Genomic DNA, 72,089 nt, shown 5'->3' with positions numbered 1-72,089 from the left:
GAAGCCAGATTCTCTGTTACGGGACCTCTCTCCTCTGCCTGGGTCTAAATATCTGACAATGGACTGTTCCAGTGTTGGGTGACGTGAAGCCTGATTCTCTGCTTTGACATGCAGACTGATTCTCTGCTGACATGAAGCCAGATTCACTGTTATGGGACCTCTCTCCTCTGCCTTGGTGCCGGGGCCGAAATCTATGACAATGGACTGTTACAGTGGTGGGTGACGTGAATCCTGATTCTCTGCTATGACATGCAGACTGATTCTCTGCTGACATGAAGCCAGATTCTCTGTTACGGGACCTCTCTCCTCTGCCTGGGTGCCTGGGCCTAAATATCTGACAATGGACTGTTCCAGTGTTGGGTGACGTGAAGCATGAATCTCTGCTATGACATGAAGACTGATTCTCTGCTGACATGAAGCCAGATTCTCTGTTATGGGACCTCTCTCCTCTGCCTTGGTGCCGGGACCTAAATATCTGACAATGGACTGTTACAGTGGTGGGTGACATGAAGCCTGATTCTCTGCTATACCATGAAGACTGATTCTCTGCTGACATGAAGCCAGGTTCTCTGTTATGGGACCTCTCTCCTCTGCCTGGGTGCCTGGGCCTAAATATATGACAATGGACTGTTACAGTGGTGGGTGACGTGAAGCCAGATTCTCTGCTATGACATGCAGACTGATTCTCTGCTGACATGATGCCAGATTCTCTGTTACGGGACCTCTCTCCTCTGCCTGGGTGTCGGGGCCTAAATATATGACAATGGACTGTTACACTGGTGTGTGACGTGAAGCCTGATTCTTTGCTATGACATGCAGACTGATTCTCTGCTGACATGAATCCAGATTCTCTGTTATGGGACCTCTCTCCTCTGCCTGGGTGCCGGGGCCTAAATATATGACAATGTACTGTTAAAGTGGTGGGTGACGTGAAGCCTGATTCTCTGCTATGACATGCAGACTGATTCTCTGCTGACATGAAGCCAGATTCTCTGTTATGGGACCTCTCTCTTCTGCCTGGGTGCCTGGGCCTAAATATCTGACAATGGACTGTTCCAGTGTTGGGTGACGTGAAGCATGATTCTCTGCTATGACATGAAGACTGATTCTCTGCTGACATGAAGCCAGATTCTCTGTTATGGGACCTCTCTCCTCTGCCTTGGTGCCGGGGCCTAAATATCTGACAATGGACTGTTACAGTGGTGGGTGACGTGAAGCCTGATTCTCTGCTATAACATGAAGACTGATTCTCTGCTGACATTAAGCCAGATTCTCTGTTACGGGACCTTTCTCCTCTGCCTGGGTGCCTGGGCCTAAATATCTGACAATGGACTGTTACAGTGGTGGGTGACGTGAAGCCAGATTCTCTGCTATGGGACCTGTCTCCAATTGATATTGGTTAATTTTTATTTATTTTATTTTTATTTTTATTCATTTACCTATCCACATTTGTTTGCAGGGGATTTGCCTTCATGTTGCTGCCTTTTGCAGCCCTCTAGCTCTTTCCTGGGCTTTTTTACAGCCTTTTTAGTGCCGAAAAGTTCGGGTCCCCATTGACTTCAATGGGGTTTGGGTTCGGGACAAAGTTCGGGTCGGTTCGGATCCCGAACCCGAACATTTCCGGGAATTTCGGCCAAACTTCTCGAACCCGAACATTCAGGTCTTCGCTCAACTCTAGTTTGGATCTCAATTGGGTTAGTTCTGTTTGAACTTTTGCCGCTTTAGAGCATTTATGAACTGCCTCTCTGTCTGCGATCTGAGCTAAGAGATCATGGAGGACCTGTTGTTTTTCTTTTTTGACCTTGCTTCCTAAGGCTATCAGTTCACCCCGTAGGACTACTTTGTGCGTTTCCCAAAGGGTCATGAGGGGCATACCTGGTGTAGAGTTCTCTAAGAAGAAATGTTTTGATTTCTGCTCTAAAGACATGATGTCTGTTTGTCTATCTAACAATGTCTCATTCAAACGCCATTGTCTAAATGGGTCTGGTAGGCTAGAAAATCTTAGGACAGCAGAAACTGGGGCGTGGTCTGAGACGGTTATGGGGCTTATGTCAGCAGAATCTATCATATCTACAGCATTGCTGGATAAGAAGATATAGTCTAATCTTTTGTGTGTATTATGTGGCGCTGAGAAGAAGGTAAAATCCCGCTTGTCTGGATGCACTTGTCTCCAAACATCGAGCAAGTGCATGTCCGATAGGTACCTGTTAATGCGGCCAAGTGCAGACTGGGTTAGCTGGAAGGAGCTATCTGAGGCATCAATAAGGGGGTTTAGCGTGACATTTAGGTCACCTCCTATGAGTCTGACACCTTCTGCAAACAACTCAAGTGTATGGAGGATATTCTTAACCCATTGTTTCTGACTTCGATTAGGGCTGTATAAGCTAGCAAGAGTGATCCGTTGGGTACCTATGAGGCCTTTCACAAATATGAAGCGGCCCTCAGGGTCCGTCTTCTCGGAGGTCAAGGTAGAAGGCACCTTTTTGGAGATTGCTATGCCCACCTCTCTTTTTGCTTTCTTAAAGGCACAAAAAAAAAAGTGCTGGAAATATGGGTTTTGTATCTTAGGGATGTTCGCCTCTCTAAAATGTAACTCCTGAAAAAAGCATACATCGGTGTTAATTTTCTTCAGCAGACGGATGACCTGAGAGCGCTTCTGTCGGGTGTTAAAGCCCCTCACATTAAACGTGGTACATTTAATTGTGGACGACATAGATTATGTGAAGTAGACTTGGGAGCAATATGGCACCAGCAAAACACATCGACCGCAGATAGGGAATAAACATGCAACATCACAACCATGACATTTGTCAACACGACAAGTAAACCAGGACAATGACACCCATGCCAGCAACGCCTCAGCAGGTCAACTAGATGCGGCGAAGCAGGAATGAGAGGCCAATATTGTATATACGCTAAATCTGGTCTAACCGGTAAGGAAAATAAATAACTATAACCAGACAGAATATCTGCCCAGCTAGCTAAGAAAAGAATGGGAAGAATATAAACAAAATGATGGACAGTAATACTTGAAATTTCGGCATAAAGCAGGAAAAGCCGGGTGAGTCCCTGTCCAGTGTTGTTGTCCTGCAATGATAACATCTAGAACATAGCTATTACTTCAGCTATTGCTTCGGAGCTTCAAGTGTCCCTGGATCTATGCGGATTCCGCTTCTTCAGCGGCGCTTTAATCCATTTTAAGGCCTCTGGAAGGTCTGGAAGCTGGATTCCAATTTTGGCTGAAGGCAGCCATGACGGTATGTCCAGCGGTTCTGTTTGCAATAGCTCCCAAGCCACCTGAAGATCTGCGGGTAGGCGGATGATGCAGCGTTTCCCTCCTACTGCAAATGTAAGGCCAAAGGGGAACAGCCACTTGTACGGCACCTTGTGATGGCGTAGATGATCAGTAAGGGGCCGCAGCGCCCTCCTTTTATTAAGAGTGGAAGTTGCCAGATCCTGGTAAATGGAAATTTTGGCTCCCTCATATATTATTTCTTTCTTGCTTCTGGCCGCTTGCATCAGAGCAGCGGTATCTACGTACCTCAGGAGACCGCACACCACGTCTCTGGGATTTTCCTTCTTTTTCGGCTTCGGCCTCAGCGCTCTGTGGATGCGCTCGATATGTATTTCGCTCTGGGAGCTCCCAGGAGTTGAGAAAAAATGGCGCTGGCCGCCTCTGGTAAACTCTGCTGCAGGGTATTTTCAGGGAGGTCGCAGATATGGAGGTTCTTCCTCCGATTTCTATTTTCTTGATCTTCAATAAAAGCATAAGCCGAGTCAAGAGAGGCCGCTATGGCCATGGTGTTTTTCATTTGCAGGTTTGATATAATCCGTGATGGCCGCCTGGTTGCACTGCAGCGTTTCCACCCTTGCGCCGATGTGCTTCACATCTGCCTTAATTTCTTGGAGGTCTTGTATGACTGGGGTGAGCACTGATGATAACGCTTGCTGCAGAAATTGTCGGGAGATCGGGACTGCGCTCTGCGGTGTGGGTCCTGTTGCTTGATCTGCAGTGGCCTTATCTTCCCCCTCCGACTCTCTGCCCCATTCATCTTGTTCTGGCGGCGCCATCTTGGAGACGGTGCTGCCGCTGATGGCTTCTTGTTGAGAAATTTCTCCATATCGGAGACACTGCGCTCTGACTTGCCAGCCTTCTCTTTAGGTAAACTCCTACCGATTTTGCCCATTCTTTCTGCTTTTAGACCGCTATTTTAGCCAGTTTGCAGGATGGTGAGGAGGAGAGCTCTCCTACATGCATCCGGCTCGGTCTGCAGCCAGGCTCCGTCCCCATAGTAGCTATATTTATATTATATTATATATATTGTAAGCATGCAGTGGGTGACATCATGGATGGTAGGTATGTGTCACTGAGGCTGCTACGCTCAGTGATGTAAATCCCGGAGGTAAGTAGTGACCAGTGGTGGTAGATCACTGAGTTGGTGGTAGCTGGAATTTGGGTCCGGGATTTAGGAGTGACTTAAGAGCTTGGGTGGGAAGGTCACTCCCATACTCCATCTCGGGTGTTACCAACACACACAGGTGCGATGGTGGTTTTAAAAAGGACACTCTGCCAGAGAGAAGGGTGTGGATGGTGGTCTGAGAGGAAGACTACTGAACCAAACCTCTTGACAGTGAGGATTTGCTGGGAGAAGACTGCTGCTGGTGAGAAGCCTGTATCACTGTGTGTTGTTATTTCATTTGGACTGTTCTGTTATTTGAAGAAAGCAAGCCTGTACTGTACTGTGTGCCGAATAAAACCCTGAAAAGAGACTGTTTGAGTGGTCCCGTCTCACATATGGTGGAGGATGCGAGCAAATGGTTGCTAGGAGCAATGACATGAAAATCTGTCAGTGGTGAATGTCGTGGGTTAAGTCAGCAGCAGGTTTGCAACAAGAATCTGTTGAAATGGAGGAGCTCCTCAAGCAGATGGTGCAGAGCAATCTGCAGCAGCGGCAGGCACTGGAGCAGCAACAAAGAGCCCATACAGAGGCTTTACAGGCTCAACGGCAGGCTAATGCACAGCAACACGAGACTAACCGCCTGTTGACTGAGCAAATTGCGGCCCTCAGAGACGCTGTGACAGCACCTCAACTGGTGCATATGGCTGGGCAAGCTTCAGGTGGGGTTCGGAAAACTGTGCAGTCGGCTTTACAGAGAATGACAAATGAGGACGACGTGGAGGCTTATTTAACTGTCTTTGAACATATTGCAGACAGGGAGAAACTGCCTGTGGATCAGTGGGCTGAGGTGCTGGCTCCATATTTGACTGGGGAGCCGCAGAAAGCATACTATGACCTGACCTTGCAGGATTCGAGAGACTACCGCAAATTAAAAGCGGAAATACTGGCTCGCATGGGAGTCAGTCCTGCACTCCAGGCCCAGCGGGTACAACAGTGGATCTTTTGCCAGGACAAACCACCGAGGTCACAGATGTTTGATCTGTTCCACTTGGTGGTAATGGATCGTTACCTGCACTCTCTTCCCGGGCCAGTACAACGCTGGGTGGCACAGGGAGATCCCCAGAATGCTGACCAGCTGATAAACCTGGTTGAGAGGTACACTGCAGCAGAGAACCTCCTTGCAGGAGCTGAGAAAATAAAGATAACGCCCGGCAACCCCAAGGTTTATGCGGAACCCAGTAGGAGGGGGTTTAAACCCAGGGGAGAACGGGGACAAGTGCCCGTGGAAACAAAAAAAGAATCACCAGAAACTGGTTATAGACCTCCACCCCGCCGTCTTGTCTGTTGGAGGTGTCATAACCTGGGGTACATTGCAGCTCACTGTCCCATGACAAATGAACGTATGGATTGTGACATGCACGACGGTGCTCCCTGTTTGCCCATCCCGCCTGCAGTGCCATCCAGTACCAGGCAACCGGGCCTCATATGGCCAGGTGACTGTCAATGCTAGCCCTGTGACTGCACTACTAGATTCAGGAAGCCTGGTGACTAGGGATGAGCGAACCCGAACTGTATAGTTCGGGTTCGTACCGAATTTTGGGGTGTCCGTGACATGGACCCGAACCCAGACATTTTCGTAAAAGTCCGGGTTTGGGTTCGGTGTTCGTCGCTTTCTTGGCGCTTTTTGAAAGGCTGAAAAGCAGCCAATCAACAAGCGTCATACTACTTGCCCCAAGAGGCCATCACAGCCATGCCTACTATTGGCATGGCTGTGATTGGCCAGAGCACCATGTGACCCAGCCTCTATTTAAGCTGGAGTCACATAGCGCCGCCCGTCACTCTGCTCTGATCAGCATAGGGAGAGGTTGCGGCTGCGACAGTAGGGCGAGATTAGGCAGATTAACTCCTCCAAAGGACTTGATTAATTGATCGATCTGCAGCTGTGGATCATTGAGCTGCTGATACTCAATTGCTCACTGTTTTTAGGCTGCCCAGACTGTTTGTCAGTCACTTTTTTCTGGGGTGATCGGCGGCCATTTTGTGTCTTGTGGTGCGCCAGCACAAGCTGCGACCAAGTGCATTTAACCCTTAATGGTGTGGTTGTTTTTTGGCTAATTCCTACATCAGTGTGAAGCTGTCACACCAAGTGCATTTAACCAACAATAGTCTGGTTATTTTTTGGCCATATACTACATCAGGGGCAAGCTGCGCCTGTCACCAAGTGCATTTAACCCTCAATGGTGTGGTTGTTTTTTGGCTAAATCCTACATCAGGGTGAAGCTGTCACACCAAGTGCATTTAACCAGCAATAGTCTGTTTATTTTTTGGCCATATACTACATCAGGGGCAAGCTGTCACCAAGTGCATTTAACCCTCAATGGTGTGGTTGTTTTTTGGCTAAATCCTACATCAGGGTGAAGCTGTCACACCAAGTGCATTTAACCAGGAATAGTCTGTTTATTTTTTGGCCATATACTACATCAGGGGCAAGCTGCGCCTGTCACCAAGTGCATTTAACCCTCAGTAGTGTGGTTGGTCAAGCTGTCACACCAAGTGCATTTAACCATCAATAGTGTGGTTATTTTTTGGCCATATCCCAGTCTAATTCTGTCAGTAAACCTATACCTGTCACCCAGCGCCTAAATACTAGGCCTCAAATTTATATCCAGCTAAATCTGTCGTTACTGCTGTAGCTGGTCAAGTTATTTAGTGTCCGTCAAAGCACATTTTTTGTTCTGGGTTGATATACAATTCCCAATTTAGCAATTTCATAATTTAGTGGTTTCTGCTGTATCAGAGCTATTTGAAATCTATCCCTAAAAGGGTATATCATATTCAAGGTGCACATAGGGTCATTCAGAATAACTTCACACACACGCTACTGTGCATTTCCAAGTCTAATTCTGTCAGTAAACCCATACCTGTCACCCAGCGCCTAAATACTAGGCCTCAAATTTATATCCAGCTAAATCTGTCGTTACTGCTGTACTGTTGTGGCTGGGCAAGTTATTTAGTGTCCGTCAAAGCACATTTTTTGTTCTGGGTTAAAATACAATTCCCAATTTAGCAATTTCCTAATTTAGTGGTTTCTGCTGTATCAGGCCTACTTTAAATACATCCCTAAAAGGGTATATCAGAATCAAGGTGCTGATAGGGTCATTCTAAATAACTTCACACACACCCGCTACTGTGCATATCCCAGTCTAATTCTGTCCAAAAAACGTATACCTGTCACCCAGCGCCTAAATACTAGGCCTCAAATTTATATCCTGCTAAATCTGTCGTTACTGCTATAATGTTGTGGTTGGGCAAGTTATTTAGTGTCCGTCAAAGCACAGTTTTTGTTCTGGGTTGAAATACAATTCCCAATTTAGCAATTTCCTAATTTAGTGGTTTCTGCTATATCAGAGCTATTTGAAATCTATCCCTAAAAGGGTATATAATATTCAAGGTGCACATAGGGTCATTCTGAATAACTTCACACACACGCTACTGTGCATTTCCAAGTCTAATTCTGTCACTAAATCCATACCGGTCACCCAGCGCCTAAATACTAGGCCTCAAATTCATATCCAGCTAAATCTGTGGTTACTGCTGTGCCTGTATTAGTGTAATACGGTACCTAAATAGATAGCCAGATAGTGTTAGTTGTCTTTAAAAAAAGGCCTGAATTTGAATTCAATACATTGGGTCAAATAATATTTTTGTTGTTGTGGTGAACGATAACAATGAGGAAAACATCTAGTAAAGGACGCGGACGCGGACATGGTCGTGGTGGTGTTAGTGTACCCTCTGGTGCTGGGAGAGGACGTGGCCGTTCTGCCACAGCCACACGTCCTAGTGTACCAACTACCTCAGGTCCTAGTAGCCGACATAATTTACAGCGATATTTGGTGGGGCCCAATGCCGTTCTAAGGATGGTAAGGCCTGAGCAGGTACAGGCATTAGTCAATTGGGTGGCCGACAGTGGATCCAGCACGTTCACATTATCTCCCACCCATTATCTCCCACCCACAGATGGCGCCTGAAAACCAAGCCCATCAGTCTGTCACATCACCCCCATGCATACCAGGGAAACTGTCTGAGCCTCAAGTTATGCAGCAGTCTCTTATGCTGTTTGAAGACTCCGCTGACAGGGTTTCCCAAGGGCATCCACCCAGCCCTTCCCCAGCGGTGGAAGACATAGAATGCACTGACGCACAACCACTTATGTTTCCTGATGATGAGGACATGGGAATACCACCTCAGCATGTCTCTGATGATGACGAAACACAGGTGCCAACTGCTGCGTCTTTCTGCAGTGTGCAGACTGAACAGGAGGTCAGGGATCAAGACTGGGTGGAAGACGATGCAGGGGACGATGAGGTCCTAGACCCCACATGGAATGAAGGTCGTGCCACTGACTTTCACAGTTCGGAGGAAGAGGCAGTGGTGAGACCGAGCCAACAGCGTAGCAAAAGAGGGAGCAGTGGGCAAAAGCAGAACACCCGCCGCCAAGAGACTCCGCCTGCTACTGACCGCCGCCATCTGGGACCGAGCACCCCAAAGGCAGCTTCAAGGAGTTCCCTGGCATGGCACTTCTTCAAACAATGTGCTGACGACAAGGCCCGAGTGGTTTGCATGCTGTGCCATCAGAGCATGAAGCGAGGCATTAACGTTCTGAACCTTAGCACAACCTGCATGACCAGGCACCTGCATGCAAAGCATGAACTGCAGTGGAGTAAACACCTTAAAAACAAGGAAGTCACTCAGGCTCCCCCTGCTACCTCTTATGCTGCTGCCGCCTTGGCCTCTTCTGCTGCTGCCGCCGCCTCGGCCTCTTCCTCCGCCTCTGGAGGAACGTTGGCACCTGCCGCCCAGCAAACAGGGGATGTACCACCAACACCACCACCACCACCTCCGTCACCAAGCGTCTCAACCATGTCACACGGCAGCGTTCAGCTCTCCATCTCACAAACATTTGAGAGAAAGCGTAAATTCCCACCTAGCCACCCTCGATCCCTGGCCCTGAATGCCAGCATTTCTAAACTACTGGCCTATGAAATGCTGTCATTTAGGCTGGTGGACACAGACAGCTTCAAACAGCTCATGTCGCTTGCTGTCCCACAGTATGTTGTTCCCAGCCGCCACTACTTTTCCAAGAGAGCCGTGCCTTCCCTGCACAACCAAGTATCCGATAAAATCAAGTGTGCACTGCGCAACGCCATCTGTGGCAAGGTCCACCTAACCACAGATACGTGGACCAGTAAGCACGGCCAGGGATGCTATATCTCCCTAACTGCACACTGGGTAAATGTAGTGACAGCTGGGCCCCAGGCGGAGAGCTGTTTGGCGCACGTCCTTCCGCCGCCAAGGATCGCAGGGCAACATTCTTTGCCTCCTGTTGCCACCTCCTCCTTCTCGGCTTCCTCCTCCTCTTCTTCCACCTGCTCATCCAGTCAGCCATACACCTTCACCACCAACTTCAGCACAGCCCGGGGTAAACGTCAGCAGGCCATTCTGAAACTCATATGTTTGGGGGACAGGCCCCACACCGCACAGGAGTTGTGGCGGGGTATAGAACAACAGACCGACGAGTGGTTGCTGCCGGTGAGCCTCAAGCCCGGCCTGGTGGTGTGTGATAATGGGTGAAATCTCGTTGCAGCTCTGGGACTAGCCGGTTTGACGCACATCCCTTGCTTGGCGCATGTGCTGAATTTGGTGGTGCAGAAGTTCATTCACAACTACCCCGACATGTCAGAGCTGCTGCATAAAGTGCGGGCCGTCTGTTCGCGCTTCCGGCGTTCACATCCTGCCGCTGCTCGCCTGTCTGCGCTACAGCGTAACTTCGGCCTTCCTGCTCTCCGCCTCATATGCGACGTGCTCACCAGTTGGAACTCCACCTTGCACATGCTGGACAGACTGTGCGAGCAGCAGCAGGCCATAGTAGAGTTTCAGCTGCAGCACGCACGGGTCAGTCGCACTACGGAACAGCACCACTTCACCACCAATGACTGGGCCTCCATGCGAGACCTGTGTGCCCTGTTGCGCTGTTTCGAGTACTCCACCAACATGGCCAGTGGCGATGACGCCGTTATCAGCGTTACAATACCACTTCTATGTCTCCTTGAGAAAACACTTAGGGCGATGATGCAAGAGGAGGTGGCCCAGGAGGAGGAGGAGGAGGAGGAAGAGGGGTCATTTTTAGCACTTTCAGGACAGTCTCTTCGAAGTGACTCAGAGGGAGGTTTTTTGCAACAGCAGAGGCCAGGTTCAAATGTGGCCAGCCAGGGCCCACTACTGGAGGACGAGGAGGACGAGGATGAGGAGGAGGTGGAGGAGGATGAGGATGAAGCATGGTCACAGCGGGGTGGCACCCAACGCAGCTCGGGCCCATCACTGGTGCGTGGCTGGGGGGAAAGGCAAGACGATGACAATACGCCTCCCACAGAGGACCGCTTGTCCTTACCCCTGGGCAGCCTGGCACACATGAGCGACTACATGCTGCAGTGCCTGCGCAATGACAGCAGAGTTGCCCACATTTTAACGTGTGCGGACTACTGGGTTGCCACCCTGCTGGATCCACGGTACAAAGACAATGTGCCCACCTTACTTCCTGCACTGGAGCGTGATAGGAAGATGCGCGAGTATAAGCGCACGTTGGCAGGGGCGTAGCTAAAGGCTCATGGGCCCCAGTGCAAAAGTCCAGCTTGGGCCCCCCTTCCCTCAGTGCTTTGTGGCCAGGGACAGGGAAGCACGTAGCGTTTCTGCTGCCAGAGGCAAAAATTGAAACAGCACACTACACCCCCCTCCCCATAACAAATTTTTGACCTTACCCCTTCCCTCCAGCCAGAGGTGTAACTTGACCAGCATGCACTTCCTATAATACCGGTGTCTTCTTATGTGACACAAGGCTCTTTGGACCCCCTCAGGCTCCTGGGCCCGGTAGCGACTGCTACCTCTGCACCCCCTATAGCTACGCCCCTGACGGGGACACTGTACTCTTTGTAGCCCCCCAAAATGAACAGAACAGCCATTCGCACATGCGCGTAGATACTCAGGTAATATCTATAGGAATTATGGAGATAGCCGAGCGCTGTACTCCCCTGCTATCTCCAGAACTCCTATAAAAATGAATGGAGTGGACGCACGCATACACAACTGGCCGCTGAGTTGATTTTGGGAGGCTCCATGAGGAACGTCCCTGTTCTTGTGATCTGTGGTGGTCCCAGTGGCAGGACTCCCACCAATCTAATAGTTAACCCCTATCCTGTGCATGACCTGAATACCCCTTTTAGCTTTATTTACATGCATTACGTGGATTTTTCCAACACAAATTACATCTAGCATGAACATACCTTTAACCTGGAACAGACCATTCATATCTGATCTGTGAGGGTCTGACACCCTGCATCTCCACTAATTAGCTTTTGATAAATGTAGAAATGCTGGGGGCCCCGCAGCTGTGAGCCTCACTGATTACTAGAACTGAAGTCCTGAACCCCTGTGGAGTTTGGAGGGAGCAGTGGTCACACATGTGCACTTCCAGTCCATGCAAAGTCTATGGGACCTGATGGAGATAGCGATGTACAACGCTTGACCATGTCTGCAGTTCCCTACAGATTGGATGAATGGCAGCGTGCATGATTATGGCTCCATTCAACCTCTTCCACAACAGGAGCCTGGGACCCCCGTTCTAGTGATTGTTGGGGGTCCTAGCTGTGTGGCCCCCGCAATCATCCTGTGAATAGATGATAAATACTTTTTATGGGATAATCCCCAGAGCTTTCCATTTAACAATATCTCCAGTTAGGGATGGCACCTCCAGAAGTGCCTGACCCCCGCCATCTAACCCTAATGCTGCCAGTACATCAATCACTCATCCTCTGTAACACCAGTCACCGGCACATCACACCCCAGACACCCCCGTCACCTACTCACTGGGACGCAGGGTGATCACACAGTCAGTGAGTCACTCACTCGTCTAGCAAGTTCGCAGCACCGCGCGCTACACACAGCAGCTTCCTCTTCCGACCGCAACTGAAGGCTGAAGCCACTCCCCCTCCTCAATTCGCCTGGCACTGCCCTGCACAGTGCGCATCACGCAGGGCTCGGCTCTCAGCCTCCGATCCGATCTGATTTCAGACAGTTAACGGCTGCGGCTGCGGGCCGCGTTCTCCTGGCTTGAGGCGGGGGCCCTGTGGGCCCCCTGACTTAGGGGCCCGGTCGCAATTGCGACCGCTGCGACCCCTATAGCTACGCCACTGCACGTTGGTAGACGCGCTACTGAGAGCATTCCCAAATGTCACAGGGGAACAAGTGGAAGCCCAAGGCCAAGGCAGAGGAGGAGCAAGAGGTCGCCAAGGCAGCTGTGTCACGGCCAGCTCCTCTGAGGGCAGGGTTAGCATGGCAGAGATGTGGAAAAGTTTTGTCAACACGCCACAGCTAACTGCACCACCACCTGATACGCAACGTGTTAGCAGGAGGCAACATTTCACTAACATGGTGGAACAGTACGTGTGCACACCCCTCCACGTACTGACTGATGGTTCGGCCCCATTCAACTTCTGGGTCTCTAAATTGTCCACGTGGCCAGAGCTAGCCTTTTATGCCTTGGAGGTGCTGGCCTGCCCGGGGGCCAGCGTTTTGTCTGAACGTGTATTCAGCACGGCAGGGGGCGTCATTACAGACAAACGCAGCCGCCTGTCTACAGCCAATGTGGACAAGCTGACGTTCATAAAAATGAACCAGGCATGGATCCCACAGGACCTGTCCGTCCCTTGTGCAGATTAGACATTAACTACCTCCCCTTAACCATATATTATTGTACTCCAGGGCACTTCCTCATTCAATCCTATTTTTATTTTCATTTTACCATTATATTGCGAGGCTACCCAAAGTTGAATGAACCTCTCCTCTGCCTGGGTGCCGGGGTCTAAATATATGCCAATGGACTGTTCCAATGTTGGGTGACGTGAAGCCTGATTCTCTGCTATGACATGCAGACTGATTCTCTGCTTACATGAAGACAGATTCTCTGTTACGGGACCTCTCTCCTCTGCCTGGTGCTGGGCCTAAATATATGCTAATGGACTGTTGCAGTGGGAACTTCCGGGAAGTTCGGCCGAACTACTCGAACCCGAACATCCAGGTGTCCGCTCAACTCTACTGGTGACACTTGTTAGAGAAAATCTTGTTCCCGTATTGCCGGCACCTGGACAGGGCATGGGGGTGATGTGTGTGCATGGGGATGTTAAGAAGTATCTAGTTGCTCAGGTCACCATAGCCACTGAATGTGGGACTGTATTGCATACGGTGGGCATGGTGAAGAACTTATTGCATGCCATGATCATAGGGCGGGATTTTCCGTTGTTTTGGGAACAGTGGGGTAAAATGTCACCCAAACAAGTAAAGTTTGCACCTGCTTATGATGTGTCTCATGTTGAGGAAATCACAAACCAGGCTATGCCTAGTGAACCAGCTGAGGTAGTTGAGGGATTTCCGCTATCTGTCTTGGTGGGAGACGAGAGTGAGGCCGTAGAATTTGAACAGACCATACCCGTTCTGGATATCCCACAAGGGAATTTTGGGATGGCCCAGGCGCAAGACCCCACTCTAAAAGGGGCTTTAGCAAATGTGACTGTTCTAAATGGTGTTCCCCAAGAGCCATATGCTGACCACAGGTATCCGTATTTTGAAATGCACAATGACCTCTTGTATCGGGTTACCAAAGCTCACAATGAGGTGGTAGAACAGTTGGTGGTTCCCGGGCCCTATAGGAAAATGGTCCTAGAAATGGCTCATACTCATGTGTTAGGGGGTCATCTAGGTACAGATAAAACCCGTGAACGAATATTTCAGAGGTTCTATTGGCCGGGGTGTTATAAAGAAATAGACGAATTCTGCAAATCCTGCCCTACGTGCCAATTAAAGGCCTCGCGGTCTCATTTTAAAAGTCCGTTGGTGCCACTTCCTATTATTGAGATACCATTCGAAAGGATCACCATGGACTTAGTGGGACCGTTAGACAAATCAGCTAGGGGACACCAGTATATTCTAGTAGTGCTGGATTATGCTACCCGGTATCCAGAGGCCATGCCGTTACGAAACTCCTCCGCTAAAACTATTGCTCGGGAGTTGTTTCACATATGCACGAGAGTGGGACTCCCCAAAGAAATCTTGACTGACCAAGGAACCCCCTTTATGTCCAGGGTCATGCTCGAGCTGTGTAAACTATTGAAAATTAAACAATTAAAAACTTCAGTGTACCATCCCCAAACTGATGGCCTCGTAGAAAGGTTCAATAAAACCTTGAAAGCCATGTTAAAAAAGGTCATTGAGAAAGATGGCAAGGATTGGGATTGTTTGTTGCCATATCTGTTGTTTTCAATCCAGAAAGTTCCACAGGCTTCTACAGGGTTCTCGCCTTTCGAGTTGCTTTATGGTAGACACCCTCGGGGTTTGCTTGATGTAGCTAAGGAGACATGGGAGACTGAAGTTACTCCATATAGGAGTGTCATTGGTCATGTGGTACAAATGCAAGAGAGAATTGCCAAGGTGATGCCCATAGTGAAGGAACATCTCCAGAGGGCCCAAGAAGCTCAGAGAAGTGTGTACAACCGTTCTGCCAGAATTAGAGAGTTCAAGCCAGGGGATCAGGTATTAATTCTGGTACTTACGGTTGAGAGCAAGTTATTGGCTAGATGGCAGGGACCTTTTGAGGTGATGGAAAAAGTTGGGGAAGTAAATTATAGAGTCCATCAGCCAGGGAAAAGGAAACCAGTGCAGGTCTATCATGTGAACTTAATGAAACCTTGGAGAGAACGGGAGTCCTTGTCAGCTACGCTCTTATCTCCCACTGTTTCCGGTCCTGAGTTTGGAAAGGTGACATTTGCTAGTTCCTTGTCACGTCCCCAAAGACAGGAAACTAAAGAGTTGTTGCAACGCAATACGGACATATTCTCTAGCTTACCAGGTTGCATTAATGTGGTGGAACATGATGTCATCACTGAACCCCACATAAGGGTTAAAGTAAAACCGTATTGCATCCCAGAAGCCCGTAGACAAGCAGTTTCAGAGGAGGTTCAGAGAATGTTACAACTAGGGGTAATTGAATGGTCCAGCCCAATTGTGTTGGTCCCAAAACCAAATGGAAGCTGGCGCTTTTGTAATGACTTTCGGAAACTTAATGAGGTTTCCAAGATGGATGCTTACCCTATGCCTAGGGTAGATGAACTGGTTGAAAGGTTGGGTCCCGCCAGGTATATAACCACATTAGACCTCACCAAAGGGTATTGGCAAATACCATTAGCAAAAGACGCCAGAGAGAAAACAGCCTTTTCTACGTCAGAGGGATGTTTCCACTATGTGAGGATGCCATTTGGGTTGAAAGGGGCCCCTGCTACATTTCAAAGGGCGATGGATGACATTTTGCTTCCCCACAGGGAATATGCAGCAGCCTACTTAGATGACATTGTTATCTACAGCCTGGATTGGAAAAGCCATCTAAGTAAAGTCCAGGCCGTTCTAGACTCACTCAGAGAAGCAGGGTTTACAGCCAACCCAGAGAAGTGTGCCATAGGTATGGAGCAGGCCAAATACTTGGGTTATGTTGTAGGAAGAGGCATGATTAAACCCCAGGCCAACAAGGTAGAAGCCATACAGAGTTGGCCCCGGCCTCTTACAAAAAAACAAGTGCAGGCCTTCTTAGGGATAGTCGGGTATTACCGGTGATTTGTCCCCAACTTTGCCAGTATTGCGGCTCCTTTGTCTGACCTCACGAAAGGGAAAAAGTCAGTTATGGTTCAGTGGTCCCCGGAGGCAGAAAAGGCGTTTGTAGAACTAAAGTCCGTTCTTTGTAGGCAACCAGTGCTAATAGCGCCAGATTTCTCCAAGGAATTTATAGTACAGACAGATGCATCAGAGGTGGGACTAGGGGCTGTTATGTCCCAGGAGGTTAACAGAGAAGAGCATCCTGTCATGTATCTAAGTGGGAAACTGAACCCCTGTGAGAGGAATTACTCGATTGTGGAACGGGAATGTCTGGCAATAAAATGGGCCCTAGGGTCCCTAAGGTATTACCTGCTAGGCAGAAAGTTCAGACTCGTCTCAGACCATGCCCCACTGAAGTAGATGAGTCAAAACAAGGGGAATAATGCTTGGGTAACAAGGTGGTTCCTGGCATTACAGGATTTTGACTATGTGGTGGAACACAGGCCGGGCAAATTGTACATCAATGCAGATGCCCTGTCAAGAGTCCATTGTTTGGTCATGGAAGGTGCCAAGCCCCCCGGCTTTAGGCAGAGGGGGGGATATGTAAGCATGCAGTGGGTGACATCATGGATGGTAGGTATGTGTCACTGAGGCTGCTACGCTCAGTGATGTAAATCCCGGAGGTAAGTAGTGACCAGTGGTGGTAGATCACTGAGTTGGTGGTAGCTGGAATTTGGGTCCGGGATTTAGGAGTGACCGAAGAGCTTGGGTGGGAAGGTCACTCCCATACTCCATCTCGGGTGTTACCAACACACACACAGGTGCGATGGTGGTTTTAAAAAGGACACTCTGCCAGAGAGCAGGGTGTGGATGGTGGTCTGAGAGGAAGACTACTGAACCAAACCTCTTGACAGTGAGGATTTGCTGGGAGAAGACTGCCGCTGGTGAGAAGCCTGTATCACCGTGTGTTGTTATTTCATTTGGACTGTTCTGTTATTTGAAGAAAGCAAGCCTGTACTGTACTGTGTGCCGAATAAAACCCTGAAAAGAGACTGTTTGAGTGGTCCCGTCTCACAATATTTATTAGTAGTTATATTCTTGTACATAGGAGCAGTATTATAGTAGCTATATTCTTGTACATAGGAGCAGTATTATAGTAGTTATATTCTTGTACATAGGAGCCGTATTATAGTAGTTATATTCTTGTACATAGGAGCAGTATTATAGTAGTTATATTCTTGTACATAGGAGCAGTATTGCAGTAGCTATATTCTTGTACATAGGAGCAGTATTCTAGTAGTTATATTCTTGTATATAGGAGCAGTATTATAGTAGTTATATTCTTGTACATAGGAGCAGTATTATAGTAGTTATATTCTTGTACATAGGAGCAGTATTATAGCAGTTATATTCTTGTACATAGGAGCAGTATTATAGTAGTCATATTCTTGTATATAGGAGCAGTATTATAGTAGTTATATTCTTGCACATAGGAGTAGTATTATGGTAGTTATATTCCTGTACATAGGAGCAGTATTATAGTAGTTTTATACTTGTATATAGGAGGTAGTATTATAGTGGTTATATTCCTGTACATAAGAGGCAGTATTATAGCAGTTATATATCTTGTACATAGGAGCAGTATTATAGTAGTTATATTCTTGTACATAGGAGCAGTAATATAGTAGTTATATTCTTGTACATAGGAGCAGTATTATAGTAGTTATATTCCTGTACATAGGCGCAGTATTATAGTAGTTATATTCTTGTACATAGGGGTAGTATTATAGTAGTTATATTCCTGTACATAGGAGCAGTATTATAGTAGTCATATTCTTGTATATAGGAGCAGTATTATAGTAGTTATATTCTTGCACATAGGAGTAGTATTACAGTAGTTATATTCCTGTACATAGGAGCAGTATTATAGTAGTTTTATCCTTGTACATAGGAGGTAGTATTATAGTAGTTATATTCCTGTACATAGAAGGCAGTATTATGGTAGTTATATTCTTGTACATATGAGCAGTATTTTAGTAGTCATATTCTTGTATATAGAAGCAGTATTATAGTAGTTATATTCTTGCACATAGGAGTAGTATTATAGTAGTTATATTCCTGTACATAGGAGCAGTATTATAGTAGTTATATATCTTGTACATAGGAGGCAGTATTATAGTAGTTATATTCTTGTACATAGGAGGCAGTATTATAGTAGTTATATTCTTGTACATAGGAGGAGTATTATAGTATTTATATTCTTGTACATAGAAGGAAATATTATAGTAATATATATTTTTACATAGGAGATAAGTATATATATTTTGGTACATAAGAGCAGTTTTATTGTATTTATATTGTATATGTATTGGGTATAGTCCTATACTTTCAGGGATTATCTCAGTATGTTTTGACAAGAGAATGAGATTTTTTAATAAATACAACTAATAAAAATGAAGTCCTACAGTACATCTCTGGACATATTGTGCATCTGGAGGGTTGGTGCTAGAGATGAGTGATCTAGTTGTAACATCTCTAGACAGGGTAACATATATTTATGTTTTTTCTTCAAAGCTGGTCATCTTACACCACTCATTTCCAGATATGCTGAGACAAGAGGAAAGCATAGGAAGTAGACTTCTGTATACCCTATTGGTGTTGTGTATCCTCAGAAGCAAAATGTAAATTAAGCTTTACAGACTTGTGTGTATGATGCTGATCGGAGAGCATTACTTCCATGACACTGAGAACCAGAGCATCCTCCTAGCCATGCTACAAGCAGTGGCGTACCGCCAATATAGGCAGCGCACGCAGCTGCTATAGGGCCCGTGGCAAGGGGGGGGGGGGGGGGGCCGGAGTGCATGGAAGGCTCCGCCCCTATGTCTGTAGTTTTGTATTCATCATTGCCACAGTCTTCCATCCCGAGTCCCTATCTGAAGCTTGGACGGGCCCTGCTTTCCCTCTGTTCAGCCCCCCCCTCCTCGACCCAGCCAGGGACATACTGCAATGCTCATTCTCCTCTGTTTGCTGTGCACTCGCACTGCACTGGCCAATCAGCATTTAGTGGTGCAAAGCTCCTGCTGCTGATTGGACAGTGTGCCAGTCGCAGGCTCAGAAGACAGCAGCAGATCAGAGCAGAACTGTGCAGGCGGCTGGATGGGCAGGACGGCAGTCTTGTGCTTACCGCGCTCACGTCACGCGCTGCAGCTGCAGCTGCCACCACCTGCCTCATACTGCCTCCAGTTCCACTGAAACCCAAGTCCCATCCCAACTCCAACCAGCCATCGCTGGCATGCCCCTTGCCTGTTGTGTGCCACTGCCAATCTGCCACCAAGGACAAAGTAAGTTGTACACTCACAGCAGTGAGTGAAAAACTCTACGTTTAAAAAAGTTCATAGGGTGCGGTGGGGGATGGGTATTGTGGGAAAAGGGCAGCAGCAGCAAGAAGAGTTCCTGCAGGGTTGGGGGGGGGGGGCTGTTCTATAAGGGTTATTATATAGAGGACTCAGGAGGACAGTGTGCCCCAGCCCCCCCCTTCCCCTCCCCAATGAACTCTGCAGTTTAATTGCTAATTTAGAGGACTGTGTCATGGGTGGATAGTTAGTGGGGGGAAGAGGGCAGCAGAAAGCAGAGTTTCTGCAGGGTTGGGGAACACTATTCTATAAGGCTCATTATTATTCAGAGGACTCAGGAGAGTGCACAGCCCCCTAGTAATTTAACTCCTCAGGTCCCACGATCAATTACCGTATATACTCGAGTATAAGACGAGTTTTTGGGCACAAATTTTTGTGCTCAAAAAGCCTCCTCGTCTTATACTCGAGTCTACTATCTTACTTTGTCTTTGCTCCGGTAATGCAGGCAGTGCGGGGGGCGGCGCTCAATCACTGACGTCACGCGCCGCCTAGTGGGAGCAGGCGCGTGACGTCAGTGAGTGAGCGCCGCTCCCCGCACTGCCTGCGGCTGCTATTACTGGAGTAAAGACAAAGTAAGATATCCAAAGTTAAAGAATACTGATGAATACTACTTTATAAATATACTGCTGTGAGCGTCGGGGAGGGGGATCTGTGGATGGCACTGTAGGGGGATCTGTGGATGGCAGTGCCATCCACAGATCCCCCTACAGTGCCATCCACAGATCCCCCCTCCCCTAAACAGTGCCATCCTGGCACTGTTTAGGGGAGGGGGGATCTGTGGATGGCACTGTTTAGGGGGGAATCTGTGGATGGCACTGTTTAGGGGGGAGATCTGTGGATGGCTCCCTGTATTTAATGCAGAGTGTGTGTGTATATAATGCACACACTCTGCATTAAATACAGGGAGTCAGAGTCAGACTCCCATCAATCTGAGTCACCCTCTTGCAGATGTGTGTATATAATGTAGAGTGTGTGCATTATATACACATACACTCTGCATTATAGCTGCATTTCCCACCCTAGTCTTATACTCGAGTCACTAATTTTTCCCATTTTTGGGGGTAAAATTAGGGGCCTCGGCTTATACTCGGGTCGGCTTATACTCGAGTATATACGGTAATAGTATTTTTTTTTATAGATTAATAGTAAAAAAAAAAAGTGAAAATAAAATAAAAAAACACTGATATATTAAACATTTAAATCACCACAATTTTACATATAAAAATATATAAACAATAAAAAAATCATTTTATGTTTTGCCGTGCCCGAAAATGTCTGCACTATTATAAAAAAGAACCTGTACGGTGAACACCTTAACGAAAAAAAAAAAAAAAACACAAAAGGGCAGGTGGTGGGATGGGCCAGGGATAGGGATGAGCGAACCCGAACTGTATAGTTCAGGTTTGTACCGAATTTTGGGGTGTTCGTGACACGGACCCGAACCCGAACATTTACGTAAAAGTTCGGGTTCGGTGTTCGGCGCTTTCTTGGCGCTTTTTGAAAGGCTGCAAAGCAGCCAATCAACAAGCGTCATACTACTTGCCCCAAGAGGCCATCACAGCCATGCCTACTAATAGCATGGCTGTGATTGGCCAGTGCAGCATGTGACCCAGCCTCTATTTAAGCTGGAGTCACGTAGGGCCGCACGTCACTCTGCTCTGATCAGTGTAGGGAGAGGATGCAGCTGCTGCTGTTAGGGAGAGATTAGGCAGGGATTTACTCAGCACAAACACTTAATGAAGTGATTGATCTACAGCTGTGAATCATTCAACTTCTGCTATTCAATTGCTCACTGTTTTTAGGCTGCCCAGAGTGTTTTTCTGTCACTTTTTTCTGGGGTGATAGGCGGCCATTTTGTGTCTTGTGGTGCGCCAGCACAAGCTGCCACCAAGTCCATTTAACCATCAATAGTGTGTTGTTTTTTTTGCTATATCCTACATCAGGGGCTTGGCTGTGCTTGCTATTTTATTGAAGGGTGAAATACAATTGCCAAAATAGCAGTACCCTAAATCTGGTGTTTCAGCTGTGGATAGCCAATTGTAATACTGTCTGCTGTCTGGCAAAGGATATATTTTTTTCTGGGGTGAAATTTTTCTGGGGTGAAATTCATTGTCTTGTGGTGCGCCAGCACAAGCTGCCACCAAGTCCATTTAACCATCAATAGTGTGTTGTTTTTTTTTGCTATATCCTACATCAGGGGCTTGGCTGTGCTTGCTATTTTATTGAAGGGTGAAATACAATTGCCAAAATAGCAATACCCTAAATCTGGTGTTCCATCTGTGGCTGGACAAGTTTTTTAGTGTCCGTCAAAGCATAATTTTTGTTCTGGGTTGAAATTCATTTCCCAAAATAGCAATACCCTAAATCAGTGGCTTCTGCTGTTGCAGGCCAAGTGTAAATCTGTCCGTAAAAGGGTATATTACACTCAGCGTTCCGTAAAAGGGTATATTACACAAACTGTTAAATTACAATTGCTGAAAGCATAAGCCTTTAAATTTGCACGCACTATTGTGCATCTCACATAGCGTATTTCTGTCCGTAAAAGGGTATATTACATTCAAGGTGCAAATTCAAGTGCTGATAGGGTCATCCTCAATAACTTCACACGCTACCGTGCATCTCTAAGTCTAATTCTGTCCGTAAACGTATACCTGTCATCCAGGGCCTAAATACCAGGCCTACAATTTATATTCCCCTAAATCTGTGGTTACTGCTGTGCCTGTATTAGTGTAATACGGTACCTAAGTAGATAGCCAGATAGTGTTAGGTGCCTGTAAAAAAAAAATGGCCTGAATTTGAATTCAATATATTGGGCCAATTAATTTTTTTTTATTGTGGTGAACGGTAACAATAAGGAAAACATCTAGTAAGGGACGCGGATGCGGACATGGTCGTGGTGGTGTTCGTGGACCCTCTGGTGCTGGGAGAGGACGTGGCCGTTCTGCCACAGCCACACGTCCTAGTGAACCAACTACCTCAGGTCCCAGTAGCTGCCAGAATTTACAGCGATATTTGGTGGGGCCCAATGCCGTTCTAAGGATGGTAAGGCCTAAACAGGTACAGGCATTAGACAATTGGGTGGCCGACAGTGGATCCAGCACGTTTACATTATCTCCCACCCAGTCTTCTGCAGAAAGCGCACAGATGTGACAGACTGATGGGCTTGGTTTTCAGGCTCCATCACCCCCATGCATATCAGGAAAACTGTCTGAGCCTCAAGTTATGCAGCAGTCTCTTATGCTGTTTGAAGACTCCGCTGGCAGGGTTTCCCAAGGGCATCCACCTAGCCCTTCCCCAGCGGTGGAAGACATAGAATGCACTGACGCACAACCACTTATGTTTCCTGATGATGAGGACATGGGAATACCACCTCAGCACGTCTCTGATGATGACGAAACACAGGAGCCAACTGCTGCGTCTTTCTGCAGTGTGCAGACTGAACAGGAAGTCAGGGATCAAGACTGGGTGGAAGACGATGCAAGAAACGATGAGATCATAGACCCCACATGGAATGAAGGTCATACCACTGACTTTCAGAGTTCAGAGGAAGAGGCAGTGGTGAGACCGAGCCAACAGTGTAGCAAAAGAGGGAGCAGGGGGCAAAAGCAGAACACCCGCCGCCAAGAGACTCCGCCTGCTACTGGCCACCGCCACCTGGGACCGAGCACCCCAAAGACAGCTTCAAGGAGTTCCCTGGCGTGGCAGTTCTTCAAACAATGTGCTGACGACAAGACCCGAGTGGTTTGCACGCTGTGCCATCAGAGCCTGAAGCGAGGAATTAACATTCTGAACCTTAGCACAACCTGCATGACCAGGCACCTGCATGCAAAGCATGAACTGCAGTGGAGTAAACACCTTAAAAACAAGGAACTCACTCAGGCTCCCCCTGCTACCTCTTCTGCTGCCGCTTCGGCCTCTTCCTCCGCCTCAGGAGGAACGTTGGCTTTTGCCGCCCAGCAAACAGAGGATGCACCACCAACACCACCACCTCCGTCACCAAGCATCTCCACCATGTCACACGGCAGCGTTCAGCTCTCCATCTCACAAACATTTGAGAGAAAGCGTAAATTCCCACCTAGCCACCCTCGATCCCTGGCCCTGAATGCCAGCATTTCTAAACTAGTGGCCTATGAAATACTGTCATTCAGGCTGGTGGACACAGACCGCTTCAAACAGCTCATGTCGCTTGCTGTCCCACAGTATGTTGTTACCAGCTGCCACTACTTCTTCAAGAGAGCCGTGCCTTCCCTGCACAACCAAGTATCCGATAAAATCAAGTGTGCACTGCGCAACACCATCTGTGGCAAGGTCCACCTAACCACAGATACGTGGACCAGTAAGCACGGCCAGGGACGCTATATCTCCCTAACTGCACACTGGGTAAATGTAGTGGCGGCTGGGCCCCAGGCGGAGACCTGTTTGGCGCACGTCCTTCCGCCGCCAAGGATCGCAGGGAAACATTCTTTGCCTCCTCCTCCTACTCGGCTTCCTCCTCCTCTTCTTCCACCTGCTCATCCAGTCAGCCACACACCTTCACCACCAACTTCAGCACAGCCCAGGGTAAACGTCAGCAGGCCATTCTGAAACTCATATGTTTGGGGGACAGACCCCACACCGCGCAGGAGTTGTGGCGGGGTATTGAACAACAGACCGACGAGTGGTTGCTGCCGGTGAGCCTCAAGCCCGGCCTGGTGGTGTGCGATAATGGGCGAACTCTTGTCGCAGCTCTGGGACTAGCCGGTTTACGCACATCCCTTGCCTGGTGCATGTGCTGAATTTGGTGGTGCAGAAGTTCATTCACAACTACCCCGACATGTCAGAGCTGCTGCATAAAGTGCGGGCCGTCTGTGCGCGCTTCCGGCATTCACATCCTGCTGCTGTTCGCCTGTCTGCGCTACAGCATAACTTCGGCCTTCCCGCTCACCCCCTCATATGCAACGTGCCCACCAGGTGGAACTCCACCTTGCACATGCTGGACAGACTGTGCGAGCAGCAGCAGGCCATAGTCAGTCGCACTGCGAAACAGCACCACTTCACCACCAATGACTGGGCCTCTATACGAGACCTGCGTGCCCTGTTGCGCTGTTTCAAGTACTCCACCAACATGGCCAGTGGCGATGACGCCGTTATCAGCGTAACAATACCACTTCTATGTCTCCTTGAGAAAACACTTAGGGCGATGATGGAAGAGGAGGTGGCCCAGGAGAAGGAGGGGGAGAAAGAGGGGTCATTTTTAGCTCTTTCAGGCCAGTCTCTTCGAAGTGACTCAGAGGGAGTTTTTTTGCAAAGCAGAGGCCAGGTACAAATGTGGCCAGCCAGGGCCCACTACTGGAGGACGAGGAGGACGAGGATGAGGGTGAGGAGGAGGTGGAGGAGGATGAGGATGAAGCATTGTCACAGCGGGGTGGCACCCAACGCAGCTCTGGCCCATCACTGGTGCGTGGCTGGGGGAAACGGAGGACGATGACGATACGCCTCCCACAGAGGACAGCTTGTCCTTACCTCTGGGCAGCCTGGCACACATGAGCGACTACATGCTGCAGTGCCTGCGCAATGACAGCAGAGTTGCCCACATTTTAACGTGTGCGGACTACTGGGTTGCCACCCTGCTGGATCCCCGATACAAAGACAATGTGCCTTACTTCCTGCACTGGAGCGTGATAGGAAGATGCACGAGTACAAGCGCACGTTGGTAGACGCGCTACTGAGAGCATTCCCAAATGTCACAGGGGAACAAGTGGTTGTAGACAAAAAGAAAGAGAAGGCGCTCATAGGGTAATTATGTAAAGGATTATTTTCCTTTTTCAGACGAGAGGTAATGTGCTCACCTGTTAGAGTTGCACCAATTGGGTGCAACTACAATGAGAGCTGAGTACTCGTGAGGGTTGGTTGGTGCCGCCAGCTCTGTCCAAACACCCTTCGGTCGGTGCCGAACCGCCGAATGGATGAGTGTAGGAACTGTAGGTTTGGTGGACCAAGAAAGTCCAAGAAAAAACGGACAGAGTAACGGGCACAAATCCACAACCAAAGATAGAGTACAAATTGGTTTATTCAGGACAACGCGTTTCGGGGTGCATGACCCCTTTATCAAGTCTACAGAAAGAAATGTATTGATCACATACATGGACTTTTGTGAATAATAGATAAGTGTGGATAATAAAACGTAGCGAGAGTGAATCTGCATACACATGTATAAAAGAATAGATGCGTGAATCCACATTTAAAAAATGAATTAAATTAGATGGAATAGATAATATTAAAAACATACATATTTCATTGAAGCACTTACTAATAAAAATTATTATATATATGTATATATATAGAGGCATGGTAAAAATGTGGTAATAAAAGTGCAGTAGTCTCAAGGGGATTCATTGGATCTGCCTTGGACGTTGGCATAGGAATGTGCGCCCATAGCTAGCTGGTGCTGCCGGAGATGGAGCGCTCGTCACATGGAGTGGGCGGAGTAGCGAGAGGGCGGGGGGGGGGGTAGCGAAAGGCAATGGCGGTGGGCGGGTGCTGAGTAAGTGACGCTGTCTCGGGGGGCGGGGCGGAGCGCTGCCGGAGACTCGGCTCAGATGGTGCGTCGTGGGGACGGTGAAGCAGCCAAGAGGATGGTCGGGGAGTGTAGAAGGGAGAAGGGAAGAGTGAGTGATGGGTGGGGAGGGGACTGCTAAGGAATGGATGTATGCTGTGGATTATACTAGTATGGTGTAATTTGAGGGACGTATCAATGTCCTGCTGTAGTGAATGAAATAAATAAACAAAAAAATAGATAAATGCCGTCACTTGTGTCCTGCTGAAGTGGACTAAAAATTAAAAATTACAGTCATGCAAGTAAAAGTTATGGGAAAATGGGGCATGGGTGAGGGGATATATATGTGTATATGACTATATATATGTATGTATATGTCTGCAGGGTCCAGGGGGCGGGGATATGATAAACATGTATGTGGGGTGAAATGTTATCGTGGTGGAATGGAGATAGGATGTGTGTGTGTGGTGGGGTGTGTGATGGAATGATGGTTTAATGAATTGGGAAAAGGTATATTGAATCCGGGGTGATGGTTGAATGACTGGGGAAAAAAGGTATATTAAATCCGGGGTGGTGGTGTATTACATCCGGGGAGAGGGGGGGGTTGCATGGCGGTGGGATGGGGGTGATAAGCTGAAGTGGGATGTCAAGGCGAAAGGAGGGGGAGGGGGGGGATGGGAAGTACAGGGGGGGGGGAGAGGGAAAAGGGGGGAGAGGGAAATGAAAAACAAAAACGAAGGGGGGGGGACGGGTTTTGGAGTCAGAAACATCTGTTTTCTAGACTCTCGTTGAGACCATAAGGTTCCAGCGTCTGTAGTTTGAAGATCCAGAACATCTCCCTTTTTTGGAGTGTTCTGAATCTATCTGGGCAGATTTCGTTAATGGATTTGATCGGTGTGATGTGGAGTTTGGCAGGGTCTTTGCCGTGACGTGATAGGAAATGTCTGGAAACGCTATGCTTCTGGAATCCGTGTACAATGTTCCACCGATGTTTATTTAGGCGTTCCCTGAATGTCTGTATGGTTCTACCCACATATTGCAGTCCGCATTCGCATTCCGCCAGATATACTATAAATGAGGAGGAGCAGTTCATGAAGGTCTTTATTTGGAACTCTTCTCCTGTGACATTGCTTCTGAATTTTTTTGTTCGGTTGCTGATACTCATGCAGCATTTGCATTGAGCGTGACTGCATTTGTAGCTTCCTATCAAATCTGGGAAAAAGGCTGGGGTGGTTGTTGTTGTGGGTTTTTTCTTTTTCAGTTTGCTGGGTGCAAGTATGTTTTTCAATGTCCTCGCCCTTCTGAAGATAATCTGGGGTTTGGTTGGAATGGTTTCTTTGAGAAAGGGGTAGTTTTTTAGGATGTTCCAGTGTTTTGAGAGGATGTTCCTCAGGACATCGTGATTTGGATTGAACGTGGTGATAAAGGTGGATTTGAATTTGGTTGTTGTCTGTGGTTCATTGGTTTTGTCCTTCTTCATCAGGCAATCCTCCTGGCTTTGTATGCTGGCTCGTTTGAAGGCGCCATCAATAATCCCTTTGGGGTATTTTTTACTGGTAAATCTTGAGCGTAAGATTTGACTCTGTGAGACGAAGTCTTCCGTCGTGGTGCAGTTTCTCGTCAGTCTTTTGAACTGGCTGAAGGGGATGTTGTCTTTCCATTTTTTGTGGTGTGCACTTTTGTAATCAAGGTAGCTGTTGCTATCTACTTTTTTTAAGAAGGTTTTGGACATTATTGTGGTATTGTTGTGGTAGAGAATTAGATCTAACTATTCGACCGAAGTAATTGAGCTGTTTGATGTGAGACTGAGATTCCACGTATTTGTGTTGAGATGAGAAATGAAGGCGTTCGCCTCTTCTGCGGTTCCTTTCCATATGAGGATCAAGTTGTCAATGTACCTTTTGTAGAAGACTATTTTTTCTTTCCACGGGTGTTTGCTGTAGATAAATTCCTCCTCGAAACGGCCCATATATAAATTCACAAAGCTTGGTGCGAAGCGCGTCCCCATTGCGGTGCCATTCCGTTGTTTATAGATAGTGCCCTCAAAAGAAAATACATTGTGTTTTAAGATGAAGTTGATTGCATCCAGGATGAAGATTTTGTGTGTCTTGGAGAGGAGACTGTCTGTCTCTAAATAAAAGCCTGTTGTTTTGATTCCCATTTTGTGGGGGATGTTGGAATAGAGGGCTACCACATCCAAGGTGAGCCAGCTATACGAGGGGTCCCAGGTGATCTCTTTGAGTAGTGTGATTAGTTGAGTAGAGTCCTGTAGGAAGGAGGGGAGATTCAGAACATATTTTTGTAAGAAAATATCTACGTAGTGGGACAGATTGCTTGTGAGTGAATTTATCCCAGAGATGATGGGTCTTCCAGGTGGGTTTTTGTCATTTTTGTGGAGTTTTGGTGGATAGTAAAACAACGCTGTATTGGGATGGTCTATTGTAATGTATTCTTTCTCCTTTTTTGTGAGAATGTGATCTTCTTCAGCTTGTTTCAACAATTTATCCAGATTCTTTTTGTCGTCGGATAACGGATTGTGGGGGAGAGGTTCGTAATATAGTGCATCTCCCAGGATTCTGTTGGCTTCTTTGATGTAGTCTTCTTTGTTCAGTAATATGATCCCTCCGCCTTTGTCTGCATTTTGAATGACCAGAGAGTCATTACTGTTGAGTTCTTTTACTGCCTGTTTTTCTCCTTTTGTTCGGTTTTTCTTTGTTTTGGTGTTTGTTTACATTAATTTTTCTCATGTCGTCAGATACTAATGAGAAAAAGGTGTTGATATGGTTCCCTCTACGGTGGATGGGGTTAAACGTAGATCTAGGTTTTAAACCTGTATGGGTAGTGGGTGAAGAAACTGGATCTGGCGTGGTGTTTGCTGTTTTTTTTGTTGTTTTGGCAGTGTTTGGCTTCGATGGCGAAATGTCTCTGTAGGGTGATGTTCCTGATGAAGGTGTTCAGATCCACAAACAGTTCGAATTCATTAAATTTCTCTGCTGGGCAGAATGATAGGCCTTTTTTGTAGTACTGAAGTATGTGCGGCATTAAGGCTGAATTTGGAGAGATTACATTTTTTTTACCGTTGTGTGATTTTGTTCCTCTTTGGATCTTGGTGGTTCTGTGTGTTTGCTTTCCTGGTTCTTCCCTCGCTTTTTTCTTTTTGTTTGCGGCTCCTCCTCTCCGTCCTCTGCGGCATTTTTTCTTTTTTGGCCATGCAACCCCCTCCCCCCTCCCCGGATGTAATACACCACCACCCCGGATTTAATATACCATTTTTCCCCAGTCATTCAACCATCACCCCGGATTCAATATACCTTTTCCCAATTCATTAAACCATCATTCCTGTCACAGCTGTAAGTGAGCAACAAGAGCCTCCACAGTGAATAGCAACTGACCGGACCCAAACTAGGGAGGATAAAGGGTGACCCCTGTCAGACCCTAAAAGCTCTCCCTAAGCTGCCATGCACATGTCCAGATCCAGATGGTGGATCGAGACATGCCCGCGTACCTAAGGCTGATGACCACTGAAACCCCTACAATAGTGGAAGGGGCACGGCCTCCGGTGCCCTGCTCAGTATATGGACGGAACCGGGGTCGCCTCGGATCCAGTCAGCAAAGAAACAGAAACACACAATGTCTGAACACTTAACTGAAGGAGCTGCGGCTGCAGACAATATCCAAAGTACTTGCTTCAGCAGAACACAGATCCAGTGAAAAGATATCACACAGGTGAATATACTCAAGCGAGAGATACAGCTCAAATGAAAAGTATAATCCACACCTCTACAAAGGAGGAGGGGTGAATTAAAGGCAGCGAAATCAAACACAGGAGGGACAGCTGGGAGGAAGGAAACAGAAAGTAAAGACCTCATCACAGGGGCGGAGAAACAGGGCAGAGGGAACTCCTCCAAGCTCTAGTAGTGACATCATCACAGGGGTGAAGAAACAGAGCTGTGAGAACGTCTCAAAGCTCTGGTAGTGACAGTACCCCCCCCTCTATGGGTGGACTCCGGACACCCAGGACCCACCTTCTCAGGATGAGCCCTATGAAATGCCCTGATGAGGCGAGTGGCTTTAATGTCCGACACTGGAACCCACATCCTCTCCTCAGGACCATAACCCTTCCAATGAACGAGGTACTGAAGAGAACCGCGGACAATGCGAGAGTCCACAATTCTGGAAACCTCAAACTCCAGATTGCTATCAACCAAAATCGGAGGAGGAGGCAAAGAGGAGGGTACAGTGAGCTGGACATATGGTTTTAAAAGAGCCCTGTGAAATACATTATGTATCTTCCAAACCCGTGGAAGATCAAGACGGAAGGCAACAGGATTGACGACTGACAAGATTTTATAAGGCCCAAATAAATTGGGACCCAATTTTCAGGAGGGAACCTTCAGTTTAAAATTTCTTGTAGACAACCACACCAGATCACCCACATTCAGGTCCGGACCAGGCATACGTCTCTTATCAGCCACACGCTTATATTTCTCACTCATCTTTCTAAGATTACTCTGAATCTTTTGCCAAATGGTAGACAAAGACGAGGAAAATCTCTCCTCCTCAGGCAAACCAGAGGGAGCCCCTCCCGAGAATGTCTCAAACTGCGGATGGAACCCATATGCACCAAAGAATGGTGACTTATCAGAAGATTCCTGACGATGGTTGTTCAGAGCAAACTCAGCAAGAGGGAGAAATGAACACCAATCCTCCTGGTTCTCTGCCACAAAACAGCGCAAATATGTCTCCAGATTCTGGTTGACGCGTTCAGTCTGACCATTCGACTGTGGGTGAAAAGCAGAAGAGAAGGACAGCCGAACCCCCAGGCGAGAACAGAAAGCCTTCCAGAATCTGGACACAAACTGCGTGCCTCTATCGGAAACAATATCCGAGGGAATGCCATGCAATTTAACAATATGGTCGACAAAAGCTTGCGCCAACGTTTTAGCACTAGGTAAACCAGGGAAGGGTACGAAATGAGCCATCTTGCTAAAACGGTCCACCACCACCAGGATCACCGACTTTCCTGAGGAACGAGGAAGATCCGTGATAAAGTCCATGGAGAGGTGTGTCCAAGGATGGGAAGGTATGGGTAACGGGAGAAGGGGACCTGAAGGCCGTGAACGAGGGACCTTAGCGCGGGCGCACGTCTCACAAGCAGCCACAAAACCCTCCACCGACTTACGAAGAGCCGGCCACCAAAATCTCTGAGCAATGAGATCTACCGTGGCTCTACTCCCGGGGTGACCAGCAAGAACAGTATCATGATGCTCCCTGAAGAGTTTGTGACGTAACTCAGGAGGTACAAACAACTTCCCAGGAGGACAACGGGCAGGTACCTCAGTCTGGGCAGCCTGGACCTCGGCCTCCAAATCAGAATACAGAGCAGAAACAACCACCCCCTCCGCCAAAATGGGACCCGGGTCCTCGGAGTTTCCTCCTCCCGGAAAACAGCGAGAGAGAGCATCAGCCTTCACATTTTTGATCCCAGGGCGGAATGTAACGACAAAATTGAATCTGGAGAAGAACAGAGACCATCTGGCCTGTCTCGGATTCATACGCCTGGCCGACTCCAAGTACGCCAGATTCTTATGGTCGGTAAAAACGGTGATAGGGTGCCTGGCCCCAGGGCCGGCGTCATAACCCGGCATCCCCGGGCAAGTGCCGGGGCCCAATGCTCCTGGGGGGGCCCACTGAGCTGCTATGAGCACTTCCATCAATACAGATGGGAGCTCTCACTGCTGTCATTTCACTTACGCAGTACCCCTTTGGTGGGCCCTCTGAGCTGCAGAGACTCAGAACACGCCCCCTCTACACAGGACACATGCTGCCTGAGGAGAGAGACCGGAGGGCTGGAGCTGGAGCAGAGAAGTGTGTAGACAGTCTGTGAGTGAGTCTGCACTGTGACTGTCTCTTGTCTGTGGGACAGAAGGGGGGGGACTCTTCGATCAGCTGCTGCTTCATTCTATTTAGTTGTGTTACTGTTTCATTAAGCAGTTTTCCTCCATGACACCTGCCCCCCCCCATATCCTGTCCTATCTCATCTTCATGGGGCCCCTGCTGTCTCCTTTCCTCCCTCATGTATCCAGAGCTCCTGTTTCACCCTCCTATCTCCTATTGCTGCCCTGCACAGACCTCCTGCCCCCACTTCTTGTATGAATCCCCCTCAGAGCCCCTTCAACCTACTTGCTGTGTCCACCCCTCCTGTCCATCCAGGGCCCCTGTCTCACTCCTCTGCCTCTCATTATGGTGGCATCTGAACAGCATTCACCATAAGGACCTTCTAACGTCACAGGGTCATGTGACTGTGCCCCCCACCCTGTACTGTGCCCCTTTATACCCTGCATTGTGCCCTCTTACCACACCCTGTGCAGTGCCCATAGTCATTACCTGTACTGTGCCCTCCTATGCCTATTTATCCGGTCACTGTATGGTGGTTTTATCATTGTATGGCGGTGTTATCACTATATGGCGGTGGTATCCAATAACTGCATGGCCATAACTGTATCCCCTTCCATGCCCACACCACCTTTTTTAGACCTGGCATGAGCGGGAAAAGATACAGATCGCGGTGTTAAGGACCTTTGCGCCACAATCTGTGTCAGAAATACGCCTAATATAGACGTATTTCTATATAATAAATGACCCCCTAATTGTATTATTATTTGGGGGTAGGGCTAATATCTTTATAGTATATAGATTCTAGTGTGTTATACTGTGCCCTGTATTTCCCAGTAGAAAATGATCCTTGGGAAGCACAGTCCTCATCCCTGACCACCAGGACCAGGTCTGTCAGTACATGGCGGCCTCCCCTCTCCGCCACGCTGCACCGCTGTGTACTGGTGCTTATTCTGACACTAGGGCTGGGTTCACATCCCATTTGTGCCATTGATTTAATGCGTTCTAAAAATGTCTGCGTTACCAGATGCCTCAGACTGATGCCGTACAGTGGCGTCCGTTCACCATACAATCCTCAGACTGATGCCGTACAGTGGCGTCCGTTCACCATACAGTTCCATTGTAAAAAAAACATACCGTATATACTCGAGTATAAGACGAGTTTTTGGGCACAAATTTTTGTGCTCAAAAAGCCTCCTTGTCTTATACTCGAGTCTACTATCTTACTTTGTCTTTGCTCCGGTAATGCAGGCAGTGCGGGGGGCGGCGCTCACTCACTGACGTCACGCACCTGCGCCGCCTAGTGGGAGCAGGCGCGTGACGTCAGTGAGTGAGCGCCGCTCCCTGCACTGCCTGCGGCTGCTATTACTGGAGTAAAGACAAAGTAAGATATCCAAAGTTAAAGAATACTGATGAATACTACTTTATAAATATACTGCTGTGAGCGTCGGGGAGGGGGATCTGTGGATGGCACTGTTTAGGGGAGGGGGGATCTGTGGATGGCACTGTTTAGGGGGGAATCTGTGGATGGCACTGTTTAGGGGGGAGATCTGTGGATGGCTCCCTGTATTTAATGCAGAGTGTGTGTGTATATAATGCACACACTCTGCATTAAATACAGGGAGTCAGAGTCAGACTCCCATCAATCTGAGTCACCCTCTTGCAGATGTGTGTATATAATGTAGAGTGTGTGCATTATATACACATACACTCTGCATTATAGCTGCATTTCCCACCCTAGTCTTATACTCGAGTCACTAATTTTTCCCATTTTTGGGGGTAAAATTAGGGGCCTCGGCTTATACTCGGGTCGGCTTATACTCGAGTATATACGGTATATGTTAATGTGTGCATTTTTTACTTGACTCCTCTGCAGGATACAAAAACATGGAGCGCTGCACATTTGTATACATCAAACCGATAGGAAAAACGTGATGTGAACACACATTGGGGGGGGGGGGGGGGAGGGGGCGTACTAAAATTTGCTGTGGGGCCCAGTCAGTTCTAGCTACATCACTGCACATCTCCTCATCTCCTCCAGGCCTGGCTCACTGCTGTAGCGGGCCGCCGGAGAGAAGGAGCGCAGGGAGCTGCGGTTAGTGAATGACAGGACCGTCAGCTCCCCTGCTCTCCAGCAATGATAGGTATGTGAGGGGGCCACTGGGGGGTCATTCATCACACTGTGAGGGCCCCTTACACAGTATAATGACTCCCAGTGCCCCCCATTTAGTATAATGATCCCCATTGACCCTCCATTTAGCATAATGACCACTAGAGCCCCCATTAAATATAATAACCCCTCGTGCCCCCTCCATACAGTATAACCCCCAGTGTGGGGGCGACTGGGGGTCATTATTCTGAATGGAGGGTCACTGTGTGGTCATTATACTGTGAGGGTCCTTTACATAGTATAATGACCCCCAGTGTCCCCCATTTAGTATAATGATCACCAATGACCCTCCATTCAGTATAATGACCCCCAGAGCCCCCTCCATACAGAATTCCCCCAGTGTGGGGGCTACTGGGGGTCATTATTCTGAATGGGGGCGACTGGGGGTTATTATTCTGAATGCAGGGCCACAGGTGGTCATTATACAGTGGGTGGGGGAATTGGGTGTTCATTATACTGTGTGAAGGGCCACTAGTAGTTATTATACTGTATAGGGTCCACTGGAGGTCATTATACCGTGTGGGAGCCACAGGGGGACATGTCAATGTAAAAAAATGCCTCATGGGGGCCCACTAGGATTTATCGCCCAAGGGCCCACATGAACCTGGAGCCGGCCCTGCCTGGCCCCCTCCAACCAATGGCGCCATTCCTCGAAAGCCAACTTGATGGCCAATAACTTCCCATCTCCCACATCATAGTTTCTCTCTGCCGGGGAGAGTTTTTTAGAGAAAAAGGCACAGGGTCGCCACTTGGCAGGAGAAGGGCCCTGGGACAAAACCGCACCCACACCCACCTCGGAAGCATCCACCTCAACAATAAAAGGTAAGGAAACATCGGGATGCACCAAGACGGGAGCAGACGCAAAACTCTCTTTAATCTTAGAAAAAGCTGCAAGCGCCTCCTCCGACCAAGAGGAAAAATCCGCCCCTTTTTTTGTCATGTCAGTGAGGGGTATGACAACAGAGGAATAATTCAAAATGAACTTTCTGTAATAGTTCGCAAAACCCATAAAGCGCATCAATGCCTTCTGATTCTCAGGAAGCTCCCACTCCAGCACAGCACGGACCTTCTCCGGATCCATGCGAAAACCAGAAGCAGAGAGGAGAAAACCCAGAAATTGAATCTCCGATACCATAAAAACAAATTTCTCCAGCTTGGCGTACAATTTATTCTCCCGCAGAATCTGCAGAACTTGAAAAAGATGATCCTGATGGGTCTGAACATCAGGGGAAAAAAATCTAAATATCATCAAGATACACCAATACAAATTTCCCCATTAAATGGTAGAAAATACTGTTAACAAAATGCTGAAAGACGGCCGGAGCATTCATCAGGCCGAAAGGCATAACAAGATTCTCAAAATGCCCGTTAGGGGTATTAAAGGCCGTTTTCCATTCATCCCCCTCTCTGACCCTGACCAGGTTGTACGCGCCTCTCAAATCCAATTTGGAAAAAACCTTGGCCCCAACAATTTGGTTGAAGAGGTCCGGGATCAGAGGAAGGGGATAGGGATCGCGAATCGTGATACGGTTCAGCTCCCTAAAATCTAGGCAAGGTCCCTTTATCCGGGGCAAGTCGACCTAGCTGCATGGGCTCCTCCACAGAGGGAACCGAGAGAGGATGAGGCCCCTGCACACTGAATGAGTCCGCACCACTGCCTCTAGACTGAAAATGACTGGACAGAGAGGTCTCGTTTCTTTCTTTTAGATGCCTGTCAAGGCGTACCGCCAATGACATGGCAGACTCTAAGGACGTTGGTCTCTCATGGAAAGCAAACGCATCTTTCAATCTCTCTGAGAGACCATGAGAGAACTGACTCCAGAGTGCAGCATCATTCCAACCTGAATCAGCTGCCCATCTCCGAAATTCAGAACAATAAAGCTCCGCAGACAGTTTGTTCTGGCATAAAAAATGTAAGTTAGATTCGGCCAGAGCAACACGATCCGGGTCATCATTTTCTGCCCCAGGGCCACAAAAAATCTTTCCACGGATCGAAGGGAGGGATCTCCCGATGGCAATGAAAAAGCCCAAGTCTGAGCATTACCCCTGAGCAGGGAGATGACAATCCTCACCCTCTGTTCCTCATTACCAGAGGAATGGGGACACAAGCAAAAATGGAGTTTGCATGCCTCTCTGAAACGAACAAAATTCTCACTGCCCCCGGAGAACGTTTCCGGAAGTGAGACCTTTGACTCGCAACAGACTCCATGGGCCGGAGCAGAGCCCAATGCTTGAAGCTGAGTCATAGATTGACGGAGATCCGCTACCTCCAAAGAAAGACCCTGCATGCGGTCAACCAGGTCAGAAAGCGGATCCATGTCAAAAAAGGACGGTTTGGCGGATTATAATGTCACGGCTGTAAGTGAGCAACAAGAGCCTGCACAATGAATAGCAACTGACCGGACCCAAACTAGGGAGGATAAAGGGTGACCCCTGTCAGACCCTAAAAGCTCTCCCTAAGCTGCTATGCACATATCCAGATCCAGATGGTGGATCGAGACATGCCCGCGTACCTAAGGCTGATGACCACTGAAACCCCTACAATAGTGGAAGGGGCACGGCCACCGGTGCCCTGCTCAGTATATGGACGGAACCGGGGTCGCCTCGGATCCAGTCAGCAAAGAAACAGAAACACACAATGCCTGAACACTTAACTGAAGGAGCTGCGGCTGCAGTGAAAACAGATCCAAAGTCAGCAGACAATATCCGAAGTATTTGCTTCAGCAGAACACAGATCCAGTGAAAAGATATCACACAGGTGAATATACTCAAGCGAGAGATACAGCTCAAATGAAAAGTATAATCCACACCTCTACAAAGAAGGAGGGGTGATTTAAAGGCAGCTAAATCAAACACAGGAGAGACAGCTGGGAGGAAGGAAACAGAAAGTAAAGACCTCATCACAGGGGCGGAGAAACAGGGCAGAGGGAACTCCTCCAAGCTATAGTAGTGACATCGTCACAGGGGTGGAGAAACAGCTGTGAGAACGTCTCAAAGCTCTGGTAGTGACAATTCCATCACACACCCCACCACCACACACACACGTCCTATCTCCATTCCACCACGATAACATTTCACCCCACATACATGTTTATCATATCCCCGCCCCCTGGACCCTGCAGACATATATATATATATATATATAGTCATATACACATATATATCCCCTCACCCACGCCCCATTTTCCCATAACTTTTACTTGCATGACCGTAATTTTTAATTTTTAGTCCACTTCAGCAGGACACAAGTGACGGCATTTATCTATTTTTATTTTATTTATTTCATTCACTACAGCAGGACATTGATACGTCCCTCAAATTACACCATACTAGTATAATCCACGGCATACATCCATTCCTTAGCAGTCCCCCCCCCTTCCCCGTCACTCACTCTTCCCTTCTCCCTTCTACACTCCCCGACCATCCTCTTGGCTGCTTCACCGTCCCCACGACGCACCATCTGAGCCGAGTCTCCGGCAGCGCTCCGCCCCCCGAGATAGCGTCACTTACTCAGCACCCGCCCACCGCCATTGCCTTTCGCCCCCCCCGCCCTCTCGCTACTCCGCCCACTCCATGTGACGAGCGCTCCATCTCAGGCAGCACCATGCCCCGCCCCCACCCGCCCTCCGGCCAGCGTCACCGTTACTGCACCCGCTCACCTCCAGCACCTCTCGCCATCCCCGGCCCCCTCTCCGCCCTCCGACCAGCGTCATCACCCCAGCCCCGCCCACCCCACGTGTCCAGCAATTCAACGCCGGCCCATTCAAATACGCTGACAGTGCGCGCTCTTTTGTGAAACAACAGCTCCAGACACCCCACGTGCTGTGATACGAGCGGCTCCACCAGGTCAGTAACCTCCATGCAAGCCAGGACCACCCCTCTAACTCATCTTCCCCACCCCTGACACCTATCCCACCCTGGCCCCCACCATCTGGGACTCAGTTATCACTTATACACCCAAACTTTATCGATTTTATTAATTACCCCTTGCTAATTCCACACATACATATAGACACATACATTTACCTCTATACTCTCAGCCACTCCTTCCAATTTTATGATATGTCACCACATTCCCCCTCCTCTTTTATGAAGTGTTTCCCCCCCCTTTATCTGGAACTCCCCTCACATATTCCTCCTACGCCTCCCCAAGGACCAAAATGCCCCTCCTACGCCTCCCCAAGGACATAAATGCACCTTACACACGGCCAAAATTATGCCACTTTGGCCACATGGTCTTGACACCAAAACATTACGTTCCTAATAGATAGTTAGCTATGGGCGCACATTCCAATGCCAACGTCCAAGGCAGATCCAATGAATCCCCTTGAGACTACTGCACTTTTATTACCACATTTTTACCATGCCTCTATATATATACATATATATAATAATTTTTATTAGTAAGTGCTTCAATGAAAAATGTATGTTTTTAATATTATCTATTCCATCTAATTTAATTCATTTTTTAAATGTGGATTCACGCATCTATTCTTTTATACATTTTTATACATGTGTATGCAGATTCACTCTCGCTACGTTTTATTATCCACACTTATCTATTATTTACAAAAGTCCATGTATGTGATCAATACATTTCTTTCTGTAGACTTGATAAAGGGGTCATGCACCCCGAAACGCATTGTCCTGAATAAACCAATTTGTCCTCTATCTTTGGTTGTGGATTTGCGCCCGTTACTCTGTCCGTTTTTTCTTGGACTTTTTTGGTCCACCAAACCTACAGGGGAACAAGTGGAAGCCCAAAACGAAGGCAGAGGAGGAGCAAGAGGTCGCCAACACAGCTGTGTTTTGGCCAGCTCCTCTGAGGGCAGGGTTAGCATGGCAGAGATGTGGAAAAGTTTTGTCACCACGCCACAGCTAACTGCACCACCACCTGATACGGAATGTGTTAGCAGGAGGCAAAATTTCACTAACATGGTGGAACAGTACGTGTGCACACCCCTCCATGTACTGACTGGTTTGGCCCCATTCAACTTCTGGGTCTCCAAATTGTCCACGTGGCCAGAGCTAGCCTTTTATGCCTTGGAGGTGCTGGCCTGCCCGGCGGCCAGAATTTTGTCTGAACGTGTATTCAGCACGGCAGGAGGCGTCATTACAGACAGCCGCCTGTCTACAGCCAATGTGGACAAGCTGACGTTCATAAAAATGAACCAGGCATGGATCCCACAGGACCTGTCCATCCCTTGTGCAAATTAGACATTTATAACTACCTTCCCTTAACCATATATTCTTGTACTCCAGGGCACTTCTTCATTCAATCCTCTTTTTTTAATTTTACCATTATATTGCGGGGCAACCAAAAGTTGAATGAACCTCTCCTTTGTCTGGGTGTCGGGGCCTAAAAATATCTGACAGTGGCCTGTTCCAGTGGTGGGTGACATGAAGCCTGATTCTCTGCTATGACATGAATCCTTATTCTCTGCTATGGGACCTCTCTCCTCTGTCTGGGTGCCGGGGCCTAAAAATATATGACAGTGGCCTGTTCCAGTGGTGGGTGACATGAAGCCTGTTTCTCTGCTATGACATGAAGCCTGATTCTCTGCTATGGGACCTCTCTCCTCTGTCTGGGTGCCGAGGCCTAAATATCTCACAGTGGCCTGTTACAGTGGTGGGTGACATGAAGCCTGATTCTCTGCTATGGGACCTCTCTCCAATTGATATTGGTTAATTTTTTTATTTTTTTATTATTCATTTCCCTATCCACCTTTGTTTGCAGGGGATTTACCTACATTTTGCTGCCTTTTGGAGCCCTCTAGCCCTTTCCTGGGCTATTTTACAGCCTTTTTAGTGCCGAAAAGTTCGGGTCCCCATTGACTTCAATGTGGTTCGGGGCGAAGTACGGGTCGAGTTCCCGAACCCGAACATTTTCGGAAAGTTCGGCCGAACTTCTTGAACCCGAACATCCAGGTGTTCGCTCAACTCTAGCCAGGGATGGGTAGTGGGTGGAATTAGGGGGCCCAATTCAGATTCTTGCTATGGGGCCCAATGATTTCTATGTACACCCCTGGCTACAAGCATAGCATATGGGTGGACCAAGTAGATTTTATAGGTCCATAACTGATTTTTCTGAGTTGGACAATAACATGCACAGTTACCATAACAGTGTGACCATAACTCCCATTATTATGACAAACAAAATGCCCCTATTCAGGGTCCAGCTAAAACCCTCAATTTCAATGAATCAGAGATTTGTTTGGACTGCTAGGCCATGATGCAAAATTGGTTGCCAACCCACCATGTGCTTTTTATTTAAATTGGTGTCTTATGGCAAAAGGGCCTATGGAGCCCCTAGAGCCCCCTTTTGTAAGTAGCTGGTGCAATGACAGGGAGCAGCGATAGCGCCGCCCCCGTCATTGTAACCCTCAGATGCCACGTTCATACTTGATTGCGGCATCTGAGTGTAAAATTAACAATAAAAAAAAAATGTTATCAAACTTACTGCCTCCATTTGCTCGTGACGGGCTGGCCGCCGGCAACTTGCTTGAAATTCTCAGCTGAAATCCTGTGCGGGGCATGATTATGTCATCACGCCAGCTGGCGTAGGGACGTATGACATCATCACAGTGGCCTGCATGATGATGTAATCTCGTGCCACACGGGATTTCGGCCGAGATCTTCAAGCAAGATGACGGCTGGCAGCCCGTCGCCAGCAAATGGAGGAGGTAAGTTTGAATTTTTTAGTTTTTTTTATACTATTTCAGGTTAAATCGATTCGCTGACAAGAAGCACGAGGAAATTCGGCTTCTAGGCAAATCAAATTTATACTTAAATTCAGATCGAATTCCACTTTGTAGGATTTGATTCACTCATCTCTTGTGATGAGGGTCTTGGTGCGATAGCAATGTCCCTGCAACAGATTTAAAATACTGTATAGAGCCTCATATTCAAAATCCAACATCACTACTTTATGGCAGGAAAACACATTCAAACGACTCACAAGTTGCTTCCCCATCCAGACATGATCTTTATCTGAAGAACATAATTATTTGTCCATCAGGGCCATCAGTGATCGGACACTTCTTCTGGATATGCATCTACATAGCTTTCAAGGAACCTTTCCGGCTTTGCATGGAGATGAACCTGGAGGCTAGGCATGTGTAGAGAGAGTGTCTGATGAGGTGAACGACTAAACATCCAACCTAACTTATAATAATACTTTAAAAATACATTTTTATCATGAGAACTTTGTCATTACGACCATTTGGAGTTAAGGGCAGTTGTGTATTAATCAAGGACAAATGTCCTTGGATCCATTCCCACCTTGTTCCAGTGAATATATAAATAGGAAAATGTGCAGCAGACCAGTACACTACGACTTAGAAACCAACCATGAAGCTTCTTCTGGTAGCAGTCATCCTTGGAGTTGCAGGTACGAATACCAACAAATACCTAGGAGCAAGTATTACCCTTTCCTTTTAATACTTAAAAAAGCTTTTAATACTTTAATCTGTTGACATAGTTTTTTCTTCTTTATTTTATCATCACAGCCGCCTTCGATGACGATGATAAAATTGTCGGAGGTTACACCTGCTCTAAAAACTCTGTTCCCTACCAAGCTTCTCTGAACTCTGGATATCATTTCTGTGGAGGAAGCCTGGTTAGCTCCTTATGGGTGATCTCTGCTGCTCACTGCTACAAGTCGTAAGTCCAACTGATTAAAAACACTAAGTGGGTCATTTACTATCAGAAATACGGTTTTAATAGATGACCCCCTAAGACGCTAAATATCCAGATTTTTTTAAATTATTTTTTAAAGGGATTTTCTGAGACTGTACAGCCGGCATTGTCTTGTTTCTTCTTCTTTCAGGACCTGCAAAAGGACCTTTGGTGACGTAATCGCTCTCACCATGTGGTGAGCATAGTGACGTCAGCGCAGGTCCTGCTGAATGAACATAGAAGGATCTTCTATCTTAATTCAGCAGGAACTGCGCTGACGTCGCCACGCTCACCACATGGTGAGCGTGATTACGTCATCAAAGGTCCTTTTACAGGTCCTGAAAGAAAAAGAAACAAGACAATGCCGGCTGTGCGATCAAGTGGATGAGGTGAGTTAATAATTATTATTTTTTTAACCCCTCATGTATTTTAGTAAGAATTCTCTATTAGGAATGCTATTATTTTCCCTTTATAACCATGTTATAAGGGAAAATAATACAGTGAATAGACTTTAATGGGGTCCGGGGTTGCTCATCCCTATCATCTCCTAGCAACCATGCGTGAAAATCACACTGCATCCGCACTTGCTTCCGGATGCTTGCGATTTTCACGCAGACCCTTTTATTTCTATGGGGCCTGCGTTGCGTGAAAAACTCAGAATATAGAACATGCTGCGATTTTCACGCAACGCTCAAGTGATGCGTGAAAATCACCTCTCATCAGCACAGCTCCATTGAAGTGAATGGGTCTGGATTCAGTGCGGGTGCAATGCGTTCACCTCACACATTGCACATGAGCAGAAAACCATGTGAAAGGGGCCTTAGAGTTGCAGAAAACCCCTTTAAGTGCATATTTTTCTCCTCAAATAGTCTAGTAAATGAAAAAATAAGAAAGGAAAGTAAAACTTAACAAAGATGAAAAGAGAACAAAACATATATGGAATAAATATCTATTAAAATTGTAAAAATATTAATGTAAATATTTAGCTAATGTAAAAAATTAAATTTTTTAACACAAATTTACATCAAATTCTAGTACATCAAAACGTATCTAAAACAAGTTTGAAGAAAAGTTTTATAAAAATGTATAAAGGAAAACTGTTTAAAAAGCATATGTTATACTCAAAGAAAATGATACCAATAAGTAATTATGAGCGGCATAGGCATAATTTGTTTTCGTGATATTTCGTAAATTTTTTGCATATTATTCGCAATAAATTAGCGAATTCTAGAATTCATGATCTCCAGTCATTATGTTTGCGATTGCGCAAATCGGCACTAATGATAAGGATATTTTTTGCGCAATACATTCAACGTCACATTTTATCAGGTCTGACTACATATTAGTGATTGGTGCACTATGTATTGTTGTGACATCACAGCACTATGTCTGTAGCATGTATGTATGGACGGCAGAACCTATCAGCTACACTATATCACTATCTAACCTACACTGACTATCTCCCACTACCTATCTGTATTATATATATGCGCTAACTAACTAATGTAATTGGATAAGGAACAGGATCCAGATGAAAGCACAGAGCACAGCAATGTCACTCCTGTCTTTTTTAGAACTGAAAACAAAAAACTGCAGGGGAGGTATGGTAAGGGGTTGGCAACTTTCCTATTGGTTGCTAGGGATGTTGTTAAGCTCTGACAAAGACATTGCAGCCTTCTCATTGGCCCACAAGTAAGAATGGAGGTTACTGGTGAGAAAAAAATCTAGAATATTCCCGATTACGAATATATAGCACATCTTTGCAAATTCTCAAAGTGCCGATATTCACGATAAAAATTTGCAGTTAGAATATTCACGATCAACACTACCAATAAGCAGGGGTGGGACAAGTTTTGTTAGTCCCCAAGGTGGTGCTTATTGATGGCCCACCCCTCTACTAAGATTCCAAAAATTCAGCATTTCATAGTCCCATTTCTCCTTTACCTACAGAACCAGTTCCTAGAATTCTGATAAAAAAAAAAATCCAAATTAATTAGAAAATTCCAAAATTCTCCCCAGTGAAGACCTAAGCAACCACCTCTCCACCCAACCCTTGTCCTCCTGCGGGCTATACATAATACAGAAACAGACAGAAGAAGACCACATCAATATAATCTTTTACAGTACAAAGCTTGAGCTGGTTTTAATATACCACCATCTGTCCATTAAAAAAAAAAAAAAAAAAAAAAAACAAGTAAAATTTTCTACTTACAGGAGCATTCAGGTTCGCCTGGGAGAACACAACATTGAAGTCAAAGAAGGCACCGAACAGTTCATCAACTCTGCCAAGGTTATCAGACATGAAAGCTACAACTCCAGAACCCTGGACAACGACATCATGTTGATCAAGTTGGCCTCTCCCGCCACCCTCAACTCTTATGTCAATACTGTGCCTCTGCCCACTGGCTGCGCTCCTGCTGGCACCACCTGTCTGATCTCTGGATGGGGAAACACCCTCAGCAGTGGAAGTAAGTCAACAGATTTTTTTTTTAAGGAAACCTTGAATTCATTGCACATACAGTGTAAGCAGATATACTACATGTACACAAGCACAGAAACATCTGCAGTACTATATAATGTATACATTCATACTAACGACTAGATATGAAAAATTTCAGAAACGATCGACTCGGCTGATTCGCCGAATTATACCCCCAAAATTTTTTTTTGCTTTTTTTTTGTAAGTAGCCGATGTACTGACAGCGAGGAGCTTGAATAGCGCCGCCTCCATCATTGTACCCCTCAGATGCCGCATTAATACATGGTTGCTGCAATCGAAGTGTACATTTAACAATAAAAATGTTTTTTTTATCAAACTTACCGCCTCCATTTGCTCGCGACGGGCCGGCCTCCGCCATCTTGGTTGAATATCTCGGCCGAAATCCTGTTCGGCAGTAGATCATGTCATCACACCGTCCAGAGCAAATGGAGGAGGTAAGTTTGAATTTTTTTGTTTCTTTTACCATTTCAGGTTAAATTGATTCGCTGACACGAAGCAACTCAGCTTCTGGGCGAATCTAATTTATCCTGAAGTTCGGATCAAATTCCACTTTGTGAGATTCGTTTCGCTCATCTCAACTAATGACATCCTTCATTTTATCCAACACATTTTGCAACAGCTGCATAAACATCAACACACACAATAAATAAACATATGCATGCCATATAAGTTCATGGATATATGTATGCTTAGGATATAAATACATTTTTGTGTTGAAAGTGAGTTGGTCCACTGGTGTTCTGGGGCTTAATAGTTCAACAAAGCTTCAAAGACATAATTGATTCTTATCCTCATGTGTTCTTTTGCAGCCAACTACCCTGACCTCCTGCAGTGCCTGAACGCCCCCATCCTAACTGCCTCCCAGTGTAGCAGCGCCTACCCAGGAGAGATCACCAGCAACATGATCTGTATTGGATACCTGGAAGGTGGCAAGGACTCCTGCCAGGTAAATGTCAACTTATAATAATGCAAACTAAGCAATCACAGGTATTCGTATGTTCTGTACTTAACCAGGAGGTGAGTAAAGGCTAAGTCCTTACAGGCTGTATTGGCCCTTGTGATCTTGGAGACCCACAAAAGGATCACACAGTGATTGATCCAGACTCAGAAGATTCATCAAGAGCAGATATTGATGCAATAGGTGTGGCAGTGTCTCTCACAGAGAGTACAGGAGTAATGGTTACACAAAGGCACAACACTTGACAGTTACAATTCTAGGCACTTTAGAGGCAGAGCTTGTTAAGAGCTCATTTGCATCTCTTCAATTCTAGGCAGAGGCATTAAGCTTGGAAGTTACAATTTCTGCCTGTGGTACTAAACTTGATGGCTATAACTCTGGGCAGAGGCCCTATGTTTGATGGTTACAAGTACACCAATAGGTCAACTGTCTCTCCACGGCATACATACAGATGTAGCAGGGTTGGCACTCCCTTTGTTAACTCAAATTTCTTAACTCATTTCATTATCTTGAGACAAAAGCCATTGAAAAGAAATTTAAGGTGTTTGCTTAGATTAGATAACAAAACTCAGAAATTTCTGAAAAAAGGAGCGCTAACCATGTTGTAGCTGTATTAGGCTATAAGCCACATAGCAGGATTTGCTCTATACCAGCTTTGTGCACTATGGCACACAAATCTCTCTTTTTTCCAAGTATAGCTCACTTGCAGTAGCTTGGGGTTCAGATCTCGTCTATAACCAGTCATAACTAGGGTTGAGCGAACCCGAACTGTAAAGTTCGGGTTCATACTGAACTTTAGGATTTTATGGACCCCGGACCCGAACCCGAATATTTCAGTAAAAGTTTGGGTTCGGTGTTCGGTGAGTTAATGCCGCTTTTTGACTGCCCTTAGAAGCCATCACAGTCATGCCTACTAATGGCATGGCTGTGATTGGCCAGTGCAGCATGTGAATCAGCCTCTATATAGGCTGGAGTCATGTAGCCCTGCACGTCACTCTGCTCTTAGTAGTGTAGGGAGAGGATGCTGATGCTGTGAGGGAGAGAATAGGAAAGAAGCTTTAATCAGAACTGCAATTGAGCTCAGCGATCTACATAGATTTAGTTGTGTGGGTGCAGTGCACAATCTTTTTACCCTGCCCTGAGCCCAGTGACAGAGAAAAAGAACGTTTATCCATCTGTTAATTAGGTGGGCGGCATCGGTCATTTTATGCAAGCTCAGTGCACCAGCACAGCATAAGTTCTTTTGTGACATTGAAATACTGCAATAATAATCTGGGTTTAAAAAAAACACCCATTGGCAATATCCTACATCTGGTGCCTTTGCAGCATTTGTCAGTGTGCAATTTAAGCTAGAAATACATCAATAATTTAATGTGTTTTAAAAAAACACCCTTTTTGGGCAAAATACTAAATTTTACAGCCCTTGCTGCATCTGTCAGTGTGAAATTCGAGCATTATATACTGCTGCCATATACTGTTAGTAAAAAAAAAAAAAAAAACTTTTTGGGCAAAGTACTTAATATTGCAGCCTTTGCCGCATCTGTGATTGTTAAAAAAAAGCTTGAAACAAATTCAATCTTGGGCCTCTGCCGCATTAGTCAGTGTGCAATTTAAGCTAGACATACAGCTTTAATTTTCTGGGTTTTTAAAAACACCCTTTTTGGGCAAAATACTCAATTTTACAGCCCTTGCTGCATCTGTCAATGTGAAATTCAAGCGTTATATACTGCTGTCATATTCTGTTATAAAAAAAACACCCTTTTTGGGCAAAGTACTTAATATTGCAGTCTTTGCTGCATCTGTTATTGTTAAAACAAGCTTGAAATACTTCAATAATTTTCTGGGTTTTAAAAAACACACATTTTTGGCAATACCCTCCATCTGGGGCCTCTGCCGCATTAGTCAGTGTGCAATTTAAGCTAGAAATAAAGCTTAAATTTTCAGGGTTTTAAAAAACACCCATTTAGGGCACAATACCTAATTTGCGGCCTTGTCTGCATCTGTCAGTGTGAGATACAAGCTTTAGATACTGCTGTGCTATTCTGGTATTAAAAAAAGCACAAATTTTGGGCAAAAATCTTAATTTGCAGCCTTGTCTGCGTCTGTACATGTGAGATACACCCTTTAGATACTGTTGTTCTATTCTGCTATAAAAAAACACCCAGTAAGGGCAAGATCCTAAATTTGAGAAATATGAGGAGAGCGTCATATAAGGGACATGGCCCGATCATGGTGCTGCTGGTGGAGCTCCTGTTGCAGGGAGAGGACGTGGTCAATCTCTGCCAGCAACACGCACAAGTGAAACACCTTCCTCAGGTGACAGAACCTTCAGCGGTATTTGGTCGGGCCTAATGCGGCTCTACGAATTGTGAGGCCAGAACAAGTACAGGCGATAGTAGATTGGGTTGCTGACAGTGCCTCCAGTTCCTTTGCATTGTCTCCCACCCAGTCTCCTGCTGAAAGATCAGAGTTGGCACCTGTAGCCGATGTCTATCAGTCTTTCACCTCACCCCCTTGCAAATCAGCCAAGCAGTCTGAGCCCCAAGTCATGCAGCAGTCTCTTCTGCTTTTTGATGACTCTGCTAGCAGGGTTTCCCAGGGCTATCCACATAGCCCTGCCCCAGAAGTGGAAGAGATACCGATACCCAACCACTTATCTTTCAAGATGAGTACATGGGAGGACCATCGCAGCACGTCTCGGATGATGACGAAACACAGGTGCCAACTGCTGGGGCTTTCGAAAGAATGCAGAACGACAAGGAGGGCAGGGGTGAAGACTTGGTGGAAGATGATGTGGAGGACGATAAGATCCTCGACCCAACATGGAATCAAGGTCATGCGAGTGACCTGTGTAGTTCGGAGGAAGAGGCGGTAGTCGCACAGAGCCACCAGCACAGAAGAAGAGGGAGCAGGGTGCAAAAGTGGAGCGGCCGTTCCCTAGACAGTACGCCTGCTACTGCCCACCGCAGCAAGGGACCGAGCACACCAAAGCCAGCTCCAAGGAGCCCTGGCGTGGCAGTTCTTCAGCCGATGTGCTGACGACAAGACACGAGTGGTTTGCACGCTGTGCAATCAGAGCCTGAAGCGAGGCATAAACGTTCTCAACCTGAGCACAACCTGCATGACCAGGCATTTAAGTGCAAAGCACAAGCTGCAGTGGAGTAGACACCTCAAAAAACAAGAAAAGTTTCTGGTTCCTCCTGCTTCCTCTTCTGCTGCAGTCTCGGCCTCTTCATCTACCTCTGGAGTGACAGTGCCACCTGCCACGCGGCAAAGAGAGGATCTGCCAGCAACACCACCACCTGGGTCACCAAGCATCTCCACAATGTCCCACGGAAGCGTTCAGCTCTCCATCTTCCAAACACTGGAGCGGAAGAGGATAAGTGATGGATGAACATCTGCCGGGACGGTTCACGAATGCGATCGCTTGAACGTGATCAAATGTTCGCGAACCGCAAGTTCGCGGCGGGTCCCATTCATTTTAATGGCAGGCGAACCTGATAAACCTTCAGCTCATATTTCCAGCCAAGAAATAATTACTAGAAGTGCACAAATGGTCCCACAACATGGACAGTGACATACCAGATGTACAAACCGGATTCCAAAAAAGTTGGGACACTAAACAAATTGTGAATAAAAACTGAATGCAATGATGTGGAGATGGCAAATGTCAATATTTTATTTGTAATAGAACGTAGATGACAGATCAAACGTTTAATCCGAGTAAATGTATCATTTTAAAGGAAAAATACGTTGATTCAAATTTTCACGGTGTCAACAAATCCCCAAAAAGTTGGGACAAGTAGCAATAAGAGGCTGGAAAAAGTAAATTTGAGCATAACGAAGAGCTGGAAGACCAATTAACACTAATTAGGTCAATTGGCAACATGATTGAGTATAAAAAGAGCTTCTCAGAGTGGCAGTGTCTCTCAGAAGCCAAGATGGGTAGAGGATCACCAATTTCCACAATGTTGCGCAGAAAGATAGTGGACCAATATCAGAAAGGTGTTACCCAGCTAGGTGGTAAAGTTACTGACAGTCCACATAAACTACTGTATCTTTCCAAGTTTTACATAATTGATTTACAGAAATGATCAAACACTTGGTTGCTGGATACAGAATTAGTCTATAGTAGAGTTGAGCGAACACCTGGATGTTCGGGTTCGAGAAGTTCGGCCGAACTTCCCGGAAATGTTCTGGTTCAGGATCCGAACCCGACCCGAACTTCATCCCGAACCCGAACCCCATTGAAGTCAATGGGGAGCCGGACTTTTTGGCACTAAAAAGGCTGTGAAACAGCCCAGGAAAGGTCTAGAGGGCTGCAAAAGGCAGCAACATGTAGATAAATCCACTGCAAACAAATGTGGATAGGGAAATTAATTAAAATAAAATAAATAAAAATTAACCAATATCAATTGGAGAGAGGTCCCATAGCAGACAATCTGGCTTCACGTCACCCACCACTGTAACAGTCCATTGTCATATATTTAGGCCCCGGCACCAAGGCAGAGAAGAGAGGTCCCATAACAGAGAATCTGGCTTCATGTCAGCAGAGAATCAGTCTTCATATCATAGCAGAGAATCATGCTTCACGTCACCCAACACTGGAACAGTCCATTGTCAGATATTTAGGCCCAGGCACCCAGGCAGAGGAGAGAGGTCCCGTAACAGAGAATCTGGCTTCATGTCAGCAGAGAATCAGTCTTCATGTCATAGCAGAGAATCAGGCTTCAAGTCACCCACCACTGTAACAGTCCATTGTCATAAATTTAGGCCTCGGCACCCAGGCAGAGGAGAGAGGTCCCGTAACAGAGAATCTGGCTTCATGTCAGCAGAGAATCAGTCTTCATATCATAGCAGAGAATCATGCTTCACGTCACCCAACATTGGAACAGTCCATTGTCATATATTTAGGCCCCGGCACCCAGACAGAGGAGAGGTTCATTCAACTTTGGGTTGCCCCGCAATATAATGGTAAAATGAAAATAAAAATAGGATTGAATGAGGAAGTGCCCTGGAGTACAATAATATATGGTTAAGGGGAGGTAGTTAATGTCTAATCTGCACAAGGGATGGACAGGTCCTGTGGGATCCATGCCTGGTTCATTTTTATGAACGTCAGCTTGTCCACATTGGCTGTAGACAGGCGGCTGCGTTTGTCTGTAATGACGCCCCCTGCCGTGCTGAATACACGTTCAGACAAAACGCTGGCCGCCGGGCAGGCCAGCACCTCCAAGGCATAAAAGGCTAGCTCTGGCCACGTGGACAATTTAGAGACCCAGAAGTTGAATGGGGCCGAACCATCAGTCAGTACGTGGAGGGGTGTGCACACGTACTGTTCCACCATGTTAGTGAAATGTTGCCTCCTGCTAACACGTTGCGTATCAGGTGGTGGTGCAGTTAGCTGTGGCGTGTTGACAAAACTTTTCCACATCTCTGCCATGCTAACCCTGCCCTCAGAGGAGCTGGCCGTGACACAGCTGCCTTGGCGACCTCTTGCTCCTCCTCTGCCTTGGCCTTGGGCTTCCACTTGTTCCCCTGTGACATTTGGGAATGCTCTCAGTAGCGCGTCTACCAACGTGCGCTTGTACTCGCGCATCTTCCTATCACGCTCCAGTGCAGGAAGTAAGGTGGGCACATTGTCTTTGTACCGTGGATCCAGCAGGGTGGCAACCCAGTAGTCCGCACACGTTAAAATGTGGGCAACTCTGCTGTCGTTGCGCAGGCACTGCAGCATGTAGTCGCTCATGTGTGCCAGGCTGCCCAGAGGTAAGGACAAGCTGTCCTCTGTGGGAGGCGTATCGTCATCGTCCTGCGTTTCCCCCCAGCCACGCACCAGTGATGGGCCCGAGCTGCGTTGGGTGCCACCCCGCTGTGACCATGCTTCATCCTCATCCTCCTCCACCTCCTCCTCATCCTCGTCCCCTCGTCCTCCAGTAGTGGGCCCTGGCTGGCCACATTTGTACCTGGCCTCTGCTGTTGCAAAAAACCTCCCTCTGAGTCACTTCGAAGAGACTGGCCTGAAAGTGCTAAAAATGACCCCTCTTCCTCCTCCTCCTCCTCCTGGGCCACCTCCTCTTCCATCATCGCCCTAAGTGTTTTCTCAAGGAGACATAGAAGTGGTATTGTAACGCTGATAACGGCGTCATCGCCACTGGCCATGTTGGTGGAGTACTCGAAACAGCGCAACAGGGCACACAGGTCTCGCATGGAGGCCCAGTCATTGGTGGTGAAGTGGTGCTGTTCCGCAGTGCGACTGACCCGTGCGTGCTGCAGCTGAAACTCCACTATGGCCTGCTGCTGCTCGCACAGTCTGTCCAGCATGTGCAAGGTGGAGTTCCACCTGGTGGGCACGTCGCATATGAGGCGGTGAGCGGGAAGGCCGAAGTTACGCTGTAGCGCAGACAGGCGAGCAGCGGCAGGATGTGAACGCCGGAAGCGCGAACAGACGGCCCGCACTTTATGCAGCAGCTCTGACATGTCGGGGTAGTTGTGAATGAACTTCTGCACCACCAAATTCAGCACATGCGCCAGGCAAGGGATGTGCGTCAAACCGGCTAGTCCCAGAGCTGCAACGAGATTTCGCCCATTATCGCACACCACCAGGCCGGGCTTGAGGCTCACCTGGCAGCAACCACTCGTCGGTCTGTTGTTCTATAACCCGCTACAACTCCTGTGCGGTGTGGGGCCTGTCCCCCAAACATATGAGTTTCAGAATGGCCTGCTGACGTTTACCCAGGGCTGTGCTGAAGTTGGTGGTGAAGGTGTGTGGCTGACTGGATGAGCAGGTGGAAGAAGAGGAGGAGGAAGCTGAGTAGGAGGAGGTGGCAACAGGAGGCATTGAATGTTGCCCTGCGATCCTTGGCGGCGGAAGGACGTGCGCCAAACAGCTCTCCGCCTGGGGCCCAGCCGCCACTACATTTACCCAGTGTGCAGTTAGGGAGATATAGCGTCCCTGGCCGTGCTTACTGGTCCACGTATCTGTGGTTAGGTGGACCTTGCCACAGATGGCGTTGCGCAGTGCACACTTGATTTTATCGGATACTTGGTTGTGCAGGGAAGGCACGGCTCTCTTGGAGAAGTAGTGCCGGCTGGGAACAACATACTGTGGGACAGCAAGCGACATGAGCTGTTTGAAGCTGTCTGTGTCCACCAGCCTAAATGACAGCATTTCATAGGCCAGTAGTTTAGAAATGCTGGCATTCAGGGCCAGGGATCGAGGGTGGCTAGGTGGGAATTTACGCTTTCTCTCAAATGTTTGTGAGATGGAGAGCTGAACGCTGCCGTGTGACATGGTTGAGATGCTTGGTGACGCAGGTGGTGGTGTTGGTGGTACATCCCATGTTTGCTGGGCGGCAGGTGCCAACGTTCCTCCAGAGGCGGAGGAAGAGGCCGAGGCGGCAGCAGCAGAAGAGGCCGAGGCGGCAGCAGCAGAAGAGGTAGCAGGGGGAGCCTGAGTGACTTCCTTGTTTTTAAGGTGTTTACTCCACTGCAGTTCATGCTTTGCATGCAGGTGCCTGGTCATGCAGGTTGTGCTAAGGTTCAGAACGTTAATGCCTCGCTTCAGGCTCTGATGGCACAGCGTGCAAACCACTCGGGTCTTGTCGTCAGCACATTGTTTGAAGAAGTGCCATGCCAGGGAACTCCTTGAAGCTGCCTTTGGGGTGCTCGGTCCCAGATGGCGGCGGTCATTAGCAGGCGGAGTCTCCTGGCGGCGGGTGTTCTGCTTTTGCCCACTGCTCCCTCTTTTGCTACGCTGTTGGCTCGGTCTCACCACTGCCTCTTCCTCGGAACTGTGAAAGTTAGTGGCACGACCTTCATTCCATGTGGGGTCTAGGACCTCATCGTCCCCTGCATCGTCTTCCACCCATTCTTGATCCCTGACCTCCTGTTCAGTCTGCACACTGCAGAAAGACGCAGCAGTTGGCACCTGTGTTTCGTCATCATCAGAGACGTGCTGAGGTGGTATTCCCATGTCCTCATCATCAGGAAACATAAGTGGTTGTGCGTCAGTGCATTCTATGTCTTCCACCGCTGGGGAAGGGCTAGGTGGATGCCCTTGGGAAACCCTGCCAGCGGAGACTTCAAACAGCCTATGAGACTGCTGCATAACTTGAGGCTCAGACAGTTTCCCTGGTATGCATGGGGGTGATGGGACAGACTGATGGGCTTGGTTTTCAGGCGCCATCTGTGCGCTTTCTGCGGAAGACTGGGAGGGAGATAATGTGAACGTGCTGGATCCACTGTCGGCCACCCAATTGACTAATGCCTGTACCTGCTCAGGCCTTACCATCCTTAGAACGGCATTGGGCCCCACCAAATATCGCTGTAAATTATGGCGGCTACTGGGACCTGAGGTAGTTGGTATACTAGGACGTGTGGCTGTGGCAGAACGGCCACATCCTCTCCCAGCACCAGAGGGTCCACTAACACCACCACGACCATGTCCGCGTCCGCGTTCCTTACTAGATGTTTTCCTCATTGTTACCGTTCACCACAATATCAAAAATATTATTTGGCCCAATGTATTGAATTCAAATTCAGGCCTTTTTTTACAGACACCTAACACTATCTGGCTATCTATTTAGGTACCGTATTACACTAATAAAGGCAGTAACGACAGATTTAGCTGAATATAAATTTGAGGCCTAGTATTTAGGCGCTGGGTGACAGGTATACGTTCACACACAGAATTAGACTTGGAATTGCACAGTAGCGTGTGTGTGAAGTTATTGAGAATGATCCTATCTGCACCTTGAATCTAATATACCCTTTTAGGGATAGATTTAAAGTTGGTCTGATACAGCAGAAACCACTAAATTAGGAAATTGCTAAATTGGGAATTGTATTTCAACCCAGAACAAAAACTGTACTTTGACGGACACTAAATAACTTGACCAGCTACAGCAATAACCACAGATTTAGATGAATGTAAATTTGAGGCCTAGTATTTAGGCGCTGGGTGAAAGGTATACGTTTACAGACAGAATTAGACTTGGAAATGCACAGTAGCGTGTGTGTGAAGTTATTGAGAATGACCCTATCTGCACCTTGAATTTAATATACCCTTTTAGGGATAGATTTAAAGTAGGTCTAATACAGCAGAAACCACTAAATTAGGAAATTGCTAAATTGGGAATTGTATTTCAACCCAGAACAAAAACTGTGCTTTGATGGACACAAAATAACTTGACCAGCCACAGCAATAACCACAGATTTAGATGAATGTAAATTTGAGGCCTAGTATTTAGGCGCTGGGTAAAAGGTATACGTTTACAGACAGAATTAGACTTGGAAATGCACAGTAGCGTGTGTGTGTGAAGTTATTGAGAATGACCCTATCTGCACCTTGAATCTAATATACCCTTTTAGGGATAGATTTAAAGTAGGTCTGATATAGCAGAAACCACTAAATTAGGAAATTGCTAAATTGGGAATTGTATTTCAACCCAGAACAAAAACTGTACTTTGACGGACACTAAATAACTTGACCAGCTACAGCAATAACCACAGATTTAGATGAATGTAAATTTGAGGCCTAGTATTTAGGCGCTGGGTGAAAGGTATACGTTTACAGACAGAATTAGACTTGGAAATGCACAGTAGCGTGTGTGTGAAGTTATTGAGAATGACCCTATCTGCACCTTGAATTTAATATACCCTTTTAGGGATAGATTTAAAGTAGGTCTAATACAGCAGAAACCACTAAATTAGGAAATTGCTAAATTGGGAATTGTATTTCAACCCAGAACAAAAACTGTGCTTTGATGGACACAAAATAACTTGACCAGCCACAGCAATAACCACAGATTTAGATGAATGTAAATTTGAGGCCTAGTATTTAGGCGCTGGGTAAAAGGTATACGTTTACAGACAGAATTAGACTTGGAAATGCACAGTAGCGTGTGTGTGTGAAGTTATTGAGAATGACCCTATCTGCACCTTGAATTTAATATACCCTTTTAGGGATAGATTTAAAGTAGGTCTAATACAGCAGAAACCACTAAATTAGGAAATTGCTAAATTGGGAATTGTATTTCAACCCAGAACAAAAACTGTGCTTTGATGGACACAAAATAACTTGACCAGCCACAGCAATAACCACAGATTTAGATGAATGTAAATTTGAGGCCTAGTATTTAGGCGCTGGGTAAAAGGTATACGTTTACAGACAGAATTAGACTTGGAAATGCACAGTAGCGTGTGTGTGAAGTTATTGAGAATGACCCTATCTGCACCTTGAATCTTATATACCCTTTTAATGAATAGATTTAAAGTAGCCCTGATACAGCAGAAACCACTAATTTAGGAAATTGTATTTCAACCCTGAACAAAAATATATCCTTTGCCAGACAGCAGACAGTATTACAATTGGCAGGCCACAGCTGAAACACCAGATTTAGGGTACTGCTATTTTGGCAATTGTATTTCACCCCTCAATAAAATAGCAAGCACAGCCAAGCCCCTGATGTAGGATATAGCCAAAAAATAACCACACTATTGATGGTTAAATGCACTTGGTGACAGCTTGCCCCTGATGTGGCATATAGCCAAAAAATAACCACACTATTGATGGTTAAATGCACTTGGTGACAGCTTGCCCCTGATGTAGGATATAGCCAAAAAATAACCACACTATTGATGGTTAACTGCACTTGGTGACAGCTTGCCCCATATGTAGGATATAGCCAAAAAATAACCACACTATTGATGGTTAAATGAAATTGGTGACAGCTTGCCCCATATGTAGGATATAGCCCAAAAACAACCACACTATTGAGAGTTAAATGCACTTGGTGACAGCTTGCCCCTGATGTGGGATATAGCCAAAAAATAACCACACTATTGATGGTTAAATGCACTTGGTGACAGCTTGCCCCATATGTAGGATATAGCCAAAAAATAACCACACTATTGATGGTTAAATGCACTTGGTGACAGCTTGCCCCATATGTAGGATATAGCTAAAAAATAACCACACTATTGATGGTTAAATGCACTTGGTGACAGCTTGCTCCATATGTAGGATATAGCCAAAAACAACCACACTATTGAGGGTTAAATGCACTTGGTGACAGCTTGCCCCATATGTAGTATATAGCCAAAAAATAACCACACTATTGATGGTTAAATGCACTTGGTGACAGCTTGACCCTGATGTAGGATATAGCCAAAAAATAACCACACTATTGATGGTTAAATGTACTTGGTGGCAGCTTGTGCTGGCGCACCACAAAACACAAAATGGCCGCCGATCACCCCAGAAAAAAGTGAATGGAAAATGCTCTGGGCAGCCTAAAAACAGTGAGCAGTTGAATAGCAGCAGTTCAATGATCCACAGCTGTAGATCGATCACTGAATTAAGTCTTTTGGAGGAGTTAATCACTGCCTAATCTCGCCCTAACGTCGCAGCTGCAACCTCTCCCTACACTGATCAGAGCAGAGTGACGTGCGGCGTTACGTGACTCCAGCTTAAATAGAGGCTGGGTCACATGCTGCACTGGCCAATCACAGCCATGCCAATAGTAGGCATGGCTGTGACGGCCTCTTGGGGCAAGTAGTACGACGCTTGTTGATTGGCTGCTTTGCAGCCTTTCAAAAAGCGCCAAGAAAGCGACGAACACCGAACCCGAACCCGGACTTTTACTAAAATGTTCGGTTTCGGGTCCGTGTTACGGACACCCCATAATATACGAACTATACAGTTCGGGTTCGCTCATCCCTAGTCTATAGCAGGCAGCCCTATTACTGACACATTTCAAAAACCACATTATATGGCCTCAAAACCCAGTTCTATTCAGGAAACTCAGATGACTATATTTCTATGATCTGTTCATCTGAACTGCAAAAGGTTCTGTGGTCATATTATGGAGAAAAAAAAAATTGTGAACCCAACCTTTGCCTTCTTGTGATGTGGCTGGTACACTGTTTAACGTTTAACTAAAGATGAATCTATAATTATGCTTTTTCTCTTCTCAGGGTGACTCTGGTGGACCCGCAGTCTGCAATGGACAGCTCCAAGTTATTGTCTCCTGGGGATATGGCTGCGCCCTCAGGACCTATCCTGGGGTCTACACCAAGGTCTGCAACTACAACTCCTGGATCTTCAGCACCATTGCCAACAACTAAATACTTCAGTCACCTATTTTATTGACCCAGTTCACCAATCATCTCAATAAATGGGACATTGCCTCTACCTAATTGTATTTAATTTATTCTAAAACAATGTCTGTTTTCCTGATTTGTTTCCGCTATAGCTAAGTTTACCATTTTGCACAAATCATTCCAGCAGGAATGGGGGAGAACAACTACTGAGAGTTTTCATGATTCATAAAAGGTTATGCCTCAAAGCATTAAATGATAAAGTCAGCCCTGCTATACGGGTTCTTAAAAAGAAATCCCAAGGTCCTGTGGCAAAGGGAGAACTGCCTCTACCAACATGTTTACATGAGACAGAAGTTGTCCATTTAGTGGCCACTAAAGGAATGCATGCAGATTGCTGAAAATGGGATGAATTTGACAATTTCAATGGAATTGACCAGTTATCTAATGTGTATGAGAGTCTCCTAATGACCTGTTTATGGTGTGATGTCAGCATTGGTTTGGAGAAAGAAGGATTGGGGTTGTTGGATTTTACATGAGCACTCACATCATATCAGCCATACCATCTTAGCAACTGGCCATGAGGCTTACAGCAAGTAGAGAAACTGCATAATGGCTGATCTACATTGGCCTCACTACAATTCCAGCAATTCCACTCTTCACTGGTTCCCTGAAAGCTTTCATGACCCCACAGATAATGTAGATACTCTCACCACAACTAACTCCCCTCTGGCTGGTGATGGCTTCGGCCCACCTACTTCACTTGCTGCCTGAATGTACACCTGTAAATCTCCTTTCCCCATTGTTATCCTACTTACACCCCAAAATGATGTTGATGAGTTAGCTCACTGTCTCTCACCATGACTTGCTCAAGGGCTGATTGAGAACTTAAAGTGACCCTGGAAAAAGACTAAAATTGGCCCCATGTTGTAGGCAGGTCACCCCAGCAGAGCTAAATACTACAGTACAACACAATATACTGCCTCAAAAGAAGGACATAACACATTGCATCATAAAATAATTTCCCAGCAGTACAAAATACCTCCCCAGAACCTGTACCACTGGGGTGGCCAGTAGAGATGAGCAAATTAAAGTTGACGAAGTGGAATTCGATCCGAATTTCAGGAAAAATTTGATTAGCAATGAACCCAAATTTCCTCACGGTTCATGGTAATGAATCACATTTTTTCCTAAAATAACTGCTGCACATGTGAGGACATGGAGCAAGGAACTCTGGGGAGGCGGGATCACCCATAATGCCATGCATGCAGCCAATCAGCAGCCAGCCAGCACCTGTGATGTCACAGCCCTATAAATATTGTCAGCCATCTTGGATTCTGACATTTACCAGTGTACTTAGAGCAGGGAGAGACGTCAGCAGGCGCTAGGGACAGTGCTAGGAAAGACTTCATTGTGGTAAAAAAAACAATTTTCAAGTGCAGGGAAAGATTATTCAAGGTGTATGGAAAGGATAGCACAGGGTTCAGTAGGGGAGGTTACAGCCTGGGTAATAGGAACAATCCTGTTACACTTTGCAACACAGACTGGGGACCTAAATTGCCATTATACAGCTCTGTAATTCCAGCAAACCCTTCTTGTTATTGGGGTGCAAGTGCTCTTTGATACAGCCATTAAAAGGGTTTATGGCAAGAAAATATTTCTACCTCTTATTTGCCCTTGTGCTGTGCAGTTATATCGTTGTGTGGTGAAGTGAGAAAATTACAGACTTTTTTGGGTTGCTTTAATTCCTTTTTATTTATTTACTAGCTGAAGGACCCGGCTTCGCTCGGGTATATTAAATCTATTTCATTTAATGTTTGTGTGTGTTGTTAAAAGATATCAACACTATCCACTATAACAGTGACATCTACAGCACCCCGCCCCTTAACACTGACCCCCCCACAGTGACCCGTCCCTTAAAATTGGACCTCCACAGCAGCCCACCCCCTTAACTTTGACATTTACAGCAGCCTTCTCCTTTAACACTGACTTTCACAGCATAACACCCCCTTGACAGTGACTTCCACAGGGACCCGCCCCCTTAACAGTGACCTTTACTGGATTGGGGGCATGTCCTGTTTAACAGCTAACTCTATGACAGCAGCACTGTGCTGTCTGAGTGTGAGCGGCAGGAAGAAAGTCACCCTACCTCCCACCTCTGCAGCTGACATAAGTTGATTTTTACCTTAATTTTTTCATTCCAGTCGGTTGAGGAGTGGGAGGGGGCGTGGCCTAACCAGATTGTGGGCATGTCCTGTTGAACAGCTATTATTTCACTACCACAGCAGTTTCCCTATGCGTGTTACTGCAAGACAGAAATAGTTGTTTTTAATGCGATTTAAAACCTGGATCTAACCTAATTTTTTCAAAAAAATTGGCAAAGCGGCCGAATTGAATTTTTGAGATCTCTAGTGGTCAGGGTCAGCTGCCCCATTCTGCCCTCCTATACCCGCTGCCTCAGGATGGCAATACAGTTACATTTAAGAGTCAGGAGGGCACCTGAGATCACAAGCGTTAACTCTGGGAAAGTCAGATCATTACTTAGCTGGTTGGTGGCAGTGAGGAAGACTCAGGCGACTCCTTTGGGCTTCAGCCCACAAGAAAGTTTCGCTGTAGAGTCTATGGCCAATCTGTCTCTGCTCTTGCTCTCTGAAATGATAGCACAGCTTTTTTTTTTGAGGTTCACCTCAGTGAACCAGACAACCCTCTTCACAGCTGTTATTAGATCTGAATCACATCTCTGTAACTGTAGCTGGCCAGCTCAAACCTGTCCTAGGTTGCTAATATAGCTTGTGTGTTTATACAGCTATACCTGCCAATAACCTTAATATAGTTCCTATGTTTGTGTCTTAAAGACAAGGGCAGAGTTATTTACAGTGACTTCACGTTGGATGTCACATAACTGTTATATATATATATATTGTGTTCACAGAAGCAGAAAATATAACATGCCTTTTAAGATTCATTATATAATGTAAGGTAAGCTCAATGACACAGCAGAAACAACAGAAAGCTAAACTGTTGTTGCTGGGCAGGAGCCTTGACCAATCCTAGCCAGCCTCACACAGCCCAGTAGTTTTGACCAATTACAGCCAGCCTCACACACAGCTTGTGTGGGAAATTCCCCTAGAGGGAGCTGCTGGAATTATTATTCACCAAAGAGAGAAGCTGAACAGACATTCACTCCAATAAGAGCTGTGTTTTATGGAAGCAGAGAGGCCAAAAAAGGTATTTAAAACAGTAATATAATGTTCCTACTGTTAATATAGCGATTAGAACTGTATACTGAACCAGTTATATGTGTGTTTACTTACAGTTCCACCAATTGCAAACAAATTCCAAATACCATACAATTTCAAACTACAAAGTTCACAATTGCAACCATCCAAATACCATATTGCAATCCAAATTGCATACAACTATACCAGATCATACTTAAACAATCTGCAAATAGTTACTGCTAACTGTATACTGAAAATTGCGACCAAACTCAGAGTACAGATACTCAAGAGAGAAATATATCCACCATTTTATGTTGAATGACAAGATTGACAATTTGAACCACCATCTTATGCATATCGCCATTTTGTGATATCTTTTCAACACATGTTTTGTACATAGACTACCTACTGCGGAGGCGGCAGTGTTATACATGAAGAAAAGTTGAAGTTAATAAATAAGTTATTTCAAGCATTTGGTGTGCTCTTTAAACCTACTGTTATCATAGAACGGCGCTAGAGAAATTACAGAATAATAAACAGTCTGGTTAGACTAAAAGCCAGAGATATCAAAATTCTTCTAATGCCACAGCGCAAAAGGCACTTCATAGTGCTGTACCTGTCACCGTGGAACTATTACCCTCAGAGGGCGAAGCGATAGCGCTCCTCAACTTGCACAGTAAAGAGCACATTAGTGTAGGTGAGCGCCAGCATATACAGCCACTCAGCAACTGTTCCCTCAGTGAGCAAGCAAAGACACCTCAGCGGAGCTACCATAGAGGCCATAGAACGTGTGCATTAGTCAAACTGCAGCCGACTCTTAAAGTGGCAGAACGGCAAAGGCAAAAATTGTCAGAGAAAGAGTGCCAACCCTCCTGTGATCCCTAGAGAGAGAAAGAGATGCATGGTGGGAGACCAAAGTCCAGAGCTAGAGTGCCCACACCGCTATCCACGGAGAGACCACGTACTGCAGCTAGCTTGTTTCCTGCCACTAGGTCCAAAGCCTGCAGCAGCGTATCCAAGCCAGGGCATCAAAAGTCAGCACAAAGAATCACATGTCAGCACAGAACATCGGAAGCAGCGTATCAAGCCAGCGCATTGCAAGCATTGAAAGTCTGCACAGAGCATCACAATTCTGCACAGAGCATCGCAAGTCAGCTGTCACGGTAGGTGAGGGAAGGGAAGCAAACCAAATATAACAAAAGTAATAAAACAACAGGCTAGGCCCCAAAGCTAGGGAACAGGGAAAGGTCACCATCTGACAATCACTGAGCCGTTCCCTGACTGCTGACAACATGAACAAATCCTTAGGGTGGAAGTGCTCATGCGCTGGAACCTAAGCCTAGCTGAAACTGAAGCAAACCCTCAGCTAGGGAGCTAGAGATAAGACAACCGGTTCCTAGCAAAAGGTGCAGGAACCAGCATCTTCCTGAGGCCTATCCAGAACACACAACAAAAGGGAAGGAGTAGGACTTAGCTTAAGATGGACAGGGAGCAGTAGATTCACCAAACACCAGCTGAGAACTCCAGAAGCAAATATAAACTGCAAGGGCTATAGTGAGAAGTGGGTATTAATAGCACCACTAAATAGCTATTGAGCAGAACCAGACTCACATGTAGCAAGTCTGCGGAAATTCTTCTAATGCCACAGCGCAAAAGGCACTTCATAGTGCTGTACCTGTCACAGTGGAACTATTACCCTCGAGGGCGAAGCGATAGCGCTCCTCAACTTGCACAGTAAAGAGCACATTAGTGTAGGTGAGCGCCAGCATATACAGCCACTCAGCAACTGTTCCCTCAGTGAGCAAGCAAAGACACCTCAGCGGAGCTACCATAGTGGCCATAGAACGTGTGCATTAGTCAAACTGCAGCCGACTCTTAAAGTGGCAGAACGGCAAAGGCAAAAATTGTCAGAGAAAGAGTGCCAACCCTCTTGTGATCCCTAGAGAGAGAAAGAGATGCATGGTGGGAGACCAAAGTCCAGAGCTAGAGTGCCCACACCGCTATCCACGGAGAGACCACGTACTGCAGCTAGCTTGTTTCCTGCCACTAGGTCCAAAGCCTGCAGCAGCGTATCCAAGCCAGGGCATCAAAAGTCAGCACAAAGAATCACATGTCAGCACAGAACATCGGAAGCAGCGTATCAAGCCAGCGCATTGCAAGCATTGAAAGTCTGCACAGAGCATCACAATTCTGCTCAGAGCATCGCAAGTCAGCTGTCACGGTAGGTGAGGGAAGGGAAGCAAACCAAATATAACAAAAGTAATAAAACAACAGGCTAGGCCCCAAAGCTAGGGAACAGGGAAAGGTCACCATCTGACAATCACTGAGCCGTTCCCTGACTGCTGACAACATGAACAAATCCTTAGGGTGGAAGTGCTCATGCGCTGGAACCTAAGCCTAGCTGAAACTGAAGCAAACCCTCAGCTAGGGAGCTAGAGATAAGACAACCGGTTCCTAGCAAAAGGTGCAGGAACCAGCATCTTCCTGAGGCCTATCCAGAACACACAACAAAAGGGAAGGAGTAGGACTTAGCTTAAGATGGACAGGGAGCAGTAGATTCACCAAACACCAGCTGAGAACTCCAGAAGCAAATATAAACTGCAAGGGCTATAGTGAGAAGTGGGTATTAATAGCACCACTAAATAGCTATTGAGCAGAACCAGACTCACATGTAGCAAGTCTGCGGAAATTCTTCTAATGCCACAGCGCAAAAGGCACTTCATAGTGCTGTACCTGTCACAGTGGAACTATTACCCTCAGAGGGCGAAGCGATAGCGCTCCTCAACTTGCACAGTAAAGAGCACATTAGTGTAGGTGAGCGCCAGCATATACAGCCACTCAGCAACTGTTCCCTCAGTGAGCAAGCAAAGACACCTCAGCGGAGCTACCATAGAGGCCATAGAACGTGTGCATTAGTCAAACTGCAGCCGACTCTTAAAGTGGCAGAACGGCAAAGGCAAAAATTGTCAGAGAAAGAGTGCCAACCCTCTTGTGATCCCTAGAGAGAGAAAGAGATGCATGGTGGGTGTCATGGAACCATGAACCAGACGTACAACAAGAGATAAGTGGAAATAAGAAGGCTTTATTGAAAATCAAGCTGTAAGCAAAAGTCCAAACGGATGGCTAAACCGAAGCAGGGTCTTGCGTAGACAGAGGTCAGGAACCAGGAGGGTAGTCAGACGAAGCCTGGATCAGGAACCAGCAGGGTAGTCAGACGAAGCCAGGATCAGGAACCAACGGGGTAGTCAGACGAGGCCAGGATCAGGAACCAGAAGCAGCAGCAGTCTTAGAAGCATGTGAACACAGGAGGACCAAGCAAGGAACTGAAGCCACAGACCTCCTATATATGAGCTAGGCATCCAGCTCCTCCCAGTGGGAAGGAGAAGCTGCAGGGTGGGAGGCTACAAGAAACCCAGAAACCAAGATGGCCGCCAGCACATGTCAAACGAAGGAGAACAGTAATAAGGTAAGACCATGACAGTACCTCCCCCTCAAGGGCCCCTCCTCCGCGGAGTAAGGAACGGTTTCTGAGGGAAGCGTGCGTGGAAGGCTCGGAGCAAAGCAGGAGCATGGACATCTGCGGAGGGAACCCAGGAACGCTCCTCTGGACCATAACCACGCCAATGGACCAAAAACTGCAACCGACCGCGGACCAGGCGTGAGTCCAGGATATTGCTCACCTCATATTCCTCACGATTGCCCACTTGGACCGGATGGGGCCGAGGAACCGAGGAAGTGAAACGATTACACACCAATGGCTTCAACAGGGAGACATGAAACACGTTGGAGATCCGCATGCCAGGAGGAAGCGCAAGGGCATAGGCTACCGGGTTTACCCTGCGAAGCACTCGGAAGGGACCAACAAAGCGAGGCGCCAGCTTGGGAGTGGGCACTCGAAGGTTGAGGTTGCGGGTGGACAACCATACACGGTCTCCGACCTGGTAGGAAGGAGCGGGCGCTCGTCTGCGATCAGCCTGGAGTCTCTGGCGCTGCACAGAGACCTCAAGGGACCTCTGGATCTGTACCCAAGAAGCACGTAGGACGGAAAGGTGATCCTCCACAGCCGGAATATCCTGGGGAGAGAATACCTCCGGTAACACGGCAGGTTGGAACCCATAATTGGCCATGAAGGGAGACGTCCCAGAGGAAGAGTTCACCGCCGTGTTCCTGGCAAACTCAGCCCAAGGCAGGAGGTCAACCCAATTGTCTTGGTGATCAGAGACATAGCAACGAAGGAATTGCTCCAAGGCCTGATTGGATCGTTCTGCGTCCCCATTGGACTGAGGGTGGTAGGCCGAGGAGAAAGAGAGATGAATCCCCAACTGGGAGCAAAAGGCGCGCCAGAACCTGGACACAAACTGACTCCCCCGATCCGACACAATCTCCTTGGGCAAACCGTGCAACCGGAAGACCTCCCTGGCGAAAATCGTGGCCAACTCTTGTGCAGAGGGTAACTTCTTGAGAGGAACACAGTGGCACATTTTGGAAAACCGATCCACAATCATGAGAATGACCGTATGGCCTCGGGATGCAGGGAGGTCCACAATGAAATCCATCCCCAGGTGTGACCATGGGCGCTCCCTGGTGGCTATGGGTTGCAAAAGGCCCAACGGAAGGTGCCGAGGGGACTTACTCTGGGCACAAACGGAGCATGCCGCTACATATGCGGCGATGTCGGAACGTAGAGAAGGCCACCAGAACAGACGTGAAACAGCCCAGGACAGCTGATTCTTTCCAGGATGCCCCGCGGCCTTGGAGTTATGGTAGGTTCGCAACAACCGAGTGCGCAACTCCTCAGGCACAAAACACCTGCCGTTGGGTCTCCCAGAGGGAGCACCAGATTGAGCCGCCAAAATCTGCTCACCCAGGGGAGAGGTCAGGCGGGTGCGAATGGCGGCCAGGATCTGATTCGGAGGTATGACCGAAGTCGGAATCGACTCCTCCCCGGATAGCTCGGAGTACTGCCGTGATAAGGCATCCGCTCTGATGTTCTTGGAACCGGGTAGGTAGGAGACCACGTAATTAAAACGTGACAAGAACAGAGCCCATCTGGCCTGACGTGGTGTCAATCTCTTGGCCTCAGAAAGGTAGGTCAGATTCTTGTGGTCCGTCAGGATGAGAACTGGAACCACCGAACCCTCGAGCAAGTGCCTCCATTCTTTAAGGGCCTGCACGATGGCCAATAACTCCCTGTCACCAATCTGATAGTTGCACTCCGCGGAAGACAGTTTCCGGGAGTAAAACCCACAAGGAAGCAGAGGACCCTCTGGTGTTCTACGCTGAGACAGAAGGGCGCCTACTCCCGTCTCAGACGCGTCCACCTCGAGGACAAAGGGCAACCCAGGGTTGGGATGCGACAGAATCGGAGCCGACACAAAGGCGGACTTTAGAGCCTCAAAAGCTCGGATGGCCTCGAGCGGCCAGACCTGGAAATTACTGCCCTTCCTGGTCAGATCCGTGAGAGGCTTGGCTAGCATAGAAAAGTCCCTGATGAACTTCCGATAATAATTGGCGAAGCCCAAAAAGCGCTGCAGGGCACGGAGACCACTGGGCTGGGGCCACTGTAAGACAGCCGAAACCTTCTCAGGATCCATGGAGAACCCCTCAGCGGAAATGATGTAACCTAAGAAGGTTACCTGGGATCGGTGAAATTCGCATTTCTCAAGCTTACCGAACAGCCTGTTCTCTTGTAACCGTTGCAACACTCGTCTGACATCCATAATGTGGGCCTCCATGGATTCAGAATATACCAAGATGTCATCCAAATAGACCACCACACACTGCTGCAACAGGTCACGGAAAACATCGTTGATGAATTCCTGGAAGACTGCGGGCGCATTGCACAACCCAAAGGGCATAACCAAGGATTCATAATGACCGGTCCTGGTGTTAAACGCGGTCTTCCACTCATCGCCCGCCTTGATCCTTACCAGGTTATATGCCGCCCTCAGGTCGAGTTTGGTAAAGACCGTGGCCCCTTTGAGGCGATCGAACAGCTCGGAAATCAAGGGTATCGGGTAAGCGTTCTTGATCGTGATGCGATCGAGACCCCTGTAATCGATGCAAGGCCTCAACTCACTGCCCTTCTTTTTCACAAAGAAAAATCCAGCCCCTGCCGGGGACGAGGATTTGCGAATGTGTCCGCGTGAAAGCGCCTCCCTCACGTACTCCTCCATGGCCTCATTCTCCGCTACCGACAGTGGATAGACTTTGCCACGAGGAGGAACGGCACCAGATTGTAACTCTATGGCACAATCGTATGGGCGGTGCGGAGGTAGGGCAACCGCGCGCACCTTATCGAATACATCCCGGTACTCTTCGTATTCAGGAGGCAACAGAGAGTCCGAGGAAGTACACAGCAACTTGACAGGCCCATGGATGCAACTAGCCCCACACTGCGGTGACCACGAGAGGATCTCGGCCGATCTCCAATCGAAAGTCGGATTATGCTTCTGGAGCCAGGGGTACCCCAAGACCACCGAGTAGTGTGGAGACAAAATCACCTGGAGACAGACCGACTCTCTGTGAACGGCACCAATGGCTATCCCCACTGGAAGGGTCTCATGAGTCACGTGTGGCGGCAGAAGGGGTCTGCCGTCTATCGCCTCAAGAGCCAGTGGGGAACCTCGAGGCTGCAGAGGAATGGGATTGGCGGCAGCGAACACACTATCAATGAACACACCACCAGCACCAGAGTCCACCAACGCCTGGGTCGTCACGAGCCCCCGACCCAGGAGAGGACAACAGTGATCAGTGGTTTGTCAACACGGGAAACCGGGGACGAGGAGACTCCACCCAAGATCTGCCCCCGACAGGATCTCAGGTGCGAGCGTTTCCCGGACGGTTCGGACATGCCAACCGAAAATGCCCACCGAGACCACAGTACATGCATCGGCCCTCGCGTCTCCGGAGTACCCTCTCCCCCTCGGACAGGCGAGCAAACCCCAGCTGCATGGGTACACCCCCAGACAAGTCATCCCCAGGAGGCGTGGGAGGAGAGGGAGGCACGGGTGGGACAGCAAACGTAGGCGCCAATCTGTTAGAAGACCTCCGCAGGCTCTCCTTAAAGGAAGGTCTCTCCCTGAGTCTGGTGTCAATCAAAATCAGGAAAGAAATAAGAGACTCGAGCTCCACTGGTAGGTCCTTAGCTGCAACCTCATCCTTCAAGGCATCCGAGAGACCATGAGAGAAAGCAGCGACCAGAGCCTCATTATTCCAGCCCACCTCTGCTGCCAGGGTACGAAACTCAATAACGTATTCAGCTACGGATCGTGAACCCTGTCTGATGGACATAAGGAGCTTCGCAGCAGAGGCAGCACGAGCCGGCACATCGAATACCTTCCGAAGAGAAGCAACAAAACCGGAAAACTCGGCAACCACCGGATTGTTGTTCTCCCATAAAGGGCTGGCCCAGGCCAAGGCCTTGTCCGAGAGCAGCGAGATCAAGAAGCCCACCTTTGATCTCTCAGTAGGAAAGGCATGTGGCAGCAACTCGAAATAAATGCCCACCTGGTTAAGGAAACCTCGGCACTGAGTTGGCTCTCCCCCAAAGCGCTGTGGAAGGGGGGCAGAACCGGTCATACCCCGAGACACCGCAGGCGCAGCAACAGGTGTCGGGGTAGACTCTGGCGCAACAACCGGAGCGGCAGTAGGAGCGGGCCCAGGAGCGACAACCGACCCATCGGCAACAGAAGCGAAATGAGCCGTGCGTTCAAGCAGGGTTTGCAACGCCACAGTGAACCGACCCAACAGGTGATCCTGCTGATCAAGTCTGGCAACCAGCGTAGGTAGCGAGGATGGCCCTGTACCGTCAGAATTCATGGCTTGGTCCTAATGTCATGGAACCATGAACCAGACGTACAACAAGAGATAAGTGGAAATAAGAAGGCTTTATTGAAAATCAAGCTGTAAGCAAAAGTCCAAACGGATGGCTAAACCGAAGCAGGGTCTTGCGTAGACAGAGGTCAGGAACCAGGAGGGTAGTCAGACGAAGCCTGGATCAGGAACCAGCAGGGTAGTCAGACGAAGCCAGGATCAGGAACCAACGGGGTAGTCAGACGAGGCCAGGATCAGGAACCAGAAGCAGCAGCAGTCTTAGAAGCATGTGAACACAGGAGGACCAAGCAAGGAACTGAAGCCACAGACCTCCTATATACAGACGTGGACAAAATTGTTGGTACCCTTTGGTCAATGAAAGAAAAAGTCACAATGGTCACAGAAATAACTTTAATCTGACAAAAGTAATAATAAATTAAAATTCTATAAATGTTAACCAATGAAAGTCAGACATTGTTTTTCAACCATGCTTCAACAGAATTATGTAAAAAAATAAACTCATGAAACAGGCATGGACAAAAATGATGGTACCCCTAACTTAATATTTTGTTGCGCAACCTTTTGAGGCAATCACTGCAATCAAACGCTTCCTGTAACTGTCAATGAGACATCTGCACCTCTCAGCAGGTATTTTGGCCCACTCCTCATGAGCAAACTGCTCCAGTTGTGTCCGGTTTGAAGGGTGCCTTTTCCAGACTGCATGTTTCAGCTCCTTCCAAAGATGCTCAATAGGATTGAGGTCAGGGCTCATAGAAGGCCACTTTAGAATAGTCCAATTTTTTCCTCTTAGCCATTCTTGGGTGTTTTTAGCGGTGTGTTTTGGGTCATTGTCCTGTTGCAAGACCCATGACCTGCGACTGAGACCAAGCTTTCTGACACTGGCTAGTACATTTCTCTCTAGAATTCCTTGATAGTCTTGAGATTTCATTGTACCCTGCACAGATTCAAGACACCCTGTGCCAGACGCAGCAAAGCAGCCCCAGAACATAACAGAGCCTCCTCCATGTTTCACAGTAGGGACAGTGTTCTTTTCTTGATATGCTTCATTTTTTCGTCTGTGAACATACAGCTGATGTGCCTTGGCAAAAACTTCGATTTTTGTCTCATCTGTCCACAGGACATTCTCCCAGAAGCTTTGTGGCTTGTCAACATATAGTTTGGCATATTCCAGTCTTGCTTTTTTATGATTCGTTTTCAACAATGGTGTCCTCCTTGGTCGTCTCCCATGTAGTCCACTTTGGCTCAAACAACGACGGATGGTGCGATCTGACACTGATGTTCCTTGAGCATGAAGTTCACCTTGAATCTCTTTAGAAGTCTTTCTAGGCTCTTTTGTTACCATTCGGATTATCCGTCTCTTAGATTTGTCATCAATTTTCCTCCTGCGGCCACGTCCAGGGAGGTTGGCTACAGTCCCATGGATCTTAAACTTATGAATAATATGTGCAACTGTACTCACAGGAACATCTAGTTGCTTGGAGATGGTCTTATAGCCTTTACCTTTAACATGCTTGTCTATAATTTTCTTTCTGATCTCTTGAGACAGCTCTTTCCTTTGCTTCCTCTGGTCCATGTCGAGTGTGGTACACACCATATCACCAAACAACACAGTGATTACCTGGAGCCATATATATAGGCCCAATGGCTGATTACAAGGTTGTAGACACCTGTGATGCTAATTAGTGGACACACCTTGAATTAACATGTCCCTTTGGTCACATTATGTTCTGTGTTTTCTAGGGGTACCATCATTTTTGTCCATGCCTGTTTCATGAGTTTATTTTTTTACATAATTCTGTTGAAGCATGGTTGAAAAACAATGTCTGACTTTCATTGGTTAACATTTATAGAATTTTAATTTATTATTACTTTTGTCAGATTAAAGTTATTTCTGTGACCATTGTGACTTTTTCTTTCATTGACCAAAGGGTACCAACAATTTTGTCCACGTCTGTATATGAGCTAGGCATCCAGCTCCTCCCAGTGGGAAGGAGAAGCCGCAGGGTGGGAGGCTACAAGAAACCCAGAAACCAAGATGGCCGCCAGCACATGTCAAACGAAGGAGAACAGTAAGAAGGTAAGACCATGACAGTGGGAGACCAAAGTCCAGAGCTAAAGTGCCCACACCGCTATCCACAGAGAGACCACGTACTGCAGCTAGCTTGTTTCCTGCCACTAGGTCCAAAGCCTGCAGCAGCGTATCCAAGCCAGGGCATCAAAAGTCAGCACAAAGAATCACATGTCAGCACAGAACATCGGAAGCAGCGTATCAAGCCAGCGCATTGCAAGCATTGAAAGTCTGCAAAGAGCATCACAATTCTGCACAGAGCATCGCAAGTCAGCTGTCACGGTAGGTGAGGGAAGGGAAGCAAACCAAATATAACAAAAGTAATAAAACAACAGGCTAGGCCCCAAAGCTAAGGAACAGGGAAAGGTCACCATCTGACAATCACTGAGCCGTTCCCTGACTGCTGACAACATGAACAAATCCTTAGGGTGGAAGTGCTCATGCGCTGGAACCTAAGCCTAGCTGAAACTGAAGCAAACCCTCAGCTAGGGAGCTAGAGATAAGACAACCGGTTCCTAGCGAAAGGTGCAGGAACCAGCATCTTCCTGAGGCCTATCCAGAACACACAACAAAAGGGAAGGAGTAGGACTTAGCTTAAGATGGACAGGGAGCAGTAGATTCACCAAACACCAGCTGAGAACTCCAGAAGCAAATATAAACTGCAAGGGCTATAGTGAGAAGTGGGTATTAATAGCACCACTAAATAGCTATTGAGCAGAACCAGACTCACATGTAGAAAGTCTGTCAGATCTTCTCAGGCCTGTCACAGGGCAGGGCATGACAGTACACCCCCTTCTACACCTCCGGGCACCCAGGACTAACCTTATCCGGGTGTGCCCTGTGAAAGGGCTTCACAAGGCGACTAGCATTGACATCAGTCGCCAGAACCCACATTCTTTCCTCAGGGCCGTATCCCCTCTAATGCACAAGGTACTGAAGGGAGCCACGAAGGAACACGCGAGTTGAATATTCTGGAGATCTGAAACTGCAGATTTACCATCTACCAAGACAGGAGGAGGTGGCAAAGGAGATTGTTCAGCAGGTTCAGCATACTTCTTCAACACAGACCTTTGAAACACATTATGGATCTTCCAGGTCTGCGGAAGTTCCAGACGAAACACAACTGGATTAACAATGACCAAGATTTTGTAAGGACCAATAAATCTTGGGCCCAACTTCCAAGAAGGTACTTTCAACCTAATGTTCTTAGTGGACAACAACACCAAATCACCCACACACAGGTCCTGACCAGTCATACGTCTCCTGTCAGCCACCTGTTTATATCTTTCACACATTTTTTTTCAAATTAGTTTGAATCTTCCGCCAGATAGACAACGAAGACAACGAAGAAGAGAATCTCTCGTCTTCAGGTATACCAGAAGATTCAGTCCCAGAAAAAGTACCAAACTGAGGGTGAAACCATATGTGCCAAAAAATGGTGACTTATTAGTGGACTCCTGTCTACGGTTATTCAAGGCAAACTCAGCCAAGGACAAAAACGACGACCACTCTTCCTGATTCTCGGCAACAAAACACCTCAAATAAGTCTCCAGGTTATGGTTAGTGCGCTAAGTTTGCCCATTCGACTGAGGATGAAAAGCCGAAGAGAAAGACAATTGAATA

General features: G+C 47.2%; 1 protein-coding gene across 1 annotated transcript; it reads left to right on the top strand.

Moving 5' to 3' along the window:
* Positions 1-41,450: 41,450 nt before the first annotated feature.
* On the top strand, positions 41,451-57,399 carry LOC122940712 (trypsin-like). The gene is made up of 5 exons (XM_044297423.1): positions 41,451-41,494; positions 41,613-41,766; positions 43,996-44,249; positions 45,091-45,227; positions 57,219-57,399. Exons 1-5 carry the CDS (start codon positions 41,455-41,457, stop codon positions 57,366-57,368), a joined length of 735 nt encoding a protein of 244 aa, XP_044153358.1. The 5' UTR covers positions 41,451-41,454; the 3' UTR covers positions 57,369-57,399.
* Positions 57,400-72,089: the final 14,690 nt, after the last annotated feature.

This window comes from Bufo gargarizans, chromosome 6, assembly GCF_014858855.1.
Source record: "Bufo gargarizans isolate SCDJY-AF-19 chromosome 6, ASM1485885v1, whole genome shotgun sequence".
In the NCBI taxonomy this organism is placed as follows: Eukaryota; Metazoa; Chordata; class Amphibia; order Anura; family Bufonidae; genus Bufo; species Bufo gargarizans.
The sequence above is the reverse complement of the archived record's forward strand: the minus strand, read 5'-3'. Positions and strand labels throughout refer to the sequence as shown.

What these genes read in the sequence shown, in the direction of transcription:
- LOC122940712 (XM_044297423.1), top strand. Translation starts at nt 41,455, where the DNA reads ATGAAGCTTCTTCTGGTAGCAGTCATCCTTGGAGTTGCAG. An exon ending in AGTCATCCTTGGAGTTGCAG is followed by an intron (nt 41,495 to 41,612) that starts GTACGAATACCA and finishes TTATCATCACAG; the next exon opens with CCGCCTTCGATGACGATGAT. An exon ending in GCTGCTCACTGCTACAAGTC is followed by an intron (nt 41,767 to 43,995) that starts GTAAGTCCAACT and finishes TTCTACTTACAG; the next exon opens with GAGCATTCAGGTTCGCCTGG.